We start from the raw sequence: 69,351 nt of genomic DNA on the forward strand, positions 1-69,351 counted from the left end.
GGGCTTGACCTGGGCCGAAATGAAGAGGTGGCCGCTTCACTGACTGAGCCCAGCCAGGTGGCCCAGAAAGGTGTGGGTGGAAAGGCAAGAGAAGGAAATCTTTGGAGCAGGAAGGAAGGGTTAACTATGTGTCCGTGCAGCTGGGAGCTCAACGCAGATGAATACAGAGGCCTGGCCATGAAGTTTCATAACGTGGAGGTCACCGTTGGCCTTGACAGCAGTGATCTTGGTGAGCTGTGGGGGCGATGGCGGAGTGGGAACCGGCGAAGGAGTGAACGCGAGGAGTGAGTGGCAGAAAGACTGTGGACCCCGTGTGCAATAAAGGGTTACCCCGGCCACCTTAGGGTGCTCAAACCCTGCACATCCCCCCACCCCCCAAAGGCCTGCGCCTTGGCTAGTGGCTGCTATGTGAGCCCTTGGAATATCTTGCCCAATAAGGGTCCTATCAGAGAATGTAGGATACCCAACTGATTTATGGGAAGCACCTGTTTTTCTTTGCCTGGGGCCCTGTATCGGTTTTAACCCCCCTGGTGGCGGGCCGTGGGGTGGGGTGGAGACTGAGTGAGGCTCACACAGGTCCTCGTGCCTCCGTGACTGACCCCGAGTACAAGCCCTGGACCCCAAGGCTCAGGTGAGTTTCCCTGGATGATGATTTTCTGTACAGGTGTCACACATCGTTGCTGGGGGTGGGGGAATGAAGCATTGTCCGTGACACCCCCCCCCCCCCCCACACACACACCAGAAGGGAACACCTGGAGGCTTGCTCCTGGTCCCTCCCGGACTCTGCCCCATGTGCCTTTTTCCTCTGTCTCTGTTCGCTGTAACAAACCATAACCATGAGAACAGCCTTTCTGAGTCCCACAAGTCCTTCCAGGGAATCATCCAACCTGAGGGTGGGTGGTCTTGGGGACCCTGACACACCGGCTTTTTCAAGAAGGCTTGCAGTGAAAGCAGCAAAGAGAGACCAAGAGCTGAAGGAGGGTGTTGGCTTGGGGTGGGGGAATTTTGTTTGAGATACAAGGGCATATTCACAAGCCTGTTGGAATGATGAAACAGACAAGGCGAAGTCGGTGATTCAGGAGAGACGTTCTTGAGAGGGCGAAGGGGTACACAAGGACCCCTAATAAGGGCAGGGACAGATCCCTCCGAGTGGCAGGAGGGCAGTCAGAGAATGTGCAGCTTTGGGGACACCCTTGGGGAGGTGACAATCGCTTGGTTTCGTCAGTGGGCTATGGGGTAAGGGCACCCTTGAGGGGGCAGGGCTCCAGGCGGTCCGAGGAGAGAGGGAGGGCATGATTCTTTAGCCATTTTGGCGAGCAAGCCCCTCACACAAGGCAGGTGCTAAGATCGTGGGGTGGGCAGAAACGCCTCTTGGAGATCTCCGGCCATGGATTTAAAAGGAGCGTCAGCGCGGGTCAGAGAGCCCCATGCTTTTCTGCCTCGGGGTTCAGCTGGGCAGGTGCTGGCACGAAGCAGGTGGGCAGAGGGATGACACCGGGGTTGGGCACGGCCTGCTGAGTGGGACAGAGGGAGAGAGGGTGTTTGTAAGTAAATCAGGACAAGAGAGGATAAACAAAGTATCTGCCGGCAGCTTCGTTCTGTTCGGTGGAAAGTAATTCAAAGCATTCTTTTCAGGGGCGCCTGGGTGGTTCAGTCGGTTGAGCGGCCGACTTCGGCTCAGGTCATGATCTCGCGGTCCGTGAGTTCAAGCCCCGCGTCGGGCTCTGGGCTGACAGCTCAGAGCCTGGAGCCTGCTTCAGATTCTGTGTCTCCCTCTCTCTCTGACCCTCCCCCCGTTCATGCTCTGTCTCTCTCTGTCTCAAAAATAAAATAAACGTTAAAAAAAAATTTAAAGGGGCGCCTGGGTGGCGCAGTCGGTTAAGCGTCCGACTTCAGCCAGGTCACGATCTCGCGGTCCGTGAGTTCGAGCCCCGCGTCGGGCTCCGGGCTGATGGCTCAGAGCCTGGAGCCTGTTTCCGATTCTGTGTCTCCCTCTCTCTCTCTGCCCCTCCCCCGTTCATGCTCTGTCTCTCTCTGTCCCCCAAAAAATAAATGTTGAAAAAAAAAATTAAAAAATAAAAAAATAAAAATTAAAAAAAAAATAAAAGCATTATTTTCAAACAAACCTGGATTCATTTCGGAGAATGAAGGGAAGCACATGAGCTCTTCAGACAAGCCTCAGATACGTTTTTCCTGTTTCAGGTGCTGCCTCCGGCTATATCCCCTCCGGTCCTCACGGGGTGAGGTCACTTAGGTGGGAAATCTGGGAAACTTTGGAAAAGTCTGGGAAGGCATGTCCTACTGGAGTGACCCCCCCCCCCCCGACCCGATTGGGCCCTTGGCGTTTCACAGGGGCTGTCTGAGGACGTGGCCCAGCCACGAGCAGTGACATTGATGGAGCAGAATGGAGGCCGCGCCCCTAAGATGGGACAGGGAGGGCTGGGGACCAGACCAAGGCCTCCTGGGGGTAGCGTGGGTGCTGGAAGGGGGCGTGGGGGCAGCAGACTCTGACACTAAGAGTCCAGCCTAGAGGCCGGACGAGTCACAGGTAGACTGTGGAGCAGGGGCAGGCTGAAATACAACCGAGTCCCTCCCTCTCTCCTACCCCATCTCTCTAGGACCCAGGGGAAGCAAGGCTCTGGGGGTCCAGGCAAGTGATTCAGGCAGACTGGGTCTCAGGGAACAAGTCAGGGACCTGGTTCCCAAAACTGGGGCACGAGGTGGGGATGGGATGTCGGGAATGAGGCCAAAGCCCAGTTATCAGAACTGGGACACTTTGCATGTGGGACTTACATCCTTCCTGCATAAATCCTGGGAAACGGGGTGTGTCTGCACCCGGGAGCTGGCAGGACTCTTCGTTTGAGAGGCAAAAGTGGGGTTGGGTGCGGCTGTGGGACATCAATGTACCACCTGCTCTGTCCCGCCCGGCACCCCAGGCTAGCTCACCCTTGGAAGAAGAGCCTCGGAGTAAACATTGTTTATTTTGAACATTCAAATTTACAAAAACAAAAAAGTAACAAAAACCCATGACATAGCTCATACACATACACACACACACACACACACACACACACACGTTGCATCTCATGTCACTTTATGTACAAAATTGGGCAAGGAGAAGGGGGCGGTGGGTGGGTCACCAGGAGGGTACAATAGTTTCACAGTGTCGGACAGCTGGACGCGCTCACTCACTGCTCAGCCTGGGCCCACACGAGCCCCTTCCCCACCCGGCAGGGGTGAGGTGGGATTTGGGGTGGCAGGCAGCTGTGACAGAGGGGAAGAGAACGATCCCATCTCTGGGAGGGGACCCCTTCTCCAGTCTGCTCAGGGCAAGGTGCTGGGAAATGTAGAGGAGCAGGGACCCAATTTGGGGGGGGGGGGGCGGGGGTAGGGGCCACTGCGTGGTGGGGAGTCAGAAAGCTGAGATCAGGTCTCCAAGGGTCCTGGCCGGGTGGCCCTGAGGGGCGCTCACCTTCCCTCATCTGTAAAACAAGCCGTGGGCCTCTTGAAGAATCCTTCCTGCCCAAAGCTGTGGTCCAAGGTCATGCACAATTATGGCAAGGTGATCGGCCCCCTTGGGATGTTGACTGGGGGTACAACGTGCCACAAAGGTGGGGAGATCTGGCAGATAAGAGCTGTGAAGCACCTGGCGCAGGGCTTGGCCCAAAGCAGGAGTTTGAGAAACATCATCTTCCCCCTTCCCTGCCTGGGACACTTGGGAGACTATCCAGCTTCCTCTTCCCTTTCATTTCTCCTGGAAACTCCAGCCAGGAGGGCTGAGGTGGCGGGCACACTTCAGAGGCACAGGTTCCCTGAAGGGGCTGAGACCCCTCCCATGGCCTCACCCAAGGGGACCCTGGCCCTGGGGCCAGCCCATCCCGGGCCTCTGCCTCCATCACAAACCCTGTGAGGGTAGTGAATGGGGTCAAGCATCTCTTCAGGCCAAAATCCACCCGGAGCAATGATGATAAATGTCACTCCCTACAGAGAGCAGGGGTGCCCGTGCCTTTGCAACCTGTTTGGTTTGAACGCTGGACTCCATCTTCTGCCAGCTGATTGACACTGGGCAAGTTACTTAACCTCTCTGTGCCCCAGTTCCCTCCCTTGTATAACGGGGCCCCAAACCGTTCCAACCTCATAACTGTGTTGGGAGGATAAATGAGATGATGCGAGGTGCTCAGCGCAGCACCTGACAAGGTTGTAAGGAACACGGGCCCCGGCACCGTCGTTAGCCACAGCAGCTCAGGGACGCAACCGAGCGACATTTCTAGCTCCTCCTTCCCTGTCTTCTCGGCTGTGCCCAGGAGCCGCTGAACAAGACCAAAACTGGAGTCCAAACGGCAGGCGTTGGGCAGAGGTGAAGAGCGGTCCATGGATGAAGGAGGGGTGGGGACACCAGGCTTGCATCTTCCTGGAATGGGAATAGTCACCCAGGCCACTCGCCGATGGCCCGGACTCACGGTCTGCACCTTGACGCCTCGGGTTTGTTCCTGTTCCCTCTGGAGGGCTGACCAGGGTGACTCAGCACAGGACCGAGGTCAGATGTCTCATTATGACCATGGCAAAGCATAAAGGACTTGGGAGGACGCCTCTGGGTGGGCTCAGCCATCAAACAAGTTCTGTCACTTTCCTCCTAAGACCCTTTCTTTCCCCCCAGGCCTCCACAAAAGCTGCTTCCTTAAAAACAATAACAGAAACCCAATAAGGCCCAGTGTCCCCGAAATCTGAGTTCTGAATTCCGCTGTCACCCCAGCAACAGCATATGTCATTAAGAGACGCTTGACCCAGCACTTGGGCTGATGTCATTGGCTGTTACCGGGGCAACCTAGGTCTCAGCAGTCTCTGGCAGAAGCGCACCATCGCTGCTTCTAGGGGGAGCTGGGCTGCAGGTGCCCAACGGTCTATCTGTGCTCTTGAAATGGAAACAAGGATCTGGGAGGTGGCGGCAACAAGTTTTGGAGAAGCCTCCACAGCAACGGCCCCACAGCCTACAGCTCATGCCTCAGGTTACGTGCTGGCGGGGAGCAGAGACGGGGAACAGAAAGCGGGACAAAAGGCACCTGTACCTGCTCGAGCCCGGTAGCCTGCAGCTGCCCAGACACCTGGTAGGTGACTGGCAGAAGGGACACCTGCCTTTTCAGCTTTCCATTCCTGCCAGAGTGCCTGGAGATCACACCTGTCCTCCCCGCTGCTTCCTGGCGGGGCCGGACGCCAAGATGTTTCTGTGCGTCATCAGGGAAGATGTTCGTGTTGGAAAGCATTCTGACCTCCCAAACGTCCATCCTCTCAGGCGAAGGCTGGACTCGAAGACACTCGTGGACAGGCGGAATGGCATAGGAGGGGAAGAGCCCTGAAGAGGGATTCAGAAGCCCTGGGTTCTAGTCCTGGCTCTGCCCCATTGGGCTCTGTGATCCTGTGCAAGTCATTTGACCTCTCTGAGCTCTTCCCCAGCTATACAAGCAAGAGGTCAGACTGGGTGGCTTTAACTCAGCTTTTACATCCTTCTACTCTCTTGGGGGAATCGGTGAGGACTCAGGGTGAGACACTCTCAAACAGGCAAGGGTGCCAGGCTGGCGGGGCGGCGGGGGGGGGGGGGGGCGGCGTTGGAATCCAGAAAAGCTGTTTTTTACAATCTGTGCATGAAGTTGGTCTGCCTAGTCCCTTGCCCTGGCCCCTGACTCTCTGGAGCCAGCTGCTGACCCTGACCCATGCCCAGCCCATGATCCCATCTGCTGCCAACTCTCAGAATCTACCCCTGCTACGTCCCCTGGTTGCTAGGCAGCTTCAGGCTGGCCCCACCCTGTCCATGTGGAATCATAGACAATCTCACGTTTGATCTGGAGAGCTCTCAGCAATGACCACAGCAAGGGCCTCAGCTCACAAATGAGGAAGATGAGCCCAGAGAGAGCAGGGACTTACAGAAGGCCACACAGCAGGTTAGCAGCGGGGCTGGCTAGGAACCATGGGTTCCTCCTTCTCATCCAGCGCTCTGCACACCACTCCACCCTTCTCCCCTCTTTGCCTGCTCAGTTCCTCCCTGCCTTCCTTCCCCCAGAGGCTGCAGGGCCATGCAGAAGGGCTAGGTAATGCGACTCTGCCATAGCCTGGGTCCCAGGGCGCAGTGCCTCTGCCTCAAGCTGCTCCTAGGCCAGGCTGAAGTGGCCCAGGTCCTGTCCTGGGCACGGAGGAGGAGAGGGGACCTGCCACTTAGCACACATGTGGGCGAGCACAAGGGGTGACTATGGCCTTTTGGCCTCCTAGGGTCTTGATCCCTCAGGCTGGAGCCGGGAAGGGAATGTCCTGGAAATTGAGGGGGGGGGGGTGGGCCAGGCATGGAACCAACATTCAAACCACTGCACACAAAGAAACAAGGAAAGAGGAAGAAGAGAGGGTGCGGGAGGCTCCATCAAGATCCCATTGCCCCTTCAGGGGCAACTGGTGGGAAGATGGAGGAGGGGTGAGTCTGAGTCTCCTATGTCTCTGTCATGCCCTTCTAGGCTGAGGGGACAGCTCTAGAGCTTGTTGTGGCCCTGAAGGGGATGGGGCCAGGCCTGTTGCATGGGGGACAGGAGCACTGAGATAGCAGGCCCTTCCCGCCACCGCCCCCCCCCCCCAACCCGGTGGGATGTGCTGTTGAGATCAGCGGAATCAGACATGGCTGATGGGCCAGGGTGGGTGGGGGTAAGAGACAGCTCTAGTCTAATGCCAAGAGAGCAGACAGAGCTGTGGGCACTGTTACCACCCTCCACCAGGTCCTGGACTCACCCCAGGCTTGACCTGTTGGCTTGAGCTGCTTGTCCCCGTCCAAGTGGGGGTAGGGGACAGCCATAGCAGGGCAGGGCATTCTGGAGGTGTAGGTATAGGTGGGGGAAACAGGAGGCACGGCCAGGAGCAGGGCAGGAGGGGGGGCAGTGTGTGGGTAGGCTGAGGAGGGAATGTGTGCCCCCAAAATAAGGTCCCCAAAATGGCAGGCAAGGGAGGGACCCTGGATGAGGTGGCCCCTCATGCCTTGGCCCTCCCCTTGCAGACATCAAAGGTAGCCTTTTTTGCACCCCCGAAGGCCTCCACCAGCTTGTCTTCCCAGGGAAGGACGTTGCCCAGCAGTGGCCCGGTACAGTTGGCAATGCCCAGGACCTGGGCAGGTGTCAGGGCGTGGTCCCACAGGTTAAACTGGGCGATGTCACCCACGAAGGCCTGAGTGGCGTCAAACCGGCCACCCAGGGCATCCTGGGCCAAGAGAGGAGCAGAGAAAGGAGAGAGACATGGAGTGAGGCAGGGGGAAAGACAGGCAGGCTGACTCAATCAGGGCCCAGGTCCTGCTGAAGCCCCATCCCCAAAGTTCTAGCCCCGTCCCCAAGTTCCAGGCCTGTCCCCAAGGTTCCAGCCCCTTGGGCAGGTCTCTAGTCTCTCTGGGTCTCAGTTTGCCCACCTGCAGAATGGCTGGGTCAGACTGAGTGATCACTGCTGTGCTCTTAGGGTCCCTCTACCTAACCCCTCCTTCTCAGGGGCCCTGGGTGAGTGAGCTATCTTACTTAGGCCTCATGCCCCCATAGCACCCTGGGCCTTACCTGCTCCTGGCCCAGGATGAGGATTCCATGTGGCTTGATGGGGTGCCAGGCAGCCAGGTTCTCACCGGAGCCCTGCAGCTCCCCATCCTGGTAGGCAGACCACAGGCCGTCCCTCGTCGTCCAGGAGATGCAGATGTGGTGCCAGCCATTGTCCTTCAGGCTCAGAGGCAGCTGGGCCACCTGGACATAGGTCCCGCGACCCCGGGTCAGAGGTGCCACAGTCCCAAGGCTGGACCAGTGAGGAGGCGGGGGGACCAGGAGACCCGTGTTCTTCTCTCCAGGGACTGGCCCAAGGCTTGACCCTCCCGCTCCTCCCAGCCCAGCATCTTTCGGACCCCTTTTTCTTCTTTCCCCACAACTCAACCAGGCAGCTTCTGCCAGATCACAAGGGACTCTTTGGTACTGGTTTTCAGGTGTTTCCAGCTAGTTTATTCACCCTCTTACAGGGTGCAGGGCGGGAGCCACATCTCACCATCTCTGAACACCTCACACAGTGCCTGGCACGCAGCTGGGCTCACACTGGCAGTGGCGGAATGAGCCTTGGACTCTGAGGCTGGGCACTGGCACCCAACCCTGGCTCTCCCAACCAACCTCCCGTGGGACCTTGGGGAGGCTGCTCTTTCCTCCCTGGGCCTCAGGTCTTCATCTGTGAAGTAAGGAGGTCAGGCAAAGGGTGGCAAATGTGTGGCCAGCTCTGGCTCCTCCACCCAAGGCAGACGTGGCTAATCAATTACGAACCTAGGCTCAGCCTCGGGATCTTTCCTACCACGGGGCTCTGGGAAAGCCGCTGGTGATTGATTCAAATTGGCCCGTGAGATGAAAGGTACTTGCTGCCTGTGGATTTGGGACTCCCGAGGGCCTCTTTCATCACCTAGTTCTGAGATCACACTTGAATACAACACTATCTGAGGCCTGCTTGGGGCCAGGCCTTGTTCTGGACACTGGGGATATGGATCCGGTCTCAGCTATAAATGAGTCTGAGTCTGCACGGGAGGGAAGAGCTTCAGGGCAACATTACAAGACAAAAGACCAGGGGCCATGTGGGAGGTACAGAGGCTGTGAAGGCCCATAGGAAGAGGCAGGTGTGGGAACAGCAGATACGGTATTCGAACACATCTGGAAGGACAATGCATCTGACCATCCCAGCAAGTTGGGGGCACAGTGGCAGCAAAGGCTAAGAGGCTGGAATCAAAGGAGACCGGAGTAATCCCTGAAGTTGACCCTCAAAAGGACTCTTGAAGTTCCTGGAATAGCGCTGTTCACTGCCCTGTCCAGGGTGCTGAATCCTTTCCACGGAGACCTGAGTGCTGAGCTTGCGCAGGGCCAAGGATGGCAGCCAGGGGGTGTACGAAGGGGACGTGGCAGCAGGATCTAGATGTTGTCCAGCTACCCTAGGCTTCTTAAGACCTACTGGGCTACAAGAGAAACTCCTGTCCCCTGGGCCCATCTCCTTCTTCTTCATCCTCCTCCAGGACACCCATGAAAGACACCTCCTGCTGAGCTGGGTTCTGATGGGTGACAACCACTCCTAGCAGATCTATAGGCTGTGGGCTGGTCACGAGTGGGTGTGGTAGGTGGTGCCTACATTTCCAGGGGGGTCTTAAAAGACCACCATGGCTGCAAATCCCAAAGCAATATGGCAGGCGAAGGAGGATATTTGAGGGGAATGAGGGTGATAAGACACTCCCTCTTCTGCTCAATCACCGTGCCCCTGCCACACCACTCCCCCATGTCCTTGTCCTGCCCTGCAGATAGGCGCAGGGAGGGCTGTGGGGCTGGGGGGTCCAGGCATGGGGCAGATGGGTGGCCCAAGCACAGAACGGTGGAGGGGTTCACGGGGGGTTTCTGCAGCCCCAAACCGTGAATCACATCAGCACCCCTTCACCAGCTGTGTGGGCCTGTGTGCATTCTTTGCCCTCTCTGAGCCTCAGCTTCTCCATGTGCAAAATGGTAGTGATAAGGGTGCCTACCTCCCAGTGCTGTTGGGAGGGTCAAGGGTGATAATGTGAGTAAAGTGCTTATGAGCACTGGGCCTGGAATAATAACAGCTTACGTGGCTCAAAGCTCGTTAAATGCGAGGCTTGCTCACACCCCTTTACATGTATGTAAGCCACTCATTTCTCACCACAACCCCACGGTAGAGACTACTGCCAGTCCTCCTTGGCGGATGAGGAAACTGAGGCACGGGGCGTGTGAGTGACCAGTCTAATGTCACACAGAGGGTAAGCAGCAGAACCAGAATTCAAATCCGGCGTTCAGGCCTGACCATGGCCCATTCTACTCTCCCTATGAGGAGGGCGGCAGAGGGGGAGCTGCAGAGGAGGACGGGGGCAAGGACTCCACCAGCGCTCCCTCCCCAAGTAGGTCCTTGGGCCTCATTGGCTTCTCTCTCTGCCCATGAGAGAGACAGCGCCCTGGGACAGACATCTGTAGCCATGTTCCTACAGCTGGGTCACTGGGGAAGCCCCACAGGTCTCCTCTGTAAATGGACATGCCATCACTTACAGCTCTCGGATCCAGGCCCCTCTGCAGCCAGCCCCAGGTCTGGCTTGTCCTTGTACTCCTAGAACCCAGCCCGGCACACAGTAGGCATCTCATATGTGCTGAAGCTGCTGAGCAGGAGAACTGAAAGGGACCCAGCACAGTGCAGGTGCTCCTGGAAGGGTCACCCCGCCCCCCACTTTCCTCCCATTCTGCCCAGCCTCCACTCACCTTGTCGTTGATCAGCAGTTCCATGGGGTCGTGGCCCGCCTCCAGCAGCACAATCTCATTGGCCTGCCCGGGCACGGAGTAGGAGAAGGGTGTGCCCTGGCCATTGCCACCCGACCTGGACCGCAGCCACATGCAGACGGTGAAGGCGTAGAGCTCAGGCAGCGCCTTCCGCACGCGGGCGTACATGTAGTTGTTGCGGATGGGGATGCTGATCTTGAAGGCATCTGGGGGGCTGTAGGCTGAGGACCCTGAGGGGGGTGGGCAAGGTGGTCATGGTGGGGATCAGTGGCCACTGATGGGGATGGGCAGCGCGGACTATAGAATGAGGGCTACTAGTCCCTGGGCATCTGCCATGTACCGGATGCATTTGCAGCCTTTTCTACCCTGCCATTGTGTTGACGGGGGTGGTTAAGGTCCAAGGGCTCTGGACCTGAGACGTCCTGAGTTCAAATCTGGGCTCCACACTTCCCAGCCACATGACCTTCCACGGTTCAACTTCACCTCTCTCGGCCCTAGTTTGCTCAGTAAGATGGCATAAATAACATTTCCTCCCTCTCAGGCTTGTGTGAGGGTTGAGTGGGACAAACTATGTAAAGGGCCTGGCCCAGAGTAAATGCTCGACAAATGTTAACTATTCCAATGATCATTGTTTGGACTTCTTTGCCTATTGTTTACTTTTTTAAATATTTATTTTAGAGAGAGAGGGAGTGAGCATGAGCAGGGGAGGAGCAGAGAGAGAGAGGGAGACAGAGAATCCAAAGCAGGCTCTGTGCCGTCGGCACAGAGCCCAATGCGAGGCTTGAACTCACAGACTGTGAGATCGGGACTTGAGCCAAAGTTGGACGCTTAACCAACTGAGCCACACAGGTGCCCCTCTTTGCCTGTTTATTTAACAAGCACTCTACAGTGCCTTCTGCATGGCAGGCACTGTCCTAAGAGCCTTTACATACATGACCTCCTTCATTCTTATGACAGCCCTATGAGGTGGACACTGTTATAATCCTCAGTTTACAGATGAGGCAACCTTGGCACAGAGGGATTAGGTGATCTTCTCAAGGCCACACAGCTACTAAGTGGCAAAGCTGGGATCTGAACAGGATCATCCTGGGATTCCTTGATATCCAGGGCGGCACAGAGTTTCAGGGATTCTATGCCTTAAGTATTAGAGGGCTTTCTGCAGGGGCAGACTGGGGAGTCGCCATCTCTATGGGCAGGGGGGTGACACCCACCACACCCACCTCTGGGATAGGAGTTCCCCTCCTCCAGCTGGTTGTTGAGGGCTGGGGTTAGGGGGTTAGGGCTGGGAATGGTGGACCCAGGTTCCCAGGTTCGGTTGGGGCTTGGGGTAAAGGCTGATGTGATGATGCATCATGGTAAGAGAGGAAGGGGTTCGGTGACGGTCCCTTGAAGCCTGTTTCATAGATGAGGAAGTCGAGTCCCAAGAAGGGACTTGCCCACAGGCATACAGACATCTAGCCTAGTTGCCTCCCTCTTCTCTGCCCGACAGCCGCTGGAGGGGGCATTTCCCCCAATCCCTTAGAAGATGCAGTATAGGGGGGCCAGTGGCAGGACTGAGGAGGGATGAGTTTGCCTTTCTTGTCTCTGTGCTCCAGCCGGAAACCCACCAGGCCAAGCCTTGCCTTCAGCTGTGCCCCTGCTATGGCCCCTCCACTCCACAACTGACTCTACCTCTGCCTGCAAGGACTAGCTTGAGGCTCACCTCCTTCAGCCTCTTGGATTTCCTTCTCGGAAACTTCTGTCCCCATCTAAGCTAGTCCCAGATAATTACTCAGGATCCCCCCTAACTTGTCTGTAAGCCTCTTACAGGATGCTCCTCCCAAGGTTTCAAAGATGAAAGTTCCCTGAGACCTCCTGAGTCCTAAATCCCCGTATTTCAGATGAGAAAAACGAGGCCTGAGGAAAGGAAGCAAAATTCAAAAGTCTCAGCGCAAGCCAGTGACAGCTGTGGAGCCCGGAGCCAGGTCCCCTTGATGCTCATACCCATGGACTACCCATTACCCTGACCCCTGGAAGCGCCAGGCCCAGGTGTTTAACAAGTGACAAAATCTGGATTCACTGAAGGTGCTATTTTGTGGGGTGGCTAAATGCACGGACTTTGGCAGGAGACCCACTTTGAGGTTCAGATCCACCATTCACTGGCTGTGTGACGTTGGACAAGTCACTTGACCTCTCTGAGCCTCGGTTTCCTTTTCTGCGAAATGGGGATAATAACACACCATCCCTGTGTGGTTTGTGAAGGTTAACCCAGCTGACGTGTCACGTACTTAGCCCACTCCCAGAACGTAAGTGCCAGAAAACGCTAACCGTTAAAAATAATAATCCTGATGATACTCCCCAATTATTCTCACCCTCTTGGGTTCTGCAGCCTCCTCCCCCGCCATCCCACCTAGCTTTAGCCTCTGGAGAGCATAAAAACGTTTTCGAGTGAATCTGCCACTTTGAGGACCCATCTGAGAACCAAGGCCTCGCCTGCTATGCCCTCTGCGGGGCCCAGGACCCACCGTGCTCCAGTTCGGCTACGCGGTCCTGTAGCGCATCCAGCTCCTTCTCCACTTCCTGCCGCTGCCGGTGGCTGCTGTGACTCAAAGCCATGCGCTCCTTCTCCAGGGTCAGCACCTTGGCCAGCAGCTGGCCCTCCAGTTCATCCATCTTGGAGTGCAGGGCGGTGGGCACCGCGGGCGCAGGGGCTGGGGCGGCTGAGAAGTTCACACGGGCCGGGAGCTCCTGCTGCTTACGGGGCAGAAAAAAAAGGGGGGCATGTGAGGTCACTTGCAGGGAGGAAGGAAAGAGACACGGGGCTCAGAGATGCCTACCACCCACCCCTGGTGATTGACCCCAGGTGAGCCTCAGCATCTCCATATGCAAAGTGATGGTGAGCTGACCTCAAGAACATGTCAGCCTATGGTGGGGTCGGGGGCCGGCAGTGGAGAGCTCTGAAAGCTCCCCTGGGTGGGTCTGATGTTGCCATCGGGGCTGAGAGCCACTGCTGAGCCCTTCTTAACTGAAAGACTGGACACTGATGGGTCTTTAAAGGAATGGATAGTCTTCACTCATTCACTTGGCAAGCTTCTCTAAGACGGTGAGAGGCTCTGCGTGGGCACTGGGCAGATAGATGCAGGGGCACAAACCAGGGGCTTCTGGAATAGAGCTGCAATGGTGCGCCCATTCCAGAGTAGCATGTGGTTCAAGTCACAGGCTCCGGAGTCGGACAACCCGGGGCCCAAATCCAGCTCAAGAACCAATCTGCTGTGTGACCCTAGGCAAATGCCTCCACCTCTCTGAACCCCTGTTTCCTCACAAGCAACAGGGGACAAGCGTATGTATTTAGAAGGGTTGGGGGACGATTGGGCAGTTAACGCCAATGAACAGAGCCTGGTTATTGCAATTACTGTCTAGGGCAGAGTGTTCTAAGCTGGTCTCTGACACCCTCATCCTGCCTGGGGTGAGGACGAAGTGTTTAGAGTCCCCTTTTTCCTGTCTTAAGACCCCCAGGGGGCAGGAGAATTGGGACAGGAGCCAGCGGGGGGGGGGGGGGCTCTCCTCCCCCTCTCCTGCTGGAGGAAGCCCCTTCTGGGGTGGAAGAAGGCAGGCAAGGCCACACGTCCAGACTCTGGGAGGGGGTAGTCTCTGGCAGGCAACGGGAGCATCAGTAGAAAATTAATAATTCAGTGAGCTTCTAGGAGCCAAATTAGACCTTCTCTGTCCCCTTGGCTTCCTCCACATCCCCAGAGGCCCAGGCCGTTCCCGCTCAGTCAGCCCCGGGCCTTGTCCGCAGGCTTAGCCCCAGACCCGAGCTCACTGAGTTCTCACGAATCTGTAAGTGAGCGAGTAAACGGTGAGCGCCTACCGCGGGCAGGGCACGGGGTGCTGGAGAGACAGCTGAGGGTCAAGTGGACAACCAAGGTGCCCTGTGCCTCGCAGGGACGGCCCCTCGGCTTGGGGCAAGCAGCCCTCCCTGGCCCCCACTGGCCCAGCCCACTTGCTGGGTGAGACTGGGTGGATCCCTTCGCCTCTCTGAGCCTTGTTTTCTGGCCGTGTGATGAGGGGGTAAACGTGTCCCCCGCCTCAAAGCGCTGGGGGTGGGGGAGGGCGGTGCCTGAGAGAAGCTGCCAGGACCTTACGCTGAGGAGCTGGGGGAGGGGGACTGACGCGTGGTTCTGTCACTCCGCCTTGAGAATGGGAGCAGGTGGGCTAACTTCTCTGGGGTCATTTTCCCTCATTTATAAAATAAGGGCTTGGAATGCCCAGCTTGCAGAGCTGTGGTCAGGATTAAATGACGGTGGGCAGGAGAAGGGTCCAGACCAAGCCACCTTTATCCCCCACCACGTCCCACATAAGAGGGCACAGCCATCCATCCGTCCGTCCTCTGTGTAGCCGCTTGCTTGGCCGGCCGGGCTGGGCTGGGCTGCAGGCCGAGGGAGGTGGGCGGGCGAGGGATGAGCAGCTCCAGCGCACCTGACCCCACCCGTTACACGAACCTCCCATGTCCTATCTGGAGGGCTCCTGCTGACTCCCTGGGTGCCTACGAATCCTGACTCTGGGTGACTAAAAACGAAGCCTCAGTTTCCCCTTCTGTAAAATGGAGACGATCAGCCCCAGGACAGACGTAATGATGGCAGAGAGCAGTAACAGGCCCTCGTGGACTATGAGAGCAGAATGCAAACTGTGAGCCTTGGATATGTCGGCCAACGAAGAGCTCACTACCTCCAGAAGCCTCCCTGGACCAATGCCGGCGGGGGGGGGGGGGGGCTCTGGCTGGGTGTTCTGGGCTCCGGCACCCTCTATCCTCAGTTTCCCTCTTTTGACAGTGCCAAGCTTGGCACGAAGGGCACACATCTGAGTGAGACCGCGTGCCAGGCCCATCCTTGGCACTGCACGCGTATTTACTCCTCAGTCCTCACAGCCGCCCTTTTTGGTTGGTACTCTTACTGTCCCCATTTCACCGATGGGGGAACTGAGGCAGAGGTCCTTCTGAATTTTCTACAGCAGCGGGGCCGGGCAAAGCCGATACCTCTGGCGCTCTCTAGCAAAGCGTCCTCCTCCCGCGGAGGGAGAAGGGGCCTGGCAGGAAGGAACAGGACGTCTAGTGCTATTTACACAGACGCTGCGGTGAGCGGGCGTGCAAGCTGTTCTTTTGTCGGAGCCACCAGCTCCGCCGCCGGCAGGAAGGCCAGGGAGGAGGTGGGCTCTCCAGATCGTGTGCGGCCCCCTCCCCACGCCAGTGTCTGAATCAGAAGAACACGACTCCCCCCCACTTTCCCCATCTGCTGCGGGCTCAGGCTGTGCCGCGTGGGCTCCCGGCTGATGCCAATCGGGCCCCTGGCCCAGGGTGGGGGGGAGGGATGATGATGCCATCACCCCCCACTCAGGTCCCGAAGAGGCAGGAAAAGGGGGGCTCCGAGCCCACAGGCTGTTGCGCTGGGAGTCTGCGTGGGGTTCGGTGTAAGCGCACAGGCGCTGAGCCAGCGCCGGGGTCCCGGTCCAGCTCAGCGCTAACGGGCTGGGCTCATTAGCGCTCGGCAGGGAGGAGGCGGGCAGAGGAGTTGTCCTCGCCGCCGTCACTGCTGTCACTACCGCGTGCCAGGTCCCGCACCAGGGAAGCACCGCGCGAACACTTCACAGCCCTCTCGGCGATCTGGGGAGGTGAGGAGGCCCACTCTACAGATGGAGGAACTGAGACAGTGAGGTGCAAGAACCCCAGCCCAGGCCCTTCTGATTCCAGAAGCTGTTCCCATTCTTCCCTCGCAGTGTGGGTCTCGGGCTGCCAAGTGGGCACGATGCCGGCCGCCCTGCCTGCCAGGGGGGCCAGCGGAAGTGGTTCTAGTGGCCACGAAAAGGCTGGGAGGGTCTGGCAGGCTATGTGAGACCGTGGCCGGGGGGGGGGGGGAGGGGGGGCGGCAGCCTCACAGAGGGGGCCCGGATGGGAGGGACCTGCCCAGGCCGGGTGGCCCTGAGGCTGGGAGGATGCAGAGAAGACCCCAGCCGCCTTGTCCCCACGTGGGGTCTGTCCCTTTCCTGTGGGGAGCAGAGGGAGGGTGCTGGACCTCAGTGCACAGCTCACCCCCCACCCCCCCACCCCCCCGCCCCCCGCCCCCCGGACCACGCAGGGCCCAGCTCCAGGGGCAGCCCGGGCGGGTGGAAAAGAACCAGCTTCACTCACCTCCCCACCTGACCACCCCCAAGTCTCGTGTGACTCTGCTGGGCTCAGCTCGGTTCCACCAGCCCGGTGACCTTATGTACAGCTGCTGTGCCTCAGTTTTCCCAGCCGAAAGGGGACAGCAATAATACCTCCTAGCACATTCGTGATAATTGAGTTACATAATGCCCTTAGGGTAGAGCTGGCCTACGAAGGGCTCTGCAAGTGTGGATGATATTATTATTACTACTTGATTATCTCTTGAAGGGACCCACCCTGCTCCAACTCCGACCATAAATCTGTTTGTTTAACCATTACAGCGAGAGAAGCAGCAAGTCTCAGAAAACAGCTACATACCGTTTATACAAAGTTGCAAAGATTCGAAACCGGATCATGGACTTGTAAAAGCAGGAAGAAACACAGGGGCGAGAAGGATACAAGTTCGGGACAGAGGTGACCCTCTCTCGGGGGTGGGCGGTCTGGGGCTGGGAGTTGGGAGGCTCTCAGGGGCGTGAGCTGGCTGTAAATGTTTTGGTTCTTCTTGAGCCTGGATCCCTGCCTGGACGGTGTTCTTCACACCTGCGTGTAGGTCTCAGATACTCTGCATTGATTTTCTTTCAAACAAAAACAAAAAAGAAAGCAGGAAAGGGGCGCCTGGGTGGCTCGGTCGGTTAAATGCCCAACTCTTGGTTTCAGTTCAGGTCATGATCTCACAGTTCGTGGGTTTGAGCCCCACGTCCGGCTCCACGCTGATGGTGTGGGGCCTACTTGGGATTCTCTCTCTCCCTCTCTCTCTCTGCACCTCCCCTGCTCGCTCGCTCTCTCTCTCTCAAGAAAAAAAAAAAAAAAAAAAAAAAAACAGGCAAAAGTCCAAAAGCAGTCTTTGAGCGTAGAATCTAACCCTGAATCTTAATGGTAGCCTTGCTTGGCTCCTCTGTCCCTCTCTAGTCCGGGCCACCGTCACCTCGGCTCCTACGCCGGCCCTTCTCCACACCGCAGCCGGGGGCAGCCGCCTAACTGCAAATCCAACCATGGTGCCGAAAATCCTTCAACAGCTCCCTTCCCCCACTGATAAAGTCCCAGCCCCTCTACGCTCAGCCCTCACTCCCCACCCCTGCAGGCTACACTTCATTCCCACCTAAAGTCACCAACGGCCCCCAGCTCCTTTCTCACCCCAGGGCCTCCGTACATTCTGTTCCTTCTGCTAAGAACACACTTCCTGTTCCCACCCCACCTCCCCCCGCCAAAGCCTGCTCACCCTCCAGATGGCAGCTTTCCCCACACCTGATCTAAGATGCTCCAAAGGGAGAAGAAAGAGGGCTTCTGTGGAGAGACTGAGCGTCTCGATTCACTCAGTCCCTCCCTCACTCATTCGTCCACCCATCCACATACGCTGTGGCGACTCGATGTCACGAGCACAGGCACGACTCACATCAGACGGGCCAGCGTCATTCCCAGGCTCCCCGCTTACTAGATCTGTGGCCCTGGACAAGCTGCTCAACTCCTTTCCTCAACTCTAAAATGGAGATAATGGGGCGCCTGGGTGGCTCCGTTGGTTAAGCGTCCAGCTTCGGCTCAGGTCATGATCTCGCGGTTCGTGAGTTCAACCCCCGCACCGGGCTCTGTGCTGACAGCTTGGAGCCTGGAGCCCGCTTCGGATTCTGTGTCTCCCCCTCTCTCTGCCCCTCCCCCGCTCACGTTCTGTCTTTCTCTCTCAAAAATAAACTTTAAAAAAAATGAAAAAAAAATAATAAAACGGGATAATAATAGTCTCTACCTTCTGGAATATAAGTAACGACAAAATGAAAGAACGTACGTGAAGACTGGCACACGATGAGTGACTGATAAATGGTTATAACCATTATTATTATTTGCGGCTACTGAGGGGCAGGAGAGCACAGTGAGTAGTGACTGTGTGGGGCGGGTGGGGAGGGGGGGCTGGAGCCGGCTGTCAAGAGGGAAATCCCGACTGCGTGACCTGGGCAAGGTCAACCCCTCTGAGCCTCCGTGTCCTCACCTGTGAAATGGGAGCAGTTAAAAGTCCCATGGTGCTTATGGGGACTCAGTTGGAAGGCCCCTAGAAAAGGCTGGCACAGAGGGTGCCCTATGCCCTGCTGCCTCTTCCTGAGTGACAGGTACAATGGCTCCAGAGGTGGACGAGGCCTGCACCGGGCATGGACCGTGCTCCCAGCTGGGGCGGGGGTGGGGGGGGAGGTAGACTGGGGGGTGTGACAGCACGAGAGCCCTCATGGAGGCACGGGCTCTGCGGGGCGGCAGGGGTCAAGGTGAGTCAGGGCAGGCCTCTCCCAGCAGGCCCCGTGTCTCCAACGTACCCAGCGGCGAAGGGGCAGGAAAGCAGGCCATAGAGGCCGGACTGGTCTTCGGTCCTGGGCTCTGAGGCCTCAGAGTTAAGTGATAGGTCACCCCCAACCCTAGGCTCCCTTGCCTCTCCCTTCAAGTGCTCCCTGTCCAGGGCTGCATTGCCACGGAATTCCCTCTCGGGCCCTGCTTGTCCACATACTTCTGGGCCGGGGGCCAAACATCTACAGCAAAGACTGGGGATCCCCCTTCCCCCCTCCCAGCCCATTTTAATAGAAAATCCTGGCTGTGAGCTCAGCTCAGCTTCTGCCGTGCTGTGTGGCCTTCAGTCACTCGGGCTCTCTGGGCCTCAGCTTCCCCTGGAGTCAAATGAGGGGCATGTGGGGGCACATAAGTGTTTCCACCCCGGGCTGGCTGTCTCAGCCCCTGCCGCTAGAGTTCTATGGGGGGGACCGTGCGCCCGAGATTGTCCTCGGGGAACCCCACCACACCGTCACCTGGTGAGGAGCGCCAGCCCCTGCCTGACCTTTTTCCGCCTCCCATAGGCAAGGACTCCACCAAATGGCCAATAAACAGAAGAAAAGGTGCTCAACATCGTGAGTCATCGGAGACACACAAGTTAAAACCACAGTAAGTTCACTGCACGCCCACCAGAACGGGGAGGGTTTTAAAAATAACCACACCAAGGCTGGCAAGCTTCACACACAGGTGGGCATGTAATCGCTTACTGCCACTTCGGCAAAGTGTTTGGCATCACCTCCTAAACGCTACGTAAATGTCTCTCCCGGGACCCCGACACCCACTCCTGCGGATGTATCCAGGAGAAATGAGGGCTCATCACCACCAAAAGATGTCACAAGAATGTTCACGGCAGCCTTATTTGTAACACCCGGATGTCCATCCACAGGGGAAGGGGTAAGTAAATGTAGGCGTGTCTATGCACCCAAACACTACACGGCATGAAAAAAAATCACAAGCCACTGTCACCTGCCCCACGATCAAATGTCAGCCATCACGTACAACAGAAACACCGGACATAAAGGGATGCGGCAGTCTGGGGAAGTAGGGACTCCAGGGGTCCCAGAGGAGCCTTCAGGGACACTGGAAATGCCCCGCTCTCGATCTGAGCGGTGCTCTCGTCCACACGTAAGTGCGCACTGAGCTGCACATTTAAGATTTGTGTGTTTTGTAAGTGAGAGACGTGAGCTCTTACGTATCTCGAATAGAAGATATACTTCAAAAGAAAAAAAAAAAAATCCCCCAGGTTAGGTGCTGCCTTCTGTTCACGTAGCGCCTGCCGAGCTTGCAACAGCAGGAAGGGCCTCCTCCCCTGGGGCAAGGCTTGCCAGGGACGGGAGGCCACCAGGGCACCGAACGACGGGGCAAGCTGGCTCCTCGGAGCGCCGTGTGCACCCCTTACATCTGACAGATGGAGAATCTGAGGATCAGAGAGAAGAAGGGATTTTCTAAGGTCACAGCAAACAGGTGGCAGAACCGGGGTTTTTAACACCCGGTGTCTTGCTAGACAAAGGCGTGGCACAGGCAGGAGTAGGGGTTAAGGGCTGTGCAGTGGGACTGTACCACCTAGAGATGGGGGGGGGGGGAGGCAGCCACAGGGCGAGGCGCCATCTGGGGCTGCAGGTGGCTGGTGGGCCCCGAGGATCCATATCCTCAAACAGAAGGCCAACGGGCAGAACCCCTCTTGCTGTAGCGCGCCAGCCCCCTTCACGGCCAAAAGAGGTAGGGTCAGGGAAGCAGCCCTCACAGAGCAGAAGCTGCCAGAATGGGCAGCAATGTAAAAAAAAAAAAAAAAAAGCAACAGACTTTAGCAAAGGCACCGATAGATTCCCTAAGGCGCTGTGTTTCTCTGCAGATTTCCCTCCGAAACTGGAGGCCTGGGAGTGGGTGGGTGGGGGCTCGGTGAGGGCCGCGCACACACGTAACCGCCCTCAACTCTCCCCCCCACCTCCCCGCCACCGCCAATCCCTAAGCAGGAGGCATCCAAGAACTCCCAACGGAGAGCCCAAAGGGCCGGGCCCAGATCCAGCCTCCCCCCGCCTTCCACCCACTTTACAGATTAGCAAACTGACAAAAAAACAGAGAGGGAAGTAAAGAGCTTAGAGTCACAAGCAAAAAGAACTCCACTTTATGCCACCAGCCGCACTACCTCGGAGAACATTTCGAGCTGAAAGGTGTTTCGCGAACCTCTGGCCCGCTGTATCATTTCACGGGGCGGAAGCGGAAGCCGGCGCGTGGGGGTGGGGCGGGGGTGGGGCGGGTTGTCGGGTTCTGGTTCTTCCACGTCCTTATCTGTAAGAGGGGAGCGTGTACAGCCCATTTCACAGGGCCCAAGACTGAGTGAGCTAATCAGTGTTACTTAATACTGTTATTTATTATTAGCAAAACTTCCACGTGAGCCTTCTGCCGGTCCTGCCGGCCGGCAGGACAAGCCTTTGGGGACTGGCCCTCCTCCCTCTGGCCCTGGGGGCTCTGACACAGAAATGGTCCGGGGCACCGTCTAGCAAGAGGCCCTGCCCCCCACCGGCCTTTCCCACTCTTTTTTTTTTTTTTTTTAACGTTTTATTTATTTTTGAGACAGAGAAAGACAGAGCATGAACGGAGGAGGGTCAGAGAGAGGGAGACACAGAATCTGAAACAGGCTCCAGGCTCCGTCCGAGCTGTCAGCACAGAGCCCGACGCGGGGCTCGAACTCACGGACCGCAAGATCATGACCTGAGCCGAAGTCGGCCGCCCAACCGACTGAGCCACCCAGGCGCCCCATTTCCCACTCTTCCTGAAGGTAGGTGAGGTCTGACCTCTCCAGATGGATCTAGAGAAAATGATGCCCACTAAGGGCTCTGGAACCAGACACTGACAGGCTCCCCTGCTGTGCGACCTCGGGCCAATTGCTTTCACTCTGAACGTTGGTTTCCTCATCCGTACAAGGGGGATGAAATGGTTACCTCCCTTATGGAGATTTGATGAGGATTAAATGAGATAATGCCCAGTGCCTGACACACAGTAGGTGCTCAGCAAGCATGAGCTATAATTGTTATCGAGGCCAGGGTCCCCTGTGACCATTGTCAGGGTGTTCCTTACCCCCGTCTTTCCACCCCAACATGGAGGCAGGCGACCAGCTTGCTAGGCCAGGTTAAGGATGTGGTTTAGTCAAACAAAGAACTGCTGATGGAATCAATCTGAAAGCTTCGTTTGCCACATACATTAAATTAATGCAAAAAAAAAAAAAAAAAAAAGGAACCCTGGAACATGTATGCGTGGCTGGTTGCCATGTAAATGGTTCAACCCTTTTGGAAAGTGGTTCTTGGCCACAGCCATAAAAAATCAATATCCTCTGACCCAGTAATACCTCTCCTGGGAATTCAGCCTAAAGAAATAATTCAACAGACTTCAAAAGAAAAAAAAAAACAAACAAACAAAAAACTATCTGCATGAAATTGATCCTGCAATGAGCATCTAGAAGAAAAATAATTAGGAACAACCTACATCTCCAAGCAAAGGAGAAGAGATGGTCAGAGCAGTGATGGATGGTGGAGCCAGAGATAGATCCCAGCATATCATGGCCATCATTAAAACGGTAATTACCGGCAACCGGTAATTCTGGAACAATGTCTACATCTGGATAAAGGACCAGAAGGGGCTGAAAAAATGGATGAAATGGCGGAATTAAATGCGATTTTTTCCCCCCAAGACACATTTTGACTTTTTTTCCATTAACGGCCACAACCATAACAACAAAAACAAAAACACAGGCAAGAAGAGAAATAATTTCTCCTAGGCTCACAAACAGGGTTCTCACTTGAGGCCTCGAGGAGAGGCTGGGCCAGTGTGACCTTCCCTCCCCTTTGGTAGAGGGCTGGTGGGGTGAGGGAGGGGGTGATACAGAGACGGGCCAGGTGGGGACGGGCAGGGATGCGCAGAGGGCTGCGGGAGCAGGAATGGGGGTAGGAAAAGGTCAGTGTGCGATCAGGGAGGGCCTCTGGGAGGAGGTGTCCTCAGAGCAGACTCTTGGCTGATGAGTATGGCTACTCTGGGGGTAATCTGGGCAGAGGCAAGAAGGAAATGGGAGACGGGCCAGCTCTGTGATGAGAGCCTGGGAGCAGGCTGAGGGGTTTGCACCATGAGGAAGCCCCATGATGGGCTTAAGGGCGATCCTTGGGGCTTAAGGAAGATGGATGGAGGGGTGGGTGTGCCTGGAGTGGGAGACGACTGAGGAGGCTGCTGCAAGAGAGGTGAGGTCGACTGGAAGGAGGGCAGGGCGGGAACTAACCATGGCTTATCAGAGCACACCTGAAAAGCGGGTCGGCGGAGGACCTGAGTCCAGGTTGGGGCACCATGAGGGCAGGGGGCCAGTGTGACGTCCAGAGGGAGGTGCTCAGGAAGCGGTTGGATCTACCGGTCTGGAGCTCCGGAAAGAAACCTGGGCTGGACGAAGTTGGCTGGGGCGCCACAGCGGACTGGGCGTTGGGAGCCTCCGGGTGTGGCTGAGTTCACCCAGGGAAAGTGAGAAGAGAGCCAGGAGGCGTGCGACCGATAAAGGAGGAGGACCCCGAAATGGGACACAGAAGCAGAGAGGGAGGAAGAGCAGGTAAGAGGTGTCTAGAAGCCAAGGGCCCGGAGATCTTTAGGAGGGAATGATCACTGGGGTCAGACGTTGTAGAGGCGTTCATCAAGGTAAGGACAGAATCGTTCCCATTCAACTGATCGTCTTGGGTGACGGCCCCAGAGCACGTTCAGCGAGCTGTAAGGGGAGAGAGGTGAGTGGCGAGAAAACAGACCCTGAGAATCGGGGGGCAAGCTTTTGAGGATATCGGATGAAGAGAGGGGAGGAAGAAGACAGTAGCTAAAGAGAGCACGCGGTTCCGCTGAGCTCGGGAGTCTGACCCCACAACTGTCAGGGTCCAGACCCCAGTCCCTCCCAAAGACCCCAGGGAGATTGGCTCTGGGGCTGCCAGGCCCAGAAGGCAGATCTGGTGGGCAAGCAGACCTCCGCCTTCCTGCCTCCAAGTCCACTGCGCTCAGAAAGCAGGAGGGGCGTGTGTAGGGAAGCCAGGGCTCTCCCAACCCGGGAGGCTGGTCTGGTGACAAATCCCAGGCGCCAGGATCCCCACCCCCCCAACCTCAGCAGGCTAACTGGAGGGGAGCCCACCCTGCCAAATGCACAGGTGCTGGGGGAACAGGTCCAGGGCAAGCCCAGCCCTGCCAGCCCCAGACGTGGGAGGAACCACGGTGCCATCTGGGTGTGGAGGCAGGGGCTGGGGCAGGCAAGAGGAAGTTTATTGAAAACCGAATCTTTTTTTTTCTTTTTTTGACATTAATAAACTCTTTTTCCTAAAAAGGGGGGGGGGTTGTTCCCATTTTGATCTTTGGCTACTTGAAAAATTAGCAATATGATTGCTTAATGATAAAAATAGCCATCACTCAAGTTCATGGAGCACATCTCTGCCCGACGCCGTTCTGGGCCGTTCACAAAGATGAACTCACTTCATCTTCCTAACGCCCCGACGAGGCAGGTGACATTATTGTCCCCATTGCACAGGTGAGGAAACTGAGGCTCCCCTTCACAGTTGCGCTTCAGTGTTCCTCTGATTATCTCCCTGCTCTTGGCTCTCGCATCCTAGAAATGCCCCAGAGGTGAAGTAGGAACAGGGGGTGTTGGCCTGGCACACAAGCCTCCTGGGCTCTCCTCCTTCCTCTGTCACTCACCTTAGGAGGGCCCTGAGCCCCAAGTGTCTCACCAGTAAGATGACAGGGCTGGCTGTGATGGCCTGGCTGCCATGTGACAACCCCCCGGCGGACCCCCACCAGAGGCGGGTGCTGACACCTGCACAGACTCCCTGGAGGGCCACCGGGCCACGGCAATGGCCAACCTTCCACACAGGCATCATTTGGTGCCGCTGGGCCGGAGGTTGATCTGCGAGAGCCATGAGGAGGGGGGAGTCCCTACCTTCCCTTCCTTCCAGCCTCTCCTCCCTCTGCCTTCCCTTCCTTCCAGCCTCTCCGCCCTCTGCCTTCGCCAGGTGCACCCGGTTGGGGGAAAATGCTAAAGGAGCCTTTGGCCTCTTTCTCCCCGTCTCTTTCCACAGACTCAGTTTTGTTGCTAACCCCCTTCCCTGCCATCTGGAAATCACGGATGGCTGGGGGGTGGTCAGTGTCTTGCAGCTGTCTGTCCTTCCTAGTCTGCCCAGCTCCCGCTCCGGGGGGGGGGGGGGGGGGCAAATGGGTTTTCCCAGGGAGGTGGGGGGTCTGGAGACTTCAAATGAGAAACCACTGGTGGCGGAATCACACCACAGCCCAGAGCCGACTCCCTTTGTTACATCCCTTGTGTCTGACCTGAGCCAGAGACCGTTGAAAGGGGTGTGTGGAGAAGGAGCCCGCGGGAGAGCCTGTTCTCTGGTCAGTCCCCACCCCAGAGCTGCTGGCTGCCGGGCAGTAGAGGCTAGGCCAGCGCTATCTAAGTTCCTGCGGTTGGGCCCGCGGTCGGAGCCCGGGGCGGGGGCGGGGTACGGGGAGGGGAAGCACTGAGGGGCAGCCGGATTTGGCTTATGGGACACTCCCTTCCCTGCTCTTCGGCAGGACAGCAGGTTCCCCAAGTCCCCTGGACAGCGCTTCCTATCTCCTGACCACAGGAAGTGAGTGGGACTGGTCCCGCGTTGCGGGGGGGGGGTCTGGAAGAAAGAAACGAAACGGGCATTTAAGGAGGCCCTAGGACGGGCCAAGCATTTCCATATACCTACATTTTACTAAATCCTCACTACAAGCGGGCACTCACGCCCATTTCGCAGAAGCCCAAACCGAGGCTTCCGGCAGAGGGTGCCTGGAGGAAAAGGGGAGCGGAACGAGCCTTTGCCGCGCGCCCCCTGAGCCTCAGTCACGGCGTCGGCCACGGCCGGCCTCCCCGGGGCGCCCGCGAGCGGCCCCTCCCACCCCCGCCCGCCCGCCCCCGACGGCGCGCGCGGCGCTCACCTCGATGCGGTCCAGGCGGTCCCGGAGGGCTCGCACGGCGTCCTCCAGCTCGAGGATGAGGGCCGGCGAGTCCCAGGGCCCGTCGGCCATGGCGTCGCGGCGGGGCCCGGCGTCCTGGAGGCCGCGCGGCAGGCCGCTCTCGCAGCGGCCCAGCTTGCCGGTGAGCTCGCGGATGGTGTCCTGGTCGGCGCGGATGCGCGCCTCCTGCTGCAGCGCCGTCTGGCGCAGCTGCTCGGCGGTGCTCTGCAGCAGCAGCAGCTCCTCGCGCTCGCCGGCCGCCGCGTCGCCCTGCTCGGTCCCCGACGGGCAGGCGGCCGCCAGCGGCGTGCACAGGAAGCGGCTGAAGAGGGGCGCGGGCGGCAGCGGGTGCGCGCTGGCCGCCGGCGCCCCGGGCAGCGCGGGGGGCCCGGCCGAGCCGCCCGCGCCGTGCAGCGCGCTCAGGCTGCGCTGCGGGCCCGGGGACGCGGCGGCGGCGGCGGCGGCGGCGGCGCTGGCCGAGGCGGCCGAGGCGTTGTCGGCGCCGCCGGGCAGCGCCCGCGCCGGGCTGGCCGCCAGGGGCACGCTGGCGATGATGCAGATGACGGCACCGAGGAACGCCAGCATGCCCGCGGCCAGCAGCACGGCCAGGAACTTCAGCGTGAGGCGGGCGGCGGGGGCGCCCGAGGCCCCCCGGCAGGCGCGGCGGCGGGGTCGGGGCGCGGGGCCCGGGCGCGCGGGGCCGAGCGGGAGCCGGAGCGGGAGCCGGAGCCGGAGCCGGAGCTGTTGCCGCGGCCGCTGCTGCCGCCGCTCTGAGCCCGGGCGGCGCGAGGAGGAGAAGGCGGCGGGCGGCGGGGAGGGGGAGCGGGCGCGGCGGCCCCGCCCCGCCGGCTCCCCCGGGGCCCGGCCGTGGCCCAGCCCCGCACCCGTTCCGTGCCGGGCGCCGAGGCCCGGGCGCCGGCGAGAGCTTTAGCCCGGCCGCCCGCCCGCCCGGCGCCGGGGGCGGCGACGCGATGGCCGCGCGGCGGGACGCCCTGGGGACCCCACCCCCACCCCCACCCCCCACCCCCGCCCCGCTCCGGTGCTCCGGCCCCCTCCCCGAACCCGTGATGCCGACAGCTACCTCGCGGGGAGCTTTTCTTCGTTCCGGGCCCAGTGCCGAGCGAGCTACAAGCTCGGGCACAATTAAGCCTCACGGTGGACGTGCTCCCCGTGGAAATGAGGGGACCGAGGCCCACTGGGGTCAGGTCGCCATCCAAGGTCACACAGCTAGGATGCGCTGGAACAGCGTTTGAGTTCAGGCGCTTCTGACCCGACTCAGGCTGGGCGACGGAGGTGGGGTGGGCGTGGGGAGAAGAAGAAGAAGAAGAAAAGAGGTCAGTGTTGGGGACAGGGGACTGGAGATTTTGAGCCACCTTCTTCCTATACGGTGGCCACCTGCCTGTCACTTGCCACCTCCAAGCTAAAGAAGGAGTAGAGTTCACTCGCCTCCACTCCCACAAAACACGACAGGACACAACACACACACACACACACACACACACACACACACACACACACAGTGGAAAAACAAAGAAAAACTTCCTGTGATCTCAGAGGGTAGTAGAAATTTCCTCTTCTGAATCCTCAGGGGTGCCAGAGAAGACCCCCTCTCCCCACTGCAGTCTATATTAGGAAGGCAAAACCCCGGCGAGCAGGTGGACCAGGCACTAGAAGGAACCAGAAGGAATGGGAGTGAGCTGTGGTGTGGGGGTGGTTGAGGAGACTTTTACTTTCTCCTATCAAAAATGTCTATAGATATATATTGTGTTGCAAATGAACTTTTGCAATTAAAAACTTCAAAGAAAATCATACCATTCTTCACAGTTCAGGTCCCCTCCAATTTTCCACAAGGCGTTTTCTGACCAGCGTGGCTTCCCAGGGCTGGAAGGGCATTCAGAAGCGGTGGATGTTCATGGCTGCAGCCTAGGCTGGAGGAGAGGGGCTGTGGCACCTGGGAGTCATGGGCCAAAGCCACACCCAGGTCAATCCTGAACCTAAGCCACGCCCAGGCCTGTCTCCCTTTCTAGCATGAGTTCTTGACTTCAGGGGGAAGGCACAAACTGGGGCTCTGAACCACCACAGGACCGTGTGGTCTCTGCATCGTGCTGGTGGTGGGGAGAGACGGGAACATTTCTCAGAAGGCCACAGCCCCGGGGACCATCTTTGACCACTGGGATCCTGAGATCACATGCTCCACACACCCCGCCCCGCCCCCAGCCCCAGGATGATGCCTGCTCTGCTCCCCGGATCTCTGGGAGTCAAGGATCACGAGCTGTAAAGTGGGAGCAGAGCAAAACGCAAGCCCTGTACACGAACCCCCCAGAGCCTTATGTGCGTGGATGTGAGTTCGTACTCGTTGGAACCGTGACCTGGAAACCCTGCCCGGCGTCACAGCTTCGAGGAAGCATCATCTCCCTGATGGAGAGGTGAGCCAGGCTCTCTGAAGGCAAAGGCAGGCAGGAGGAGACCCATGAGGTCCTGAAGGTGCATGAGGCACGGGGGTCCTGGCTACCTCTACACGTGTTCTGTGAAGACAGAAACATGCACAAAACATCCGAGGAAAAACCGTCGTAGAAAATCCAGGGAAGGCTGGGAGAGGGGGCTGCCACCAAGGGCAGCAGAGCCACTGTGGCTTGGGTGCCAAATGGTGCCACTTTTATATGAGCCGCCCCATGAGATTTGAGGACTGTTGGATAAATGGGCCCAGAGGCTGGAGTCTCATCTTGTTGAAGATTGGTCTGTTGATCCCCTAGGCTGGCTTTTTAAGCCTCTTGATAGGAACAGGCCACTCTCCTGCTTATAAATCCATAGGTGGCTCCCCATCCCTTATGGAATAAATTCCAAACCCCTTAGGGAGGGGCAGGACTGCCTAGCGGTCAAAGGCATGGGTTCTGGAGCCAGAAGGCCTAATTCTGGCCCTGACTGCCCCCATTACCAGCTGTGTGACATAGTTTGCAAGGAGGGTAGAGTCTCAGGCCTTTCCCAATTCTTGACACCCTCTCTCTGTGCCTCAGTTTTCCAATCTATAAAATGGAATAACAGTAATACACGGAAAGCCTCAATAAATGCCGGGCCTTACGCTAGCTAGCTTCTTTTGGTTTGCGAGACTGTTGTCAATCTGGACACTGCTCACCCCTCCGGCCTCACCTTCTATTCCCCACCCTGTTTGGAACAGTATCCAACGAGGCATAATGCCCCAAACTCACCAGAGTGTCTCCTCTCTCTGCTTCCTGCCTGGAACAGCTCCCCTTCCTTGGCTCGTCTCTGTCCTCAACATTCAGCACAGGGCCCCTTCCCAGGGTGGCTTCTTGGTAAATATTTGCAAAACTAGTTCCCCCATGGGCAACACTGGCTGCTGCTGGAGGCAGAGGGGAGGGGAGGCCAGGACAGGGAGGTCCCGAGACCCGTTTCTCCGGGGCTGTGGGAGAGACACCTCCCTCCAGTCCTAACACAGAATTTCTCCAGAGATGGTCAGAGACAGAGTCTCAAGGGGGAACTTCCCTCAGAATTCAATTGTCCCCACATTTCCTCTCTAAAGTCTCACGTCTCTGAGGCTTTTTATTTCTTCACTTATATTCCGTTCTTAGGCTAAGGGGAATTCTGCCCTAAATAAACAAATATAATTATTTATTCAAAATACATGTTTTGAGACCGACTTTGTGCCAGGCATAATATCAGGCCCAGGGGAGAGCTGGAAATAAGACAGGCTCACAGTTCATAATCTAGTCGGGGAGGCAAACAGTAAACAAAAGAATAGTTAAATCAACAAGTTAATTTATAATAGTAATGAGGACTACCAAAAAATTTTTGAAGTAAATATTATAGAAAGCTGTAGGTGGGGTGTGTGTGTGTGTGTGTGTACGGTGGGGGGGAGTTGGGAGATGGGCATTATTTATAAAATTGTCAGAAAGGTCCTGCATATGAGATTTGAAGGACCTGAGAGACCAGCCATGCAGAAGTCTGGGGGAAAGACCGAGTGCTCTAGGCAGAGGCAACAGCAAGCGCAAAGGCCCTGGGGCAGAAATGAGTTTGGTATGTTCCAGGAACAGAAGGAAGGCCACTGGGGCTGGAGCAGAGTGAACTTCAGTGGAGAAAGATCTGGAGAGAAAGGCAGGGTGAAGTCATGTAGGACTTTACAGGCTAGGGGAAGGGAGTGGGTTTGGTTCTAAGCCCAGTTGGAAGACTTGAAGCAGGGAAGCGACATGGCGTGGTTTGTGCTTGTAAAAGATCATTCTGATGGTTGTATGGAGACTGGGTCATAGCGGGGTAGGAGAGGAAGCAGAGAGACCGGGTAGGGGCCATGCAACCATCCAGGTGAGAGGAATGGAAACTTGGGGGTCATGGTGGCCAAGAGAATTGCATGGATTGTGGTTTGGTTTTGGAGGTGAAGTTTGCCACTTGGGTCCTCCAGGAAGCAGACACTGAGATGGGCTGGGATGTACAAGTGGTTGATCGGGGGGCTGAGGGCTGGGAGAGCCTCAGACCCCAGTGCAGATCTGCCAAAGTCTTGGTCAACCCACCAGGGAGCTCCAGGGTCAAGACTGCCCCAGTTGGGAGGTGTTGCATTGTGCAGAAATTCCCAGGCCCTAACACTCTTTTCATGCCCAGCCATTAGTTGGGAGTGGCCCCACAAGAAGGTGGCTTCAGCTCAGAAGCTGGGGCCATGTCCACACAAAAACCTACGCACGGATGTTTATAGGAACTTTATTCATAATTGCCCAAACTTGGAAGCAACCAGGGTGTCCTTTGGTAAGTGATCGGGTAAACAAACCGGTACATCCAGACAATGGAATATTATTTGGCGATAAAAAGAAATGAGCTACCAAGTCATGCAAAGACATGGAGGAAACTTAAATGCATATTACTAAGTGAAAGAAGCCGGTCTGAGGCGGCTACATGCTGTATGAGCACCTATGTGACATTCTGGAGAAGCAAAATCAGTGAGGACTGTAAAAAGATCTGCGGTCGCCGGGGCTTATGGGGGAGGGAGGAATGAATAGGCGGAACACAGGATTTTTAGGGCAGGGAGATGACTCTCTAGGATATCATAATGGTGGAGAGGCATCATTCTAGATTTATCCAAACCCATAGAAGGTACACCGCCAAGAGCCAACCCCATGTGAATTACGGACTCGGCGTGACAATGCCATGCCAGTGTAGATTCGCTCATTGCAACAAATGTACCGCTAAGGCGGGCACATTGGCAGTGGGGGAGGCCACGCATGTGTAGGGCAGGGGATGTGTGGGAAATGTTTGTACCTTCTGCTCGATATTGCTAAAATGGCTCTAACAAACAAGAGCTGGGATGGCTCCTGAAGGTGCCGCATCTCCCACTTCCCCTGTCTCCCGCAAGACTGCCAGCCCCTCCAGGGCGGGGACCAGCGGCATCACCCTCATCTCTGTGTCTCCGGGACTGGCAGGAGACTGGTGTAAAATCTCCTGGGGACTCGGGGGTAAGGACCATTCCTCAGCATGATTTTTTTTGGTATGCCCACGGCACAGCACTAAGTGCCTGGCACTCAGAATATGCCCAATGCAGGCTGTCCCTTCCTTATTTATTCCTAGCACATATTAGGTGCCCAGTAAATGTTAATTTCCTTTTTTTTATTTCTTTACCTTTATTCCCCGGGTGCCTATAGTGCCTTCCTTCATAGGTGTTCTGTTCTTTCTTCTTTCTGCTCCCACCCCCTTTCTGAACAGGGTGGGGCTAAGGCTCGTCTATGTGTTCAACCAAAGTACCCCAGCCTGGGACCTTCCGAGGGGAAGCAGGCTCAGGTAGGGCCCAGAAATGTTTGCGTAGCAACAGTAGATTCCAGGACTCGAGCCCAACCAGAGAGGAGGGGCAGAAGCCAGGGAAGAGAGAGCTTTCCTCTCTGGGGAAGCCCAGAGATTTCCATCCAGAGTTGCTGCTTCCCTGGAAGCCAAGCCACCTTTCAGGCTTGGGCAGGAAGCGAGGACATCTGTTCCCAGCTCAGGAGGGGCCGAGGACCAAGGAGGAAACGGGTGTCCTCCTTGCGGGGGGGCCCGGCAGTTGGCTGGAAGGTGTTTGCCTGCATCCAGGCCCAGCCAAGAGAGACCAGAAGGAGTGGCCAGCCAATAAGGCTGCGGCCTCTTTCCATAGCGGTCAGGGCTGTCACCATCTTACCCCGTCATCCTGACAGCCCCCGGGGCTCAGTCCGTCCCTCCTCCCCACACTCCGTACTCTGTTACTTGCCCTGGCCACCCTGGAGCTCCACATTATAATCTTCCTTATTTCACGGGTAACACTTGAAACTCAGAGAGGTTCTGTAATTTGCCCGGGGTCCCATGGTCACCGGATGTGCACCTGGGATTTGAACCCGGAAGTTTTCAGACTCCACATCGCTCGTTCCTGCTGTCTCTCAGCATCCAGCGGACCCCGACCAATGAGGAAGCAGCCAAGTACATCCTGGGAGCCTCACTCCGCCCTGGGCTCAGTCGACCCCCTCCTCCGGGCCCTTCCCCGACCCCATTAGCCAAGGTGGCCCGCCCCTGCCCTCCCCTGGTAGTCCCTGCACCTGTTTCTGTTGCACGGGTCTGTGACTTGTGTTTCCCTCACAAGCCTGAGAACTTCTTGAGGTCTGGCACCGTGTCTGTTTCCTATCTGGGTCACTGGCACCTAATGTGTGCTCAGGGTGTATTTCGTGCACAGCGGAACCTAAGGGCTGATGGCCATTTCTCCAGCGCCTCTAAGGAAAGGCAGGTTTCTGATGACCCCCCCCCACCCCAGGATTCTGTAGACATGGCACTTGAAGGCAGGGAAGCTGAGTTTTAGGGCTCCAGGAGTGCAGACCTTGCTGTCTATGTATATGATGGAAGGCCTGTGAAAGAGAAAAGGTCTCCCTATGAAGGAGTATCACTGAAGAGAGTCAGAGCAGAGGCTTGTGATGGGGTTAGAGGCAAGGGGGTGGGGGCCTGGGGCCTCACCTGGATGACCGTTCATGTGTATCCAGCGAGGAACAAAGGGTACAAAGGAACAAAGGAACAAAGGGCAGCTACTCCTCAAATACCATTTGTTTCCTGATCTAGTCGGGGGGCAGGTTGGGGAGACTCTCCCAGAGGCTGGCAGAGGGACCACGCAGGAGAACAGGATAGGGCGGACCGTCCTGCTGGCTGGACCCCTGATCCTGCCCGCTGACCTGCCGGCCTTCCTCTTGCCCTTCCTTGGGACGGGTCTGGGCTCGGGGTCTCTCTCCTCCAGAGTTTGGTACAATTCGCCACTAGCGAATTGTACCCACACCCAATTTATTTTTTCAGATACAGAAACTGAGATTCAGGGAGGGAAAGGGACTTGCCCAAGATTTCACAGCCAGGAGGAAGCCTTGGACAGTAATGATGACCCCTAACGCTGAGCGGGTTCTTGCTATGTTCCTAAGTGCATTATTTGTAATCATTTGAAGCCTCACGGATACCCAATGGAATACAGACAGTGATGCTGAAGTCCAGAGAGGTCAAGCAACGTGTTCTAGGTCCCTCAGCTGCCAAGGCAGGTCGCTGGGATTCAAACCCAGACGTTCGAGCTCACGACCACTAGGATATACCGACTTTCTGGGAGGAAGCGCAGTGCAGGGAAAAAGCTGTTCTGGCAGACCCGAGCCTGATGGGCTGGGACAGGGTTCAAGGGTAGGGCGGCAGAAAGGAGGAAAGGGGGTTTGGAGGCTGAAGCGGTGATCGGACACACAATGAGCTGCGCTTGGCAGGCTGCCGGCAGAAATCATGTTAGTCTTTCCCAGTGGCCGCCTTGTCAACCCGCTCTGTTGACCCAAACTTTCCTGCTCTTGGATGAAATCTCAGGCATATCTCCTGACCTTTCGGTCACTTTTAGGGTTGACCTTATTTTTTTAGATATTAAAATAGTCTAGTAGCGAAGCTTTAAGCTCCGTTGAGCTTCTCCTTTCCCTCAAGTCTGCCCTAAACTCAAAGACCCATATAACAAGGAAGGAGGCACTCCTTCTCATTAGGGGGGGTTCTTCAGAGAACCCCCGTCCCTATTGCTGGAGATCTCCCACCTGCAGCTGCCACCTGGGCGAAGCGTCCCCAGGCTGGCTGGGCTAACAGTCCCCTTCAGCACCTGTCTCCCGGGGGTCCACCCCAACATGAGTCTTTCTGATAGGATCTCAGGGCCCCTTCCCTGTTTTTCCCCAACCCGTCCCCTTGGCACAGGATCCTAATTCAAAATGACCTCAAACCAGCTACATTCTGCAAGGTTCCCTCTGGGGTCCCGGGAGACACGCTCGCATCCTGGCCCCCAAATGCTGGGACCGCAGGCCATTCCCAAAGCAGCTCGGTCCTTGTCTCATAGCAACAAGGAAGCCTAGGCAGCCTCTCCCTCCCCTTGGTCACCTCACCCTCAGAATTCCAGTGGACACATGCCATGCCCTCGGGTTTTCCGAAGCCCCCTCACTTGCCTTGAGGTGGGGGGGGGCGCCCTGCCAACTGTTTCTAAAGAGAGCGGCCCCCTCTCCAACCGCATCCCCCCTCCAGCTACCTAGCCCCGCAGCCTTGGACGGATGAGAATTGAGGGGCACTTTGGGTCCAGCCCATTTACAAGTCTACATGTTGGAATGGGGGTACATGGCCCTCATCGTCCTCAGCTCTAGGAGTCTGGACGGGAGCAGGCAGCAGGGCTGAGGAGGAAGGGGGGGGATGGGTGTCTGCATTCAGGGGTCCTTCAGTCACAGATGCTGGTAACGGGCCAGAAAGGGATGAGTCACAGACAAGGCGCAGGGTTCGGGCCCCCTCACTGGAAGGTGGTGAGTCAGGCAGCCCATGGGGGCCAATTTGCAGTCTGGAGGCCCGTTTTGAACGGAGTTTGAGGGTGTCACATGGGGGTGGGGCAGAGGGGTTGAAAGCATGGGCTTTGAAGTTAGGGCGTTTGGGCTTTAATCGCTGGGCCGCTACTTACTAACGGTGCCACCTGGGCAGGTGACTCAGCCCCTCCCTCCAGTTTCCTTGGCTGCACCGTGGGAGCGTGTCCAGCTCAGCGCCTGGCTCCTGGGGCCCTCAGCGGGGTTCCCTGCAATCCCATGAGGAAGGGGGTATTCCTTTCATCTCCTGTTTTGCAGCTGGGGAAACTGAGGCACCGTCGAGCTGAGCAATATGCCGCGGCAGGCGCACCCAGTCAGGCGGCCCGGCTCGAGTGGCTGTGCCCTCGCCCACCGTGCTGTGCGGGAGGATGTTGGCACGATGGGAAGGATGGCCGCATGGGTTCAAATCCCCTCTCTACCATATAGGAATGTGTGAGTTACTTCACCTTTCTGGACCACAGTCCCCTGCCCCTCCCCCCCCCCCCCCCCCCCGCCGCCCCGTTTCTATATCATGGTTACCGCACTGTCCGGGTTGTTCAGCCTCGTAAAGTCCACCCTGTACGTGCTAGTTGTCCTTCTGAGAGCAATTCTGAGGTGGAGGGAGAATTAGAGGCAGCAGCTCTCCCGCTTTGCAGAAGGGATTGCGGAGGCCCCGAGAGAGTGACCCAGCGGCTTGAGGTCACACAAGCGCCGGGAGCGGGGACTCATCCGCTGTCTCTCAAGTATCCTGAGGCTGTTACCTGGGAGGAGGTATTGAGATCTGGTGAGCAGACAGCTGGCACACCCAGACCGGAAGTCGGAGGAATGGTCAAGTCCGGGTACATCCATCTGCAAAATGTCTCTTCTCGCCCAGGCCGTGCTGGAACAAAACGCTTTCAGGCGCTTCGCCTCAGACCACCCCCTTCCCCACCCCACCCCCACCCCTGCCAGGAACCCTGCGAGGGAGGGGCTCCTGGCTTCTGATGCTGCTAAGGAGCACTGGGGGCTGGAGAGGGGAAGTGACCCGACCACCTGAACCTGGACGAGGGTCTCCTGATGGTGACTGAGGCACGAAAGGCAGGCAGGCAGAGGAGGGATGGGTGTAGGCGAGCAGGTCAGGGCTGATGAGAACAGAAAGCCTCGGCCGGGGACACTCCGGCAGACCCTGGGCCCTGTGTCCCTGCGGGGGTTGCCAAGGGAGCCAGCGAGATGATGGTCACTTTAATGAGTCCCTGTGGGGGACAGAGTCTACATTTGCCTTTTCCAAAGCGTGTCCTAATGCCTTGCTCACAGACTACAGGAGCCTTAACAGAGAACCCCTAGGGACCTCGAAATCCACCCCAAAAGAGCGTGTTGCTCATGCTGGGATTTCACATCAGGAGGCAAGGTGGGCAGAAGGCTGAAGGGGGGGGGGGGGCTGTCTTTATGTCACGGCACCTGCTTTGTCCCATTTCCACCAGCCCATCCCGGCTCTGCATAGATGGCTCCCTCTGGCTCCTAAAGGCTGACTGCTAGCAGCTGTCGCTTAAATAGAGGCTCCCGTCTTTGTCACATTGTGAGCTCAGCCTTTGGAAGGAACAGAGAACGCTTTGGTCTTCTGCTCTAATGAAGGTCATATTCCGTCTAGAGGGACCAGGGGGGACCTGTTCCCATCCAGCTCTGACTCAGATTGGCCGCACGCCTCCCGTGTGTGTCTGCCTTCTATTCACGGTTTCACATTCATCCTGAGTCTCTTTTTTCTAGAGATTTCAGAAGTTTGGGCAGGGAGCAAGATCCAGGGGAAGGGGAACGAGAGATCTGGGTTACTATCCAAGTAGACGAGCCTTGGGTTTTCAGTTCTCTTTTGGCTATTGATTTGTAATTTAACGATAACGTGGGCTGCGGTGACAATTTCTTGAAATGTATTGGGAGTTGCTGTCTCTCGTTACCACGCGACGTACACGGCCATGTCTGGAAATCTTCGGTGTGTGCTTGAAAATGACGTGTTCGATGTAGGAGTCTGTACGGGCCGTTTGTCATTCTGCTGTGTGTCTTCATGGGTTGCTTCTCTGTAGGTCTTGTAATTTTGGGTGGCAAGCTCCTGTTTTATCCGTGATACTCTCATGTGGCTTCTACTGTGGGAATGTCCCCCCTCCCCGGGGCAGCCTTGCGTCTGCTATTGCCACCTCTCTGTGGGTATAACCCACGGCCACATTGGCTTTGTGTGCTAATTACCAGACTTGGGAGTTCTGGGAGCGTGTGGATAACACAAATCCAAATCTCAAATGTGCGTTAGGGAAGTTCTGGAGTTACAACTTCTCGGGGGAAGACTTCAGTTTCATTTTTTCCAACAGAGCTAGAAACAACTTCTCTGACAACTTTTTTTTTTGTTTTTGCGGAAGGGTGATTTTTTCTCCTCCATTTGCCTTTTCATTGAGGATATGCCTTATTTGGGTGTCTTGGTTTGAAATTTCTTCTGGCAAAGGCTCAAGGCCTTGTCTCCCCGTCCCTGTATAGATGTAAAATAGGCTCCTTGGTCACCGAAGGCCAGCAAAGGCCAACGCCTCCCCACACCTGACCCTGGGTCATCCGCAGACCCGCCCTGCAGGGTTAAGGATTGGCATCTGCCTAGCACTCTGAGTTTGGCTTCTTCTTTGTTTATGATCCCCGGGGATTTCTTCAGTGTTTTGGAAGCTCAGCTGGGCATTTAAAGGAATGTTTGCTCTGCCTTAGCTAGTAACTCTAAGTATCTAAGCCAATGACAAAATATCCAATATTCCAAATCTCTCTCAACTCCGGCCACTTCCAACCAACCCCACAGCCTCAGCTGTGTCCCGGCCTCATTCTCGCTCACCAGGGTTCCTTCCTGCTTCACCCCTCCTGTGACTGGAGATGCCCAGAGCCTGTGGATGTCTGGGGGAGGGGGGAGGGGGAGGTGCCTCAGCCCTGGCTTCCTTTGCAGACCCCCTGTGTGGACCAGGCGGCCTTGAGCTCTCGGAGCCAGAGCCCTCTTTGAAGTGGGAACTCGCAGAAGCCAGCAGCCTGAACAAAGAGGGTGCCACGGGCACCCAGGCCTGCGATCTGGCCTGAGGGGGTCTTGCCGTCTGGATGCAACCACGCTGACCACCCCCCCCCCCTTCACTTCAGACAGCGCTTGACAAGGGCAGAAAAACCGCTGCCCTTACAGCTTTGAAAAAATGACAGAGTAATTGTGCACGCTTGTTCTCGCCCCATCCCGGCACCTCGTGGCTGACCCGTACCCCTGGAGAGGCCCACGAATAGTAGGTAAGGGCGGGGGGGGGGGCTAGGTCAGGCATCACCGGGCAGATGAACTCTGTGACACCAACAGTGACCCTGACGCACTTCAAACAGCAAAGCCTGCCCTCTGAGAGGACTTGCGTGGTGCCCCCCCCACCCCCGGCCCCCAGAACGAACCCTCCAGTCCTCCTTGAGAAGCCGTTGTGGTCACACTCACTCACCGGCAACTAAGACACTGAAGCTAAGCAATGGCACGGCTTGTGACGAGAGACAGCAGGGACTCTAAATCTCTGAACGCACCCGCCTCACGAGGGCACACTCCTGTTACCGGTCCCAGAGAGCGTGGGGCTTGAAGGCGGGAGTCTGGAGCAAAGCCCCCTCTCCTACTGAGGGCAGTATGACTTCAGGCAAATGACACAGCTCCTCATTTGAGGGGGAGGGGAAGCCGGGAGAGGGGAGGGGAAGGGCTGAAGGGAGCCGGTAAAGCACTCACTGGTGCTCCGCGGGTAGCAGGTGCGCTGGCCAGATGAGCAGGTGGCGTGGAGGAGGTGCCACGGAGGAGGGCCAGCCCTCACCCACCTTCCCACCCATCTGCCTGCCGGGGACACACTCCCATTTGCCCTGCCGGCCGGGGACCAGTTGGATGAGTCGCACTGGGGCCCCAGGTCTGCTGCTCGGCCACTCCCCAGCCTCACTGACCCCAGTGGGAGGTGGACCCTTGGTGACAATTAGAGAAACGACCAATGGAGGGCCTAGCGTCTGTGTCTCAGGCCTTGGGCTGAGACGCGGCCCCGCCCTTAGGGACCTGGGGGGACAAACCCACAGGTGGGGGCCTGGGAGGCACCTGGAGAGGCGCCAGGGTGGGAGGGGAGAGCACCTTGGCAGGCTGCCAGGTGGACGACTCGGGACACGATCCTGACTCGGGACACGATCGGGACACGATCCTGAGGACAGCGGGCTCCCAAGAGGCCTGAGGCAGGGGCCGCCAGCCCCCAGTGGGACTTGTGTGGAGAAAGTAGGGGGAGCGCGGGTAGGAACGGAGGCTGGCAGACCAGAGAGGCTTTGCCAAAGACCGGGCGGGACTGGTGGGGACTGTGCAGGGTGGGGAGACATCTGAGAGGCGAGACACCGGGGGTTTCATAAGGGGGTGGGGGTGCTGTAGGAGGGGAGGATTGGGGGGGGACACCTGCTCAAGGCCCCGCAAACGGGGGGCAATGGATGGACACAGGTGTGGCTCAGGAGCAGAGGGACAGGCCCTTGAAGAAGGTTTGGGTTTGCCTGGGGCCGCTGCTCTTGAACCCGTGAGGCCGTGGGGAGAGGGCTCCTCGTGGCTGCTCCTCTCCCAAGCTCTGTGGCAAGAAACTTGTTAGGGACGCAGCCCTACAGACCCCTCCGCTGCAGCCACTGTGATTCCAAGTGGGGAGCGGGCAGTGGAGGGACCTCCCCCTCCCCCGTGCCCGCCTGCCTGGCCTTCTCCAGGTTCGGAAAGTGGCAACACCTCAGCCTTACCAGCCTTACCTGTGTAGGGTCCTCCCCTCCAGCTCAGTTCACTGGCAGGTGGTGGGGTGGAAGGAGGGTGGGAGGTGGCGAGCTCCGAAACGGGCCACAGCTGGAGGGGCAGCAGCCCCTCCCCTCCCCTGTAGCAGGAGAGGCCCTGACGTTTTGGTGGGACTTGTTTGAGATTTTTTTTTCAACGTTTATTTATTTTTGGGACAGAGAGAGACAGAGCATGAACGGGGGAGGGGCAGAGAGAGAGAGGGAGACACAGAATCGGAAACAGGCTCCAGGCTCCGAGCCATCAGCCCAGAGCCCGACGCAGGGCTCGAACTCACGGACCGCGAGATCGTGACCTGGCTGAAGTCGGACGCTTAACCGACTGCGCCACCCAGGCGCCCCTGAGATGTTTTTTAAAAGTAGGCTTCATGCCCAGAACGGAGCCCAATATGGGGCTTGACCTCATGTTCCTGAGATCAAGACCTGAGCTGAGATCAAGATCGGATACTTAACCAACCAAGTGGCCCAGGCACCCCTGGCCTGATGCTTTTATTTTTTTAAAGTTTATTGATTTATTATTTCGAGAGAGAGAGAGGGAGAGAGCACACAGGAGGAGAAGGGACAGAGAAAGAAAGAGGGGGGGAGGGAGGCAGACAGACACAGAATCCAAGGCAGGCTCCAGGCTCTGAGCACAGGGCCTGACTCGGGCTCGAACTCCCAAACCGCGAGATTGTGTGACCTGAGCAGAAGTCAGATGCTCAACCGACTGAGCCACCCAGGTGCTCCAGGCCTGATGCTTTTAAAGGCCACAGTCACAGCCTGTTAGAAATGACACAGACACACGCCCACTGTAGGGGCCGGACCTTTGCTTCGGAATGTGACAATTTATTTGGGGGGCAAAAGAGGCTTTTCACTCCCCCTTCCTGGCATTGATACAACATTGAAAAGCAGCAGAACGAAACGTACAAGACGAGAGTAATCGGCACAGACCCCCCCTCCCCCCGGCCCAGAAACAACCGAATCCAGAACAGAACCGAAACCCACACCCAAAACGAGCCGTCTTCTCCACCCGCCACCTCGGGGAGGGGGCAGGTGGACTGGGGGCCCCACCCCCGCGTGGGGGTGGGGGCTCCATTTCTGGTTCCCTCTCTTTCACCACTGGAGGCAAAGTTTAGCCAGCTGGGAGCTGGATGGTTGAACCACAGACAAAGGCAACAACACTTCATTTTTAAAATGAGAGAGAAAAGAGACCGCGCCCCTCCCCAGATATAGCGCTATATACGTATATTTTTATATATATAGAATTCATTCGTGCACAGTTCATTCAATGAGCTTTTCAAAAACTAAAAAAAAAAAAAAAAAAAAAAAAATCATACGATACGTTTCTTTAGGCCTTTGTGTTTTTAAATTAAAAGAAACAAAAAGTGCCCATCTGCACTCCACCCAACAGCCAGGGAAAGGCCCCAGAACCCGTTCTTTCTACCTTGACCTCTCGCAAGGGGTCCCCCCGTGACACCATCAGCCTCCCTTTACCTAACCGAAGCTCTGCATACAGTTGGCGCTCACTCGCCGCTCGGAGTGGGGTACCGACTCCTTCAAGGTGGGGCAGGGAGACCCCGCAGGCCTGGGAGCTGGGGTCCTCTGTCCCCGCTCGGCCTGTCACCCTAGTTCGGCATGTTGGTGACTGTCAGCCAGACGGAGGCAGGCGAGGGAGACAGGCTCCTGGCTTTAGCCCCAACCTCCTTTCTGAATCTGAGAGGAGATGCAGACAGAAAAAAAACAGAAACCTTTAAACACTTTCCTTGTCTTTTTCAAAGTGATTCCTTAAACCATACAAGCCCCCAAGAGGCTGCCTTGGGCTAGTGCATGGGAGCCGGAAAGTGGAACTGACCACGTGGGGCTCCACTGTCTGGCGTGGGCCAAGTGCAAAAAAAAAAAAAAAAAAAAAAGAACCAACCCCCCCCCCCAAACCAACAACAACAACAACAAAACAAAGCCCCCAAAACCCACCCCAACCCAAAAAACCAACAAAACCCAGAAAGGTGAGAAAAGGTGGTATGTCCACTCGGGTCCCCGCAGAGGCTGAAGAGGCTGGTGATGACCCAACCGCTCTGACCTAACTGCTTCCTCCTTGGGGCGGACCTCTTGCCCAGACGGCCCGGCAGCGGGGAGCCGGCCAGCTCTCTAGCAGCTTCGGCACCCAGGCCCCCACCTTTGGAAGGGGCTTTTCCCAAAATACCAGGGCAGCTGGGCGCTTCACCCCGCGAAGCAGCTTTGCCCCATGGGGCCCTAGTTTCCAGGTCTCTTAAGTGGGGTGCTCTCCGCCCACCTCACACTGACGTCGGGCCTTGATCAGCCCTTCTTTCCAGAGCAGTGGAGGGATGCAGCTCATTTTGCCCCGGGCCCCTTCGGGGGGCAAGAATGAAAGGGGGCTGTGGGAAGCTAGAGGCCCCAGCGCCAGCAACCTCGAACGCCACCGGATCCTCAGCAGCTGCCTGGACGCCAGCGGTGCTTTACGAAGAGGCCTTGCCGCCCAATACACCCATTTCACAGAAGGGCACGCTCAGGGTCGGAGACGGAAATGAAGACGGAGGTGTCCCAACTTCCCATCTCAAACCAGAGACACGGGACCTCACCTGTTTCCTATGACACGTGGGCGGGGAGGAGGAGGTGGCATTGAGGGGAGAATGACCGATGCCCCAACCGCTACTGAACATGGGAAGAGATCGGGCTTTGAGGGATATTTCACATATAAAAATAAAGCGAACCAGAACGCGACTTCTGCTTGGTAGTTAGGTAAACGGAAAAGCAGCAAGGGGAGAGGGAGGGCCCGGAGAAGGCTGATTCGTGCAAGAGTGTGTGTGTGTGTGGGGGGGGTTATGGGTTTCTCGCTCAGAGCCACCCTCGGAGAGGCAGGAGGGCTCCGCTTGCTCTGGACCCTGTGCCCACCTAGACCCCCCCCCCGGGGAGGTGCCCACCTCGAAGCAGCGTGCGCGTGTGCCTCTGCGTGTGCGGAGGTGGGGTGGGGCCACGCGGCGGAGGGGCAGGGGCAGGCATTCCCTTCCCCCCATGGTCACCCCCAGTCCCTCTGGATCACTGCCTAAGATTCTCCCGGAGTCTACAGCTCCTTCTTCCTGAAGCCTGCAACCCCCACCCGGCCAGGCAAACTCAGGGGCGTCACGGTCTTTGGGGTGATGGGGAGGGAGGGACCAGAGGACGGGACACGCTGGCAACCAAACGGAAGAGAGCAAGGAACCCAACTGTATCCACTCACCAGCCTTCCTGGAGAAAGTCACCGATGACACAACAGTGGGGCTCCCGCTGACCCCCACCCTCCCCAAGCGTGGGCTCCAAGCCCCGGGCCCCTGCAGTTCTGGCTAGTTCCCTTGGGGACAGCTGTCTTCCTGCCCTTTGAAGGAGGGTGGGTGTGGAGTGTGGGCCCAGGACAGGAGGGAGGCCTCCCCACCTCGGGCCAAGGAGAGAGAGCAGGGACCCCAGGGACCGGCAGCCGGGTCTGGGTTTCCGTCCCCGGTTCCTAACATTGCCACCTCGCCTGTGCAATCATTGCTTCACTAGTTTTTCTTTAAATATCTCTTTCTCTCCCCCCCGCTCCCGCCCCAGCCCCATAGGAATCCCACGATATTTTTTTTCTATTTCTTTTTTTTTTTCCTCTTTTTTTGTTTTTTGTTTTTCTGCAAAACTAACTCTTTCACTTTTCCTGTCATAAAATCACCTCTGAAAACACGACTTCTTTACAAAAAAAAAGTCACGAATGACACGGACTCTCAGGAAAACACATTTCTATGGTCTCTGGAAACACCTGTAACTGGCACCCAGGTGGTCGTTCACCCGGGGTGAGGGGTCGGGTCGGGGGGGGGGGGGGGAGTCCCCTCCGAGGACAGAGGAGAGATACCAGCCCTTCTTTGGGGAGGGGGGAAGCCAATTGGCACTTGGACGGCCACAGAGCCGACACAAAGGGCAGGGTGGGGAGGGGTCTAGGAGTGCCAGCCCCCCAAACCCTGTGAGGGCCCTTGCTCTACATCCTGGGGTGGGGAGGGACGGGGGCCACGCCACAGCCCCCCGCAGGGAGATTCGGAAGAACGAGTCCTCCTGTACTTCGGGCAAAGGCATTTGCTACCTAACAGGATTCCCTTTCTGCCTCCTTCGACCACCTTTTGCCATCGCGCTTCTGGGCTGACACACCCCTGGCCGCGCCCACCACGAAGCTCCCCTGGGCGACGCGCAGGGACAGGCCACTCAGGCCAGACTGACAGCCGGGGCCGGCCGGCAGGGTGGCCTCCCGCAGGGCACGGGAGCCCTGGTCTCGCCCACCCTCCCCCTCCCAAAGAACACAGGCCCCCTCTTTGGTCGCCCCCTTTGGCCTGCCTGCCCTCCCAGTGCCCGGCCTAAAGCTGGGGTGGGTCTCTGCCATTGGCATGGATGGCCATTGGCATGGCCCGGAGCTACCCACAGCTTCGAGCAGGCTGTGCTGGGAGGAAGCCTCAGCAGTCGGACGCAAGAGAGAGGGAGGGGGCGGGCGAAGCCGGAGGCCCCCCACCCCCACCCCCAGAATGGTTTCCAGGCTTCCTCTCCCCCTCCTCCGCCCCTCCCTCCCACCCCAGGGACGGGGGAAGAAGGGGATGGCCCCGGCGGGGGTCTCCCCCTTCCACCTCAGTCCTCACCATGCCGTGTCTGCAGCAGAGGCCCGGCTGGTTGCGCCCACCACCCCGAGGAGGAGGGCTTGGGGGCACACACACCAGCACTGGGGGGCTGAGGGGATCAGCCTGTGGCCTCACAGCAAACTCCTTGAGGCCCGGGCCAGGTCTGGGCAAGGAAAGGTCCAGGCCTTCGACGACGCTATTCCGTGGAACCCTCAAGGGGGCCGCCTGAAAGCCCGGGCCCAGCGCACATATGCGTAGGCGCACAGACACGCCAAGGGGCGGCAGAGGAGTGCGCCAGCCGGAAGTTTCTACAGCAGGTTCTTGTAGCACCTTTGGTGGAGAACTGAAGGGGCCTTTAAAGATGCTAGGAGGCTGTGGCAAGGGGAGGTCCCTGCCAGTCCCTCCCACCTTTGAGATGGGGATTGGGAAAGAGACTGGGTGGGGTGGAGCCTAAGGGGACCTGCTTGGGTCTTGGCCAAAAGCGGGCAGGAAGACCGAGGCCTCCGGTCCAGCTCCTGCTGCATTCGTTGATATGGAGGGAGGGGCCGAAGCTGGCCTCACCTCAACCTCTGTCTGGGCTTTGCCATCCCTGCCCCTCCTGCCCAGGCATCTGGGGGAAGGAAAGAGGCAGTGCCCATACGGGGAAGGGGTCTCCTAAGGGGCCCCGCAGCTGCCGGGTTAGCACCGAGAAATCAGATGCTGTGTGCGCGAGCTGGAAGCAAGCCGGGGGAGAGAGAGCGGGATGTGGAGGAGGCAGCCAACTCTGGGTTCCGGGGCTCCCCAGGAGCCCCCCAGCGGGCCCCACCATACATGGGCTGGGAGGGTGCCAAGAGACAAGGAGGAGGACTTCTGAGTGCCCTGGCCCCACCCCGGCCCAAATCCATTCCGGGACGGCCGCTCCCCCAGGCTTCGGGGGGTTCCAACCGCCCAGCCCCCTCCCGGGGTCAACACCGAGCCATCTGAAACAAGCAAAGCACGGGCAGAGGTGTCTGAGGGCAGGGGTGGGGGCAAGAGCAGGGCTCTGGGCAGGAGGGCCCCCCCAGCCCCCCCCCACCTCGGTGGAGCCCCTTCACTTGCTCACCCCGCTGCCGCCACCACCCCCAGTGGCACCTGCTACCCCAGTAGCCACCTTCTCGAAATCCTCAGGGTTGCAGAATTCCTTGATAGTGACTGTCAGAAGGTTGCTGGTGACATCGGTGACGACCACGTTGGAGCAGGGTGACATCTCGGGGCGCCAGTCCCCAGCTTCGGGCTCAGAGGAGGCGCCGGCAGGCTCAGGGGCCACGGGAGGCGCCTGGCCCGTGGCAGCCGTGACGTCGGGAGGCACCCTCTTGCTGGTGGCCGCCACCTCGGGAGGGATGGACAGGTCGAGCACCTCAGGCTCACGCCAGTCGGGAGCGGATGGGCTCATGGTCTCAGGGAGCAGCTTGGGGGGCGCGTCATCGGGGTCGGAGGAGGACTGCGGTGCCGGGGAGGGGCAGCCGGAGGAGCTGGAGCTGCGGGCGTCATAGGGGGCGGCGGGGGCCGCCAGCAGCAGCCCGGGGCCCGGGGAGGCGGCAGGGTCGGCCTTGCCCGCTGGCGGGGGAGGCGGAGGGCCGGGCGGGGGCTTATTGTACAGCGCGAAGGTGCCGAACTTCATGTGGCGGATCTGGGTGCGCAGGATGCTCTCGCTGAACTTCTTGCTTTTGCCGATGACGCGGTTCCTGGAGGGGACTTTGGGGCGAGCGAGGGCTCCTGCCCCCTGCCCGGTGCCCGCTCCACCCGTGCCCTTGTCGATCACCTTCAGGTTCAGGATGATGCGGTTTCGCTTGGGCTCCCGAGGCTTCACCTTGCGATTGATGATGCGCACCGTCTCAGAGAAAGGGGAGATGGGTGGGCGCAGGCCAGGGCTGCCTCCCTGGGGGTCCGGGCGGGGCAGCGGGCGGCGGGACATGCGGTGGCAGCGGCGGATGTCCTTCTTGAGCCGGTGCACGGCCGCGCTGGAGTGCAGCTTGGGCGAGGAGGCGCTGGCACTTGGCTTGACAGAGAAATGCACGTCACTGATGCGGAGGGCCTCAGCCTGGGCTCGCGCCTGTGGGGCAGAGGGAAGGGCTGAGCGGGGGCTCGGCTTCCTGCTGACCTCCTCCGGGTGCTCCTGCGCCAGCCACCCACGAGTACGGTCCCGTTACGCTACCCTGCGAGCCCTTCAGAGAATCAGCTGTGGTCCCGGCCCCGGCTTAGAGATAAAAGGAAGCCCATTCAGACAGGTGAAGCAAAGTGCAAGAGGCCTGAAAGCAGGTCGCACCCCCGTCGGGGCCCGCCACGGCTTGGCGGTGGGGCCCTGGGACAGATAGGGCGGGGGCTGCCCTTGCTGACACAGAGGAGTGTCCTCGATCAGGACATGACCTGGAAAGCACACCCTTTGCTCAGAAGCCCCGGACCAACTCTGCTGGGTGAAGGATCCCAGCCTAGCCTGGCACCCCTCCGCAGACCGATACTCGGGGACAGAAAGAAGGGGGAGGCTCCTCCCTGCTTCACTCCACACCCCAACGCCACTGACCTACTCGCAGGGTCCCAAATGCTCTGTGCCCTGTCTCTGAACGGGCTACACTTCCAGTTTGGATTTGCCTCCCCAGCTGATCATCACCCCGGGGACAGATCCTTAGCTCTCCGCCCCTCCTTTATGCTCGCATATGCCCTCCTGTATGCTGTCCTTCCCTTCCCGGGTCTGACTCATGTCTGCCCAGGATCTGGCTCAAGGCCTGGGTCCGAGCAAATCCGTGCCAGTGAATTCCAAAGCCGGCACCCAAAGCCTCGGTTGGAACCCACCCCAGCGAGACATGGGTTTGGTGGGGATGAACCAAGAGGTGGGAACAGCTCCGAATCCGTGCCAAGGTGGCCTGAGGGCTGGATGGCTGAGTGAGTCTGTGGGGCCAGCGAAAAATGTCCCCGGCTGCCGGGCTCAGCTGCACTCCCAGGTGTGAGGCGTGTAAGGCCCCAGGGCTCTGTAGGAGCTCACCTCACTGAAGATGTGGGGTGTGGCAGGGCCCCCAGAGTCCTCAAGTTCAGGGCAAGGGACTCACGAGGCCATCAAGACCGTCCTCCATGGCCAATCCTTCCTTCACTAACAAAACACTAGTCACAAGCCAGCTGCTTGGGGCTGGGACTATAACCATAGCCTCTTCCCTAGGGGCTGCCCCCCATGGAGAGGACAGGTCACAGGCAGTTATGACACTGGGTGACCGACTCAATGTAAGAAAGACTCAATGTAAGAAAGGACGTACGGGGCCTAGAGGAGCAGAGATCAGGCGCACGGGCCCGTCTTGGAGGATGAAGCCTAAGCAGGAGGGAGCCGTGGTCCCTTCTGAGCCTGACACGCCCCAGGCTGCTGCAGAGGCCCCGTGGCCTGCCGCACGGACGCCACTAAGACAAACACTGGGAGCAGACAGCCCAGCAGTGGGAGGATGTAGCGGGCAAGGGACTGAAAGCAATGGCTGGAGAGAGCGGAGGCGATGACAGAACTGTCACCTACAGATACCTTGGCTCCCGGTGGGGGAGACGCGCTAGGCTGTGTCTCCTCCAACCTGGGTGGGCCGAGAGGGAGGACACATTCCCACGGTTGGCCCGTGAGCTCCGCAAGAGTGAGACCTGTAGTTTGGGGTCTCTCTACATCCCACCGCACAGCACTAGACACTTAGCCAGTCCCTGCGAGGTGGCCTGTGTGCCCCTCAGGCAAAACTACATCGTATTTGACCACAACCGCCCAGAAGCGGGGTTTGCGGACTTCTTCAGTGCATTAGCGAGGATCGTCTTTAGAAGGTGGTGGAAACACGCTTCAACGCCACATGGCCCTCCTGGCCACGCTGGGGGGGGGGGGGGGGGGGGGGGGTCTCCTGAGGGCTGCTTGGCCAACAGTCCCTCCGGGCACTAGGTGGCAGCACACACGGCCTAGAATGCCCGGGACCAGGGTGGCCAGCTCCTCCTGTGCACCAGCCAGTGGAACCAGGGACTGGTCTCCTCCTATCCCTCCTCAGACAAAGGCAGGAGAAAGCTAGCCTTTTTCCTCGGCCTGGCAAGCAGGGTCTTTTGCAAGTTCATCCCCAAGGGAGCTCCAGGGGAATCTCCACTCTTTCTGTCCCCGCCCTGGGCGGGGGGGGGGGGGGGGGGGTGTCAGCACCCTGGGGGGAGGGGGTCAGCATTGATGCCATCCGCATGCTGCCTGAGCTCCCAGACTTCTGTCATCGTGGCTCTGCCCACATCCAGTGGCGAGGGTCCCTGCGGAGCGGGGTTTCCAAACTTTTTATGGGAAACGTTTCTTACTTTGTAACTTCTCAACATATATATGTATCTTTTGTTTGGAAGGGGACCCGTTTACCCTTTCCCCCTCCTCTCCCCTCCCCCAGGTGGTTGAGAATTCACTGAAGGTGGGACCTGGGTCTGGCCCGTGAATGAAAAATGGTACCCACGGCCAATGGGTTTACTCCGCTCTGGCCGGTGACAGGCACGGCTCTGAGGGGTTGGCAGGTATTACAGACAGCACAGAAGGTTCGAGACCTGGACTCTACCACCGACTCTCTGTGACCGTGGGCCAGTTACACAACCGCCGTGGCCTCAGTTTTCCTATGAAATGGGGACGACAACCTACCTCACGGGCTCCCGTTTCCTTCAGAACGGTTCCGGAGCAGAAAGTAAGTGCTGAGAATACTTTGTCTCCCAGATACACCGCCTGTCAGGGACTCACAGAGCCCCGGGCCCCGGACCAAACTGATCTCCACCACCCCTTGCAAATATCTACGGTCACTGTCGTAAAGGTCCAGGTCAAGGTCCCGCCATCTGCCTCTCCACCCCCTGCCCCACCAACTCTGCGACCATCATGGTTTCCTGTGTGTGTCCACCGTGTCCCCTTAACCTGACGTGTGCTCTCTGAGGGACGGGGGTGAAGGAAAGGAGCAGGAATGGAGGCCAGGAAGCCGGGTGATGGCATCTCACGTAAGCCTCCTCCCCTCTCTGGGCCTTGATTTTGCTCATGTGCGTAATGGGAATGGTACTCCTTCATAGGGTTGTTGAGAGGATTAAAGGAGATAATCCATGAGGGGCCTCAGCACTGTGTTAGGCCCAGAGCCAGCTCAGGAGCTACGGCTACCGAAGAAAAAAAAAAAAAAGGCATTTTGTGAATCCAAGCTCACGGTCATTACTTCACCGCTAGAGGGTGCTCCAGCTGCGCTCACAGCCTGTCACACAGCCCACCCGCCCTCCAGCTGCTCCGCCCCATCCCTCCTCCTAAGAAACATCAAGGGTTAAGTGTGCTCCTCCATGGATCCCGGAGTGTGTGCAGGTTGGGAACAGGAATCGTGGAAACAGGTGGAAGCTAAGGCGTCTTTCGTGTCTGCTTTAAGTCCAAACCCTTGTACACGCACAGACCTTTTGGTCTGGGCTTCTTCAGCCCCACCCCACCCTCACGGGGCCTTTTGGGCAAATGGGAGATTCCGAGGTCCTGCATTCGGCAGAGTCTCTCTTCTCTGCAGAGCGCTCCCTGCCCTTACTCAGCCAATCGCCACAAAGTCACAGGCTGTCAGGGTAGGCTGGGGCCCCCAGGCAACTTCAGCACTACTGGGTCAACTGTGGTTTCCCAGGGAGGCCTGCCTGCAGCCTCGCCTGAGTCCTAGGGTCATCTCACCTTCCCTTTCCGACTCTGTTCTGAGAAAAATAAAATACCACCCCCCACCCCAAACTGAACCCTAAGATGGCTTCCTTCCTAGGTCTCCCTCTCCTGCTGAGGCTAATGTGCTATGCTTTCACTCCCCCCGCCCCATCTTCATTACAATGTCCAGAAACGGCCAGCGGTGGGGGTAAGCCAGTGGCTCAGCCCGTGAGAAACTCAAAGCGAAGTGATCTAAGGTCAAATTCAAGCTGCAGTCCCCAGTGAGGAGGGGAGACATGCAGAACCAATCCTGACAGTGAAAGACGCTGGGGGCAGGGAGGCAGGTGGCCCCCAAATGCCTCTTCTGTTCCCAGCCCTGAAGGAAGCCACATTTACTCTCCCCCGCTGGGTTTGAATTCCAGGCAGAGCCTTAGCAGGGCTGGGGGCGATGAAGGTTCCCTTCATCTAGCGTGTGGAAGTAACCTCCCTGCCACCCCCTCAGGTGGACAGCGTCCACCTGCCTCATCCACCCCCCCCCCCCCCATGCGGGAGCCCTGCTGGCCAGCCCAGACTCTGTTTTCTCAGCGAGGATTATCCTCCCCCCTCACTTCCCACTCCCAGGCCCCTTTGGCTGAAGCTGGAGCTGCCCAGGGCCGGCTGCCAGGGGCTCTTCGGGGGCTCACAACCACCCCTGCCCAGCTGGGGCCCCTCTGGAAAGGTCCGCCTGCCTGGGCAGCCGCGGATCTGTCCCTCCCTTGCAGGCCCCGTGCTGCGCCAGGGCTAGGGGCCCGAGAGGGGGCTGCTGGGGCTGGGCCAGGTTACCTTCAGGAGGAAAGTTTTGGGTTTGGGTCCCCTCTTCTTGGGCCCATACAGCTCACGCTCCCTCTCCCTGCGGCCGAGAAACGCCAAAGGTTAAAAAGAGCCCCTTCCCGGGCCCCACTCCGCGCTGCCCTCCCCGCTCTCCCGCTTCCCCCGCTTCCCCGCGCGGCGCCCCAGCCGAGCCTTGGCCCCGCCGCCCCTGCCAGCTCCCCAAACTCACTTCTGCTCGAAGGCTGCAATGAGCCGCGAGTCCAGGATGTTCTCCTCGGGTTCCCAAGTGCTGTACCTGCCGAGTCACACATGCACAAAATAAAAATGAAAACCTAATGGGCAGAGGCACATGCGAGGCAGCAAACATGCGCACCCCCCCACCAGGAAAAAAAAAAGGCCCCGTTGCCTCCCTTTCCCCCTTGCCCCTGTATCCCGCCGGCACTTACTTGATGGCCCACCCCTTCCATTTCACCAGGTACTCGATGCGTCCCTGAAAAACAGAGAAGAAAAAAAGGGGGGAGTGGGGGTGGGGAGGATGCGGGGACGCGAGGAGGCGGTGGCGCGGGGGTGGGCGAGAGGGCCCGGGTTAGCGGGACCGCTTCGCCCCGGTGAGCCGCGGACCCGGACACCGGCTGCCGGGCAAGGCGTCCCACCTCGGGAGGCGGCTCACCTTTCGGATCCGCCGTTTGATGATGGATTCGGCCGCGAAGACCCGCTCGCCCACTGCAGACAGCTCCATCTTGCTCAGCGGCACCCACAGCCCATAATACTCCCTGCTCCCGCGGCCGGTGCTGCACCGCTCGCGCACGCGCCGCAGCGCACAGGCCCCGGCGGGCGGGCGCGCGGCGGGGCGCGCGCTCGTGTTCCAGCTGCGGGCCGTCACGTGACCGCTCGGGGCCGGCGCGCCGTTGCCAGGACCTCCCCCTCCCCCGGGGCGGTTGCTAGGGAAAGTGTGCGCTCGCGGGGCGGGGGCGCGCGCTGACTCTTAAAGGGGCCTCGCCTGGCGGCGGGAGTCTGGGCCCGAAACCCGGTGGATGCTAGGCTTGTGCGAAGCCTGGTCGGGCGCAGTGCAGCCCGACAAACACCCTCTCACTCCCCTCTCCGTCTTCCCGGCCCCGGAGAGCTGACACCATCTCCCTCCCTTTAACACCTCCCCCAGGAAAGGCTCGCTAGGCCCCTGCAGGGAAAGGACGTGAGAGTCTGTGCAGCTGCTGCGCATCTTCCCGGCAGAAGTTTGCAAACAGTTAAATATGATACAGCAGAAATGCATTTGCTGTTGCCTTGCCAGGCCCTGCGGGAATTTCTTTAAAACATTGCCCTCCTCCTCTCCAATCCATTATTTATGTATTCGTGGGAGTGTGGTTTTGTAACCAGTTCAGATGAATTAAAACAAAAACTCCACCGCAGGAAGAGGGGTGGGGGCAGTGAACGGGGTGGAGGAAGGCCGGGATGATCCTGTGCATCTGTTCTTTGGCCGGCTGGGGTCTTGGGCGGCACCTGCCTTCACCCGGGAGGCGGGCTGGAGATCACCACCGCGAGGACTGTGGTGGTGAGGGGAGGGAGAGAGAGGCTGTGGGTGAGATCCGGGTTCCCGACACCCCAGATTGGGCCTGAAGTGGGTCATCCTTGGGTCATTTGGCAGAAGGCGCCCACAGGGCCAGGTCTATATGTTTTCTGATTCCCAGATCCCCTGGCCTCGCACTCTCCGAGTGCCTGCAGTTTCTTCCGTGGCTCCGCCATTGCTCACAGGGAGACCAGACCCCAGCTTCCTATTTGAGGAGGGACCTGGAGACCTGGCTGGCCGGAAATGGACACAAAGTAGCCCTGCCACACAAAACGCTTCATTGCTTTTTCTTTCTTTCTTTCTTTCTTTCTTTCTTTCTTTCTTTCTTTCTTCTTTCTTTCTTTCTTTCTTTCTTTCACCAACAGCCTTGTTCTTTGTAAATTAAAGAAAAAAGAAAAAACCCCAACTGTCCATAATCTCCATCAAACCATTGTTAATATCTTCACGAATCCTCTTCCAGCCTGTTCTACACTTACATAAGCACAGGTGTATACGCATGTGTATACATTGTGTATACGTAGTACATAGATTTAAGTGACTTCTTTCAAAAAATGCTCATTAAAAACTTTTTTTTTAATTTCCCAGAGTGGGGGAGGGGCGGGGGCAGGGCCGGGGGTGGGGGCGGGGGGGGGGTGGAGAGAATCCCAATCAGGTTCTGCACTGTCAGTGCAGAGCCCAAGGTAGGCTCCATCTCACAAACAGTGAGATCATGACTGAGGAAGAAACCGAGAGTGGGAGGTTTAACTCACTGAGCCACCCAGGTACCCCTGAATTATTTCTTTTTAACAAAATGGGATCAGGTGATTCACCCTGCCCGGAATCTGCTTTTCTCCCTTAATGATATAAAGTGAACCTCTTTTGGTGTCACTAAATGGAAATTTTGCCACCGTTTACGTGGCAGTGGTGGGGCTGAGGTGGAGGTGGAGAGCAATGGGGATGTGGTGAGGATCAGGACTGTCTCTTGCTTTCGTGACTTGTTTATTAGAAAAGAGGATTTTTACATTTTGTACTGCAAGACAAATTCTTAGGGTTTCAAATCGACCACATCAAAATTTCTGCTTCTCATCCCTGCATCTATGGAGATTTGTCTAATTAGTATCTTGGGAGAAATCCCCCTCGCCTTCCTTGAAATCAACATGCTCTTGAAAAATAGGTATCTTCTAGCCAGCCCAAAGTGAGCTTTGGTATATGAGTAGAGCTGCCTTCCTGGGGGTGATGGGGGTGAATGGGCAGGTGAGTGTGTGGATATGAGGTGTGTGTGTGTGTGTGTGTGTGTGTTCAAGCTGAGCGAGACAGGCAGCTGGATAAAGTGGGTGAACATGAAATCCATTCATGCGGCAGCTTTTGTGACCCTTTTTAAGGTTTGGTGTTGAACCAGCTAAACAAAGATGCCCCCGGGGTTGGGGGAAGTCTCAGTCAGGTGGGACAGGCACCTGCCATACAGTGTGACTAGGGCTGGAATAAATGTGGAATTTCCTAAGGCTGCCTTAACAAATTACCACAAACTCAATAGCTTAAAATGACACAGCCTTATTATCTTACAGTCCTGGAGGTCAGAAGTACCAAATCAGTGTCGCTGAGTTGAAGTCCAGATATCCCCAGGGCTGGTTCCTTCTGGAAGCTCTGGAAAAGAATCCATTCCTTGGCTCTTCCAGCCTCTGAAAGATGCTGGCAGTCCTTGACTCATGGCTGCATCCCTCTAATCTTTATTTTTGCCTTCCCCTGACTTACCTCCTGCCTCCTTCTAATAAGGGCCTTTGTGATTACACTGAGCTCATCCAAATAATCATCAAGGATTATCTCCCCATCTCAACATCCTAACCACCCCCACTCCTACCTCTTCCACAGTCTGTCCTTCTGAGATGTGGTCCAACACCACAAGGGAAAAGTTTGATCTCCAGGACTATGCAAGTTGCTGCCCAGGGAGAGGGCGTTTTAGTCAGGCTGTGTTATGAAAACAACCTGTCCTACGAAATACCACCCGCTGGTGGTTTAATACACAGAATCTATTTTTCATGATCCTGTGGGTTGGCTGGGCTCGGCCTGACACTTCTTTGACCTGGTCTTGCTTCGGGTCCCTCATGGGGCTGCAATCAGAGACATGGCCAGAGTTGACCCATAGGTCCGGGAGCTTAGTGCTGGGTGTTGGCTGGGCCTCGATCTCCCCCGGGGCCTCTCACGATTCAGCAATTTAGCTCAGGCTTCCTTACGGGCCGCAGGAGCCACATAAGGAGCTGAAGAACGTTGCAAGGTCTCTTAAGGCCTGGCCTTGGAAGTTACACAACATCATCCCCACCGCATGCTGTTGGTCAAAGCAGCCAGAATTCAAGGCCGTTAAGATTCCTGCCTCCCTGTGCACCACTCCCCCCCGCCCCTGTGCTTGTCCTGTATAATTCCCTCCCCTGAGTGGGACTTACAACGGGATTTTCTCCCATGATTAGGTTAAGTGCAAAGGCAAGGGCTTTTGCAACGTGATTAAGGTCCTTAACCAGTTGACTTTGACTTAATCAAAGGGAGGCCTTGATCTGTTTCTCCTCTCACAGCACTTCTGACAGCAAACACGTGGGTCTGCCTCCCACACCAACAACCACGTTTTTCAGCTCTTTAGATACCAATGGAGGCGGCGGGGGGCGGGGGGGGGGGTGCGGTCCAGGATTTCAGTTCAATTCAGACACCAGTACCCAGAGTTAGCCCAGATCCCACGGGACTGCCCCACTTCAGGCAAGCCTGGGTTACTCACACTTCTGACTAAGTGGCTATAAATTGAGGGTTCCCACAACCCTGTCCTCAGGTTGCCGCAACAGCTCCCAGGACTCAGGCAAACACTTCACTTACGTCTACCAATTTGTTCTAAAGGATGCCACTCAGGAATGGCCAGATGGAAAAGAGGCAGAGGACAAAGTGCCCAGAGCAGGTGCAGACCTAACGTGCCCTCTCTGGGCCCGCCACCTTCCCTTCCCAGCACCTCGGGGTGCTCGCCACCCCAGAAGCTCATCAGATCTCCTTCAAGTGTGAACAGGCCTGAGTCTGCAGCCTTCTCTCTGCTTCTCAGAGGTTGGAGGGGAGGCTTCGCGTTCCAACCCTGTAATCGCTTGGTCTTTCCGGAGACCAGCTAGTTGTGAGGCTGCGTAGGGGCGCGCACCGAGAGTCACTTCATTAGCATAGACTCAGGGATGGTTGAAAGGGGCTACCTAGGAGTAACACAAGACCTTCTTCTCCCTCCCATCACTTTGGAAATTACAGAGGTTTTAGGAGCTTTGTCCCAGAAGCCCGGGAGGAAGACCAAGTATATACATTTCTTATTATATCACGATATCCCGTAAAGTTTATCCTGGCCTGAGCTAATCAGGAAAGTACTTTATTTTTTTTTCAATGTGTTATTATTTATTTTTGAGAGAGAGAGAGAGAGAGAGAGAGAGGAGGAGCGGGACGGAGGAGGAGTCGAAGCGTATTCTACACTGATAGCGGTGAGCCCCATGCAGGGTTCGAACCCACGAACCACGAGATCAGGACCTGGGCGGAAGTCCAAGGTTCAACCGAGTGAACCACCCAGGCATTCCATGGAGAGCACTTTAAAAGATCCTTTTTTAAAGGACCCAGGCATTAGCTGATGGAAGAGATTTGAAGCATCGGAAATCATCTCCTCAACTAGGAGAAACTTGCCAGGATGTGGAGAGGGCCACAGGGCAGGGCCTCAGGTCTACAATCTGTAGGATCTCAATTCTGTTATCAAGTGAGCCTCGAGGAGGAGCCCAGCTTCCAGATGAGAACAGAGCCCCCGCCCACACTGTGACTGTGGCCTGAGATCCAATGAAGTTTTTCCTTGACCTCTCTGACCTGCAGAAACTGAAGAGATATATGAGTGGGTTTTTTTATATGTTTATCTATTTTTGAGAGAGAGATAGAGCGCACACACATGTGCAAGGGAGGGGCAGGGAGAGAGAGGGACAGAGGATCTGAAGCCAGCTCTGTGCTGACAGCAGATGGGGGGGAGGGGGGCAGGCGGGAAGGGGGAGGGGGTGCGGGGCAGGCAGGAGGTGGTGGGGGGGGGGGGCTCAAACTCACGAATTGTGAGATCATGACCTGAGCAGAGATCAAGAGTCAGGTGCCTAACCGACTGAACCACCCAGGCGCCCCCACATAAGCGCTGTTTTAAGCCACTAAGTTCGTGGAAAACTAATATATAGGCCATTCCAGATTCAGGGGAAATAGACGCCGCCCCTGCCTGGATGGGAGAAGTGACAAAGTCACGTTGAAAAAGGGATTCTGGCCATTACTGTAATAATTTATCACAAGTGGGTTCCTAGTTGGGACACAGCTCATGCTTGGTGAGGCTGACATGCTCAGACTCTCTTGAGGCTTTGAGCAACCTTAGAATTGGAAAAGAATATCTTTAGCTCCTGTCTCCCTGAAGATCTGAGTTCACTTTCCAGAGGGGACCATTCCCCTGCCCCCCTCCCCACCCCCCGCCTGATGTCAAACAGCAGTGCTTTTGAGCTCCGATCCACAGGTCAAAGGCCTTCATTCTGCCCCCCAGTTTGGGGTCCCAGAGGGCTGGACTGTGGGATACAATACGGTGGGGGTAGCATCCTATGTTCATTTAACTCAACACGGCCACCTCTATGTATCTGTTGCCATCGTTTAAAAAATAGAAAATGTTAGGGGCGCCTGGGTGGCTCCGTCGGTGAAGCGGCCGACTTCGGCTCAGGTCATGATGTCATGGTTCATGAGTTCGAGCCCCACGTCGGGCTCTGTGCTGACAGCTCGGAGCCTGGAGCCTGCTTCGGATCCTGTGTCTCTCTCTTTCTCTGCCCCCACCCCACTAGAACTCTGTCTCTCTCTCAAATATAAATAAACTTAAAAAAAAAATAGAAAATGTTCTGCAGATGTATGTATGACCACGTTGTGCAACACTACTCATTATATGTTTGTTCTAGGTGGTCAAGCGACGCAGTAAAGATGCTCCCGTGAGGATGCTAAGGGAGGGGGGCGAAGCAGGACAGCAAAGGAGAGAAGCCAAGCAGAGACCAGGGGTGTCATCTCAGGGGCAGTCCTGCCTGGCTGGCCCAGCCCGATCCTGCAGGGGGCTATACTTGTCCCCACCCTCCAGGCACTGGTTAAAGGTTACAAGGAGAGGGGGGGCAGAAAGGCAGATGTCGATCCCCAGGCACTTCCTGCTTTCTACTTCAGTATGAGAGCGGCTTCAGTACCCTGGAAGAGAGGCGTAGGTGCTGGCTGTTGGCAGGAAAAGCACCCCAAGTGGGGCGGGGGTGGGGACATGACAAAGGGGACCTACCCCAGGGGATCTAGGTAGGTTGCAGATACCACTGTCCAAGGCTGAGCCGCGACATCATGAATATCTCACTTTATGGGCTCTGCAAACTCCAAGCTTATTCCTACCCCAGGGCCTTGACACTTGCTGTTCCCTCTGTCTGGAACACTCACATGGTCTCCTGATGGTCATGTCGCTTGTTCCCTCACCTCTTTCCATCTCTGCTCAAATTTCGCTTCTTCAGAAAGGTGTGCTCCGACCTCCTTATCTAAAGTAATACCTGTCCCTCTCTATTCCCTTGTCACCGTGTTGTTTCTTCCTGGTCCTTAGCACTACCTGATGTTATATCGGCTATTGAGTTAATGCCTCATTAGACGCCAAGCTCAGTGGGGGCTGGGATTTTGCCCAGCCAGTGCACTTGATCTCTGGTGCTAGGTCAGGGCCCTGCACATAGGAGGTGTTCAATAAATATTTTTGGGATGCATGAATGGACCATTGAAAGAGTTTTCAAGACTTATTTTGACCACGTAACGTATATAGAGATTCAGACCCAGCAAACACTCACCGGGTATCCCCTTCGCTCCCCGCATTGGGCTCGAGGAATGCAATGATAGAAAAGATGGGATGTTTGTCCTCAAAGAACTGAGGTGCATGGAGGGATGAATAAGCAAACAGAAGCTGTTTGAGCTATGCAGCTTTTAGTTGTCAACCTCTCTGAGCCTCAGTTTTCTTCATCTGTAAAATGGGAAATTTCTTCATCTGTAAAATGTAAAATTTCTTCATCTGTAAAATCTGTAATCATTCCTATCTTTTAGGTTTATTGTGGGGATACTAACACGTGTATGGCACCTGGAACACTGTTGGGCACATAGTAGGTCTGGGATCGTGTAGGTATAAGTATGTCTATGCCCCAGGCTGGCTCATAAAGAGAAATGGACACACACACACACACACACACGTAACTGTATGTACTTAACATGTTTTTCTTCCACTGAAACTCTGTTTATTTGATCAGCTCTAAAAATTGAAACTGTGTTGGTCAGAGAGGACACCAAACAGCTTCTTAAATTGTTTTTTTTAACACTTATTCATTTTTGAAAGACAGAGAGAGACAGAGTGTGAATGGGGAAGGGGCAGAGAGAGAGGGAGACACGGAATTCGAAGCGGGCTCTAGGCTCCAAGCTGTCAGCACGGAGCCCGATGCGGGGCTCGAACTCACAGACTGTAAGATCATGACCTGAGCCGAAGGTCATCATCACCCAACCGACTGAGCCACCCAGGCGCCCCAACACAAACCGTTTCTATAGCAGTCATCATGTTTCAAGGACTCTTCCAAGGGCTGGCTATATGACATTGACTAATTTAAGCCTCAAAACAACCCAGTGATCAGATACCATTATTATTCCACTTGACTGTGGAGGATACTGGGTCTCCATCCAAACATGAAAGATGCTAAACTGAGCTGAACGAAGCGAAAGTTCTAGTGCATCAGACGCCCTTCATCCCCTCCTGCTACCCCGTGAGATCTGCTATGTGACGTAATTTGACTTAGGAAACTGGACAAAAAAGCTGAAGACAGGTGACACCATGAGTCTCAGAGAACTGAAACATGTATCATTTCATGTGGAAACGATACATCTTGCTCCCGGAAGATCGTGTGGCAAACTTATGTGCCCCCAAAGAAGGATGAACTATTTTTAGAAAGAAGGCAGCGGAGTCTTTTGGAAATATGCCTGAATCCGGTCATAATTGGGCAAGGGACACAGGGAACTCCAATCTTGGCAGAAGGATCTTTTGGAAATGCAGTCCTGACCAAATCATCCCTCTGTTTAAGACTCTTCAGCCCTGGGGTGCCCGGGTGGCTCAGTTGGTTAAGCATCCGACTTCGGCTCTGGTCATGATCTCATGGTTCGTGAGTTCCAGCCCCATGTTAGGCTCTGTGCTGACAGCTCGGAGCCTGGAGCCTGCTTCAGATTCTTTCTCCATCTCTTTCTGCCCCTCTCCAGCTTGTGCTTTGTCTCTCTCTCAAAAATAAATAAACGTTAAAAAAAAAAAAAAAGACTCTTCGACATTGGAAGGAGCCAAAATATCACCAGGGAAAGAACCCTTACAGTGGCTAATCGCTGTCTCTAGAAGGAAGCCAGAACTCTTTCTCTTGGTGAAGGGGCCCTTCCTGAAGGTCTCTGCTCCCTTCCCCACATCCTGCACAATCCTTCCCTTGGTCTAATCGAACTGCCTGTCGTTTCCCCAATGGTCCCTGGTTGGGTTTTTTTGGTTGTTTTATTTTAATATATTTGTACCTTTGGTTCACCGGGGAAGCACCTACATAAGCTTTCAAAACTCAGTTCTGGGGAGGGGCGCCTGGGTGCCTCTGTCGGTTAAGTGTGGGACTCCTGGTTTCCGCTCAGGTCATGATCTCGAGGTTTCATGAGTTTGAGCCCCGCGTCGGGCTCCGCGTTGGCAGCACAAAGCCTGCTTGGGATTCTGTGTGTGTGTCTCTCTCTCTCTGTCCCTCCCCTACTCGCGCTCTCTCTCCCAAAATAAATAAATAAATAAATAAATAAATAAATAAACTTTTTAAAAATAAAAAAAAACCTCTCAGTTCTGGGGAGTCCTTCTATATGAGGCCATATGTGGCCCCCCCAGGTAGAATTAGCCAGTCCTCCTTTGCCCCCATTTGAGGGTTTACAGAGTTCTAGAAACACGGGAGAGTTCTGTTGGGTCCCTTGTCATCTCTGATCAACGTGAGCTGTCTGAGGGCAGGGTCTCCTGTACCCCTCAGTTTCCTGACACCGGCTAGTCCATCAGCTGATATTTCCTGGGCACAAACCAGGAGCCTAGCAGCTAGGTGCTGGGGATGTGACGGAGAATAGACAGACAGACCCTTGCCCTCAAGAAGCTTAGATTCTTATGAGGGTAGCAAACAGACAATGAACACACAAGACAAGGAGACGATTTTCAGGCCAGAGTTGTGTTATATAATGACTGCATAGGGTCACGTGGTAGAGAGGAACCGTGTGTGTGTGTGTGCGCGTGTGTGTGTGTGTGGGGGGGGTGCTCAGCTCGAGTGGTCAGGGCAGGCCTTTTGAGGAGCCACATCTGAGATGAGACCTGATGCGGGAAAGGAGGAAGCTGCAGAGATCTGGCAGAAGTGCTTTCCAAGCAGAGGAAGCAGCAAGTGCAAAGGCACTGAGGCAGGGACACGCTTGGCCTATCTGAGGGGTAGAAGGAAGGCAGTGGGGCTGGAGTGGAGGTGGTGGGAGACCGAGGTTTGTGAGGAAGGCAGGGGCCCCCCCATGCAGGCCTTACAGGCCACGAAGGAGAACTTGGCCTTTGTTCTGAGTGCAGTAAGGAAAGCTCCAGTAGAGAGCTCACTGCAACGGGAAAAAGGACCCATCACAGTGAGCTCGATGCAGAGGCAAAGCCTTGGGTTGTTGGAGACGTCCCGAGGGCCAAGTGGTTGCTGCTTCTCAGATCTGCCACGGCCCAGCCTCCTCAGTGTATATCCAGGGAGGCAGAGGCTATAAATAAACGTGGAAAGAGCTGTCTTTAGAATCTCCACGCTGAGGCAACCTCCAACAGAAAGGTGGACAAGAGAGAGGAAGCCATCCCCCTGTTCTGCTAGTTAGATTGGGCAAATGTCAAGCATCTGTACAAAGATACCCCAAGATGCAATGATTTGTTTCTCTGTTTGATAATCATCTGGCCTGTTGAGGCTGGTGGCCCCCAGCAAGGTCAGCACAACTGGGGGTCAAGGCCGGGGTGGGGGGGAACGGACTGCGAAGCAATGACAAATAAATTCAGGGATGACTCTGGCTCTTGTGGGCCCCCGGGGGCCCTGATGACCCCTCCCTCTTCTAGAGAATGAAAAACAGATGAGAAGAACGTTCCCTTTCATCTCCCAGCAGACTGCAGCCAGCTCTGTGCAAACTTGTCCTCGCCCTGCCCTTCCAGTTATGCTGGAGAACTTTTTCAAATACTTTTCAGCTATTGGGAGGATTGTTAATTTCCCAGATTCTTTTTTCCCTGCAAGGCGAGGTCGGGGCAGCCTGACGGGTGGGAGCTGGGAGGCTGCCTCTGAGAGAGGGGGAGGCAAGAGACTGGTGTTTCCTTCGGTTCCATCCTGCTGCCTCTGTCAAGCAGTGTGGTCCCTGCCTGGGGGCAGTGGGCCAGCATGGGGGCCAGAGAAGCCTGGCTGCCGACCACCTGCCCTCCCGGATCTTGGCCTCGGTCCCCTGCTTCTGCTCACAGCGAGGACCCGTGTCACGTCCTGCCTGGAAGAGCGCCTCTCATTGGGTCACGTCACCTCTGTCTCCTTCCCTGGGGTCTTGAGGGAGCCCTTAGAGTGAGTGATGATAACGATCAAAATCTTACAGTGACATGGCAGTTTGGGGACTGTCTGAAAAGATAAACTTCCAGGGGGGGTAATTACAAAGAATCCTTCTGATGGATGCATTGAGCTCTGCCTCCAAAATGCAGCTGAGAAAGCACCTAGAAGGTGCTGTGCCCGCCAAGCATCCCAGATACTGTGGGAGGAGCGTGGGTCCCCAGGGTTTGGGGACACACCTGGGCCTCCCAGACATCGCTGAGAGGGATCTTCCAGGGGTGTGGATTTCCCAGGTGAACAGCCAGAGGACAAGGGTATGTTGGCCTGATTATGTAGTTAGTGTAGAAGCCAGCACTCTGGAGTCATTTCTCCTGTTCCTGGAGGCTGCCCCTGACCTTGGTCACCAGTGAAGTTCATCACTTGTTCCTACAACAGCCCAGAGGCCTGCTGGGAATTCATCCTATTCTTGGCCCCACACAGACAGAAATGAGATGTGGCAAGACTGTCTCAAATAATCTCAAACCCCACACTCCTATAAACATTAACGTGACTGGTTTTTGACGTCCTTAAAAGTAGTTTTTGTGGGTAACTCATGGGAGCTACGTTAGTGGTGAGCATAGTGTAACATATGGAGTTGTGAAATCTCTGTGTTGCACGCCTGAAACTAATGTTACATTGTGTGTCAACTATACTTTAATTTTAAAAATACTTTAGGGGCGCCTGGGTGGCTCAGTTGGTTAAGGGTCTGATTTGGGCTCAGGTCGTGAGCTTACAGCTCACCGGTTCGGGCCCCACGTCAGGTTCTGTGCTGACAGCTCAGAGCCTGGAGCCTGCTTCAGATTCTGTGTCTCCCTCTTTCTCTGCCCCTCCCCTGCTCGTGCTCTGTCTCTGTCTCTGTCTCTCAAAATAAACGTCAAAAAAAATTTTTTTTAAATATGAGTCAAAGTAATAGATAGATAGATAGATAAAGCGATTAATTAAATAAATAAGAGTCAACGTATAGTTAAATAAGCCAGCCAGGATCACAGAGCTGGTGCAGACACGAATCAAATCGAATTCAGACAGTCTGACTCCAGCGCCTGGCCTTAACTACTGCAGTGTGATACAATTGTTCAGAATTTCCGGAATGGAAGCAGCAAAATTAAAACACAAACAAATCTCAGACTTAACTTCCAGCTGACTTTAATAAAACCTATGTGGATGGGTGAGGAAAAGTTTTTTCCTCTGAAGTTTTTACCACTTTTAGAATAGGATTTTATGCATGTCGACCAATTCTTTCTTTTACTGAGAGATAATTGACATACCACGGCATGTTAGTCTTAGGGGTGCTGCATAATAATTTGGTCGTAGGTGTATATATTTAGACATTATTTTTTTTTAACCATTTCAAAAACGCCAACAGCACATTTATTCCAAAATGTGGGTGGTTTGATTTTTCTTGCTAAGAAAGACAAGGTATGCTCACATCAAAAATACAAAATAATAAAAAAAAATAGTACATAAAGTGTAAGTAAGAAGATAGGGGCGCCTGGGTGGCTCAGTCAGTTAAGCGTCCGACTTCAGCCAGGTCACGATCTCGCGGTCCGGGAGTTCGAGCCCCGCGTCGGGCTCTGGGCTGATGGCTCGGAGCCTGGAGCCTGTTTCCGATTCTGTGTCTCCCTCTCTCTCTGTCCCTCCCCCGTTCATGCTCTGTCTCTCTCTCTGTCCCAGAAATAAATAAACGTTGAAAAAAAATTAAAAAAAAAAAAGAAAATAAGAGGATAAAAATCATCCTAAATTCTGTGACCCAGTGATAATCTTTGGTACAGTTTGGCCTTCTGGAGATCCTCGTTATGCATATATATACACATATGTCTTAGTCTCTATGTATGTATCTATCTATATCTGTCTGCTTCCATATCGATAAATACAGATCCCCACATCTCTTTAGCAGCTGTGCAGTAGCCCGTTGTGCAGGTGTGCATTGTTCAGCTACTCAGTCCCAAATGGATGGGTCTAGATGTTGTATCCGGTTGTCATTTTTTAAATTACAAACAAGCTGTGACAAAAACCCTGAAGCACACGTCTTCTTGCGTGTGCCCAATTATCTTCTTAGAATATGTCTATTGGGCTGAGTTTAGAGAAAAAAAAAATTTTTTAAGGGAGAGAGAGAGAGAGAGAGAGAGAGAGAGACAGGGAGAGGGAATCTTAAGCAGACTCTCACAACCGTGAGATCATGACCTGAGCCAAAATCAAGAGTCAGACACTTAATCAACTGAGCCACTGAGGCACCCCTTCACATCTTGCTTATTTTTTTTTTTTTTAATTTGAGAGAGAGAGCGAGAGAGAGCGAGAAAGTGCCCACACGAACCAGGGAGGGGGCATAGGGAGAAAGAGAGAGAGAGAGAGAGAGAGAGAGAGTCTTAAGCAGGCTCCATGCCCAGCATGGAGCCTGACCTGGGGCTCAATCCCACAACCATGAGCTCATGACCTGACTTCTTGACCTGATCAGAAATCGAGAGTCAGACACTCAACAGACTGAGCCACCCAGGCGCCCCTGGAGAAAAATCTTACCCTCTCGTGGAGAATATACAGCAGCTCTTGTCCCAGCCAGTCCAGCTGCCGGTTCTCACTTGTCTGCAAACCCAAGGGCCCCCCAACTTCTCTGAACAGTGCTTTCATCCTGCTTGGGCCTCATGAGGGCGTAGCACAGCCTGAAATCCCAAAATGAAGCCGTCCTCACTGGCCGCCGGCGGGGGTAGCTGGCCGGGGCGGGGGGAACCTTTGCCTGTCCTCAGGTGGGCGATTTCCAAACCCTGAAATTTCCCTGTTCGGACAGACATAGTAATAGTTTGACCACAGAAACATTCTGCTATCTGCCCTCTTTCCCATCCGTCAGGGCCGGGCTTGCACGTAATGTTTTTCACTCTGTGATGGGCTAGAACATCCCATCGGAAGAGAGATAAGGAGGTAAAAGGAGTTGGGCCCAGAATTCTGCCAATAGAGGCTGCGAAGGCTTTGCCAAGACAGAGGCCCGGTTCCATGGCCCACTAATTCTTATATCTGCTGTACCAGCCAGGCTCGAGGCTGGGAGACCCAGGCTGTGCCCTTGACGAGCTAGCTAGTACAGGAGGCAGACCCATAAACGGGCTACTGAGAGAGCTATCAGGGTGATGAGAAACCCGCTCTGGGTTTTGTCGGAGGGGGCGTGGGGGACGGGAGGGGCTACTCGGTCTTCTTTAGAGAGGGCAAGACCTACCACACGGTATGTTTCTAAAGTCCACTGGCAAATCACTCAATACAATATTCTCAAGTGTCCACCATTCACCAAATACTCTGCTGGGTGCCGGGGACCGATTTTTGTGATCATAGCAACAGAAGTTTCTGTTATCATCGCAATGGTTTGACAGTGACGTCAGCCTTCCTCTGGCACGACTAAATCACCGGCCATCTAGAAAGGCGGGGACGCTCGGATGCCCTTGGGCCTCGACAGGAGGGACCCAGGAACTAGAGAGCCACCAATCAGTTGTCCCCCAAGAATCCTTTATAGCTGGGTTTTCTACATTAGGATCCAGGGCCCAACTTGCTCACATCCCTAAATCTTTCTCAGTTGAGAACATCCCCTATTTTTCTACCGTGCATTGAAGAGATTAAGTTCCTGTTTTGTAGAACATTCCGCCTTCTGGATTCATCTGATTGGTTCCCAGTGAGTTTAACTCGTCCTTCTGTCTCCTGGGGAGCCAACAAACCAAACAAACAAAAAGTCTGTGCGGGGAGAGAAGACAGGAGTTACAGAGTCACAAGCATCACGTAACGGGGATGTCTAGAACATTCCACCAAGGAACTGGAGACATCACGTTCTTTTCAAGAACCCCTGGAACATTTGTTAAAACTGGCCATTTATCTCGCCAAAATGCAGTCTTTGGTTAATGTCAAAAAGCCGGGTTGAATAAATAACATTTTCTGACCACCGTGTAATTCCAGAAAGTTAATCGCAAGGATATATAGAAATGAAGGGGCGCCTGGGTGCCACAGTCAGTTAAGCGTCGGACTCTTGATTTCAGCTCAGGTCATGAGCTCACAGTTCGGTTCATGAGCTCGAGCCCCGCTTCGGGCTCTGCACTGACAGTGTGGAGCCTGCTTGGGATTCTCTCTTCTCCTTCTTTCTCTGTTCCTCCCCTGCTTGTGCTCTCGCTCACTCTCTCTCAAAATAAACAAATGAACTTAAAAAAAACCCTCCCTTTAAACAATTCCTGAATAAAAAAGAAAGCAAAATGGCTTTAGAATATATGAGAAATGAACAATAATAAAAACTTGACATAGAATTTACAAGAGGCTTATACGAGATTAAAAAAAAAAAAAGGCCAAAAATCAAAAAGCCAAACATTCAGCCTGCGAAGTTAGTAAGAGAACAGCTGAATAAACCCAAAGAAAGTAGGGAAAAGGAAATGTAACAGATAAGAGCAGAAATCATTGAAATAGAAACAACCACAAAATAGATGTGAATAACGAAGCCAACTCCTGGTTCTTAGAAAAGACTCATAAAACTGGCACATGTCTGGCCGGTCTCATTAGAAAACAAGAAATGGAGTCCATAAACCCTTGAAAGGAATTGAAAGGAAACATGACTTCAGACAAAGAATAAATTAAAAATACAGTAAGAGGACATTATGGGCAACTTTTGGCCAACGATTTGAAACTCTATTTTATTTGTTTTACTATTATTATTTTTTAATGTTTATTTATTTTTGAGAGAGCGAGCGAGCTGGGGAGGGACAGAGAGACAGGGACACACAGAATCCGAAGCAGGGGCTCGAACCCACAAACCACGAGATTGTGACCTGAGCCAAAGTCAGACACTTACCTGACTGAGCCACCCAGGTGCCCCAATATTTCGAAATTTTAAATCGAATTTTCCACGTTTGTTCCCACAAGTAATAAATTTGGCTCCAGAAAAAAATTTAAAACGTGAACAATGTTGTAACCATTTCAAAAATTGAATCAGTAGCCACTACACTGTGGAACCGTAGGCTCAAAAGTTGAATTGGTGATCAAACGTCTTCATATCAAAGAAACATCAAAACCATACTTTTTTTTTTTTTTTAACTAGGGAGTTTCACCAAACATTTAAGGATTGAATAATTTCATTCTAACACAGAAACTCCACATATGATTTTAAAAATTCCAAGTAAACTAAGAATATAAAGAAACTCTCTTGACTTGATAAAGGATTAAAAAAAAAAAGCTACATGTTTGTACACCTGCTTTCTTTGGGTATTTTCCTGTTATGTATTTTTCACTTTTTTCCTTTCAAATTTAGATTTTGTGTTTCTATCAAACCTGACAAATACTCACCTTAAAAAAATTTTTTTTGGGAGAGAGAGCGAGAGAGAGAGAGAGAGAGAGAGAGAGAGAGAATCCCAAGTAGGCTCCACGCCCAGTGAAGAGCCCCACGCAAGGTCTCGATCTCATGAACAGTGAGATCATAACCTGAGCCAAAACCAAGAGTCCAGTGCTTAATGGACTGAGCCACCCAGGAGCCCCTCCCCTTTTTGTTGTTGTTGTTGTTGTTGTTGTAAAATGCACGTAACATAAAATTAACCATTCAAAGTGAGCCATTCAGTGGCATTTAGTACACTCACAATGTTGGGCACCCCTCACCTCTATCTAGTTCCAAAACATTTTATCACCCCAACAGGATATCCCATAGCCATGGCAGTTACTCCACATTCCTCTCATCCCCAGCCCTTGGCAACCACCAGTCTGCTTTCTGTCCCTATGGGTTTACCTGTTCTGGATATTTCATATAAATGTAATCATACACCACGTGACTTTTTTGTCTGACTGTTCTCTTAGGCTACTGTTTTCAGGTCTATCAATGCTGTAGCATATGCCAGCATTTCATTATTTTTTATGGCTGAATTCTATTCCACTGTATACTATAATTTATTTGCCATTCATCCATTGAAGGAATTTGAATTGTTTCTACCTGTTGGCTGTTGTGAGCAGTGCTACAGCATTGTTCAGTACACATGAACGTGAGTGTACGTGTGTTTATTTGGATACCGATTTTCCATGCTTTGGGGTAGCTACCTTGGCATGGAATCGCTGAGTCCCAGGGTAATTCTGTGTTTAACTTTTTGAGGAAATGCAAAGCTATTCTCCACAGTGGCTGAACCACTTTACATCCCCACCAGCAATGTACAATAATTTCAATTTCTCCACATCCACACCAACACTAGCTATTGTCTGTCTTTGATTATAGACATCTCAGTGGGTGGAAAGTGGTATCTGATTGTCACTTGATTTGCATTTCCCTAACAACTAATGATGTTGAACATCTTTTCATGGGCTTATTGACTGTGTGTATGTCTTCTCTTTTTTTCATGTTTATATCTTCTTTGGAAAAATGTCTTTTCAAGTTCTTTGCTCATTATAAAAACTCTGTTATGTGTCTTTTTCTCGTTGAGTTGTGAGAGCTCTTTACATATTTGGATTCTGGACAAAATGGAGTATAAAATGGTACGTTCAGAGCTGAGAGACAATAGCTCCAGATATATGATTTGCAAGTATTTTCTCCCATTCTGTGGGTTGTCTTTTCAACTTTCATGATAGTGTCCATTGAAATACAAAAGTTTTAAATTTGGGTGAAGCTCAGTTTGTCTATTTTATTTGTTGCTTGTGCTTTTGGTGTCGTATTTAAGAAACTATTGCTTAATCCTAAATCATGACAATTTTCTTCTGAGAAGATTTTGCTCTTTAGCTCCTACTCCATCCTCGTACTCTCCTTAACATCCTTCACTTCATGTTTCTTTATTTCTCTCTTTTTATTTTATTTTTTAAAAATATTTTAAAATATTAATTTATTATTGAGAGACAGATGGAGCATGAGCAGGGGAGGGGCAGAGAGAGGAGACACAGAATCCGAAGCAGGCTCCAGGCTCTGAGCTGTCAGCACAGAGCCCGACGCGGGGCTCGAACTCACAAACTGCGAGATCATGACCGGAGCTGAAGTCGGACGCTCAACCGACTGAGCTACCCAGGTGCCCCTCTCTCTTTTTATTTTAGAGAGAGACTGCATGTGCAAACAGGAGAGAGGGGCAGAGGGAGAAAGAGAGAGAGAGAGAATCTTAAGCAGGCTTCATGCTGAGCAGGGCTTGATCCCACAACAACCCTGGGATCATGACCTGAGCCAAAATCACGAGTCAGTTGCTCAACCGACTGAGCCAGTCAGGCGTCCCTCTTTATCTCTTTTTCACCATCCTTTACACCAGCCTCTCTACTCTCCTTCACACAATCTCCAAGTTCAACCAAAACATCCAGAGACTGGGACTCGTGGCTGGCTCAGTCAGTAGAGCATGTGACTCTGGATCTTAGGGTCATGAGTTTGAGCCCCATGTTGAGTGTAGAGATTACATAAATAAATAAATAAATAAATAAATAAATAAAGCTTTAAAAAAAAAACATCCAGAGACTGGCTTGCTGCTTCCCACAGTCTCCCCAACTTCACACAAAGGCTTGATTTCAATGCCATGGATTTGTTTCTACGTAAGTCTCCACCACTTCCTTCTTTTTAGTTTATACAATAGAAGCATAACGACACAGTGCCTTGCCAGCTCCTACAAAAGATCTTTGCCATTGCTTGATGTGTCAGATAACGTGAACTGACCAAGCCAGCGTGGTCAAGCCAACCCCTAGCTTTGTTTTGGTAGATATGGGCAACTGTTGAAAGTTTGCGGTAGATGAGGATGTGCTACTTGCTTTTCCCATCCAAATTCTGCCACGTATACAGAGACACTTAATAAACAAATAGTTATTGGCAAGT

At 55.4% G+C, this 69,351-nt stretch overlaps 2 protein-coding genes across 3 annotated transcripts; both read right to left on the reverse strand.

Annotated features, from left to right (window-relative positions):
• Positions 1-2,965: 2,965 nt before the first annotated feature.
• On the reverse strand, positions 2,966-31,911 carry NPTXR (neuronal pentraxin receptor). Its single transcript, XM_043564303.1, has 6 exons — positions 31,904-31,911; positions 25,741-26,683; positions 12,803-13,031; positions 10,281-10,528; positions 7,569-7,748; positions 2,966-7,227 (listed from the first exon to the last, which is right to left on the reverse strand). Exons 1-6 carry the CDS (start codon positions 31,909-31,911, stop codon positions 7,003-7,005), a joined length of 1,833 nt encoding a protein of 610 aa, XP_043420238.1. The 3' UTR covers positions 2,966-7,002.
• Positions 31,912-40,157: 8,246 nt separating this feature from the next.
• On the reverse strand, positions 40,158-51,297 carry CBX6 (chromobox 6). 2 transcript variants are annotated; one of them, XM_043562614.1, is made up of 6 exons: positions 51,055-51,227; positions 50,831-50,874; positions 50,614-50,679; positions 50,397-50,463; positions 45,084-46,025; positions 40,158-41,045 (listed from the first exon to the last, which is right to left on the reverse strand). In XM_043562614.1, exons 1-6 carry the CDS (start codon positions 51,121-51,123, stop codon positions 41,022-41,024), a joined length of 1,212 nt encoding a protein of 403 aa, XP_043418549.1. In that variant the 5' UTR covers positions 51,124-51,227; the 3' UTR covers positions 40,158-41,021. The 2 variants fall into 2 exon arrangements, with proteins under 2 accessions (XP_043418549.1, XP_043418547.1); XM_043562612.1 differs by lacking the exon at positions 40,158-41,045 and having other exon boundaries at positions 42,122-46,025; positions 51,055-51,297.
• Positions 51,298-69,351: the final 18,054 nt, after the last annotated feature.

This window comes from Prionailurus bengalensis, chromosome B4 (assembly GCF_016509475.1).
Source record: "Prionailurus bengalensis isolate Pbe53 chromosome B4, Fcat_Pben_1.1_paternal_pri, whole genome shotgun sequence".
NCBI classification, from domain to species: Eukaryota; Metazoa; Chordata; class Mammalia; order Carnivora; family Felidae; genus Prionailurus; species Prionailurus bengalensis.

What these genes read in the sequence shown, in the direction of transcription:
- NPTXR (XM_043564303.1), bottom strand. An exon ending in ACCGCCTGGACCGCATCGAG is followed by an intron (nt 13,032 to 25,740) that starts GTGAGCGCCGCG and finishes CTGCCCCGTAAG; the next exon opens with CAGCAGGAGCTCCCGGCCCG. An exon ending in AACTGCTGATCAACGACAAG is followed by an intron (nt 7,749 to 10,280) that starts GTGAGTGGAGGC and finishes ACCTATGTCCAG; the next exon opens with GTGGCCCAGCTGCCTCTGAG.
- CBX6 (XM_043562612.1), bottom strand. Translation starts at nt 51,123, where the DNA reads ATGGAGCTGTCTGCAGTGGGCGAGCGGGTCTTCGCGGCCGAATCCATC. An exon ending in TCAAACGGCGGATCCGAAAG is followed by an intron (nt 50,875 to 51,054) that starts GTGAGCCGCCTC and finishes TCTGTTTTTCAG; the next exon opens with GGACGCATCGAGTACCTGGT. An exon ending in ATTGCAGCCTTCGAGCAGAA is followed by an intron (nt 50,464 to 50,613) that starts GTGAGTTTGGGG and finishes TCTCGGCCGCAG; the next exon opens with GGAGAGGGAGCGTGAGCTGT.